Genomic DNA, 72089 nt, shown 5'->3' on the forward strand with positions numbered 1-72089 from the left:
GCAGGTCCGATCGTGCTGAGGGTAGTGGCCTGTAGAGTGGTGGCTGCAGTCTCCGAGCACATCTTCAATGACCTTATAGACAAGTCAGTAACCCCCCCCCCTCGGTATGACAACGTGACCATGTGATTCATTCTCCATCCTCCTGAAATCAGAGGGTCATATCATGTGTCAATGTGCCCGCACTCCAGTGTCGGTGTTACAACACTTGGTTCTGGGTTTACCATGTGCCGGGTTAGATAAACCCAATGGTCGACGCTTTGTCATGGAATTCAGTGACTTCTGGGCTTTAGCCCCGCGGGTGCTCCATTCCCATATCACATCCTTGCAGAGACTGGGAGACTGAAGCCAGGTATGCCATCCTGCATTCCAGGGCTCTCCGTACAGGAGCCACCTGCAACAGGGTGTTGCAACAGGTAGGGTGTGCTGCACATTAGGCAAAGCTTCAGTGCTAGGATTCATGACCTAACCTATAGATCATCAGCTGCAATTTTGCGCCTCCTTAGGAACAACAGACTATATGGGACTATAAGTCGCAAGCTGGCCACTTAGCCTTCCGGCGCACAATGGTGGGATTCTCTGACTTCAAGTCAGATTTTGGGTTCGGCAGGCATTATAGGATTGGGCATAGATGATGCCTGCTTTTGGTAAATTTAGTCACCCTCTCTCCCCAGATAACCCTTTTGGGTTCCAGGGATAATGGCACTCCATATGCGCTTTCCAGAAAGACATTTCCCTGTCCACGCATCAGCCTTAATGGCCTTCATCAACCCCCCCTCATTAGGAATTCAGGGTGGGTCTGGGCTCCCAAGTACGACTTGTCCCGGAGGGCCTTGATACAGTTCAAGGTGCATGTCTGGCCCAATGTAACCCACTTATGCATTTGGTGATCAAATTGATCGGTATGGCAAGGGCACGGCAGCAGCCCATGGCCAAACGTAAGTCAATGGGTAGTGCCCCGTCGGGACCTTAGGGTTCTATGGAATGCCGTGGGTCTGAGGAAGGGCCTCCGTTGTATCAATCCAATGGCTTACTGTTGACATAAGGGCAATTTGGGCAGTTTCTACATTAGCTCTACGCCGCTAGGCCTATGTAGTTCTGCAGTTTAGAACCCACAGTCGTTACATTGAAGCAGTCTCCATGATAGTTGATGGAGGTTTCTCTCTCAGGCACGTTATGGCAGTTTAAAAAGGGGCTTCACAGCGCTCCGGCCTGTGTTAGCAAGTCGTCTACTTCTTTCTGACACAACTCTCGCTTTGTTTGCCCCAATGTGCTTATGCCCTAGACCAGCAGATTTGTCATACACCAGAACGGGAGCCCTTACATGGGCATGTTATGACGTCTGGAGCTGCACAAAAGGCTGGTACATCGATTTTAGACTTCAGCTTCTGTCACACGGTCACATTAAGATCCAGTGGCTTCCCAGATGAGGCAGGCGGTGGGAATCTCCTCCTCGCTCTGTTCCACCAAGTTCATCAGTCTTCCTCCGCAGGTCCAGGTGCTGCACATTGAGAGAAAAGACTTCGGCTGTAAGCCAGGCGAGTGTCAAGTAGGGATGGCGGAGAATTTCTCCCCGAAACTTCGGGGGGGCGAGCACCAATGTGTTCGGCCCCCCAAACAAGTTTCGGGGAGAAATTCTCCACACACACCCCGCCCCCCGCACCCCCCCCCCGGGACGGGACTTACCTTTGCCGAATGTCCCTCCCGGCGGCGGGTCCGGCCGGCGGTTCGTCGGGTCTTCGTCAGGGGCGGGGGCGGCAGCCGATCGTTTGACCGGCTGCCACTGCCGCCATTGCAATAAAAGAAAAAAAAATGCCCCCGTGATAGGCTACGTGACGATTAACGTAGCCTATCACGGCTAGATTTGCAAAGTCAGCCATGATAGGCTACGTAAATCGTCACATAGCCTATCACGGGTGACTTAAAAAAAAAAAAAAGTGCGTACAGATAATGGCGGCCCCCATAGGGAGCCGCCATTCCCGTTCCTTATTTGGTCGCTGTAGTCTACGTAAATCTTTACGTAGACTACGGCGAAAATAAGGGCAACGCTATTTGCGTTGCCCTTATTTTCGCCGTAGTCTACGTAAACATTTATGTAGACTACAGCGACCAAATAAGGAACGCGAATGGCGGCTCCCTATGGGGGCCGCCATTTGCGTACGCGCTTTTTTTTTTTTTAAGTCACCCGTGATAGGCTACGTGGCGATTTACATAGCCTGTCACAGCTGACTTTGCAGATCTAGCCGTGATAGGCTACGTTAATCATCATGTAGCCTATCATGGGGGCGTGTTTTGTTTTGTTTTTAACTGTTTAGTTCGCGGCTGGGCGAGGCGAGGTGCCTCCTCCCCGGCCTGAATTTCGGCCGGGCGAGGCGGGAAGCCTCCCCCCCGACTTGAATTTCGGCCGGGCGAGGCAGGAAGCCTCCCCCCCCAGCCTGAACTTCGCGGGGGGAGCAATGAAGCACCTCCCCCCCACCGCGGGAAATCTTCGAGGACAGGTAAGTTACTTTCGTCCACCCCTAGTGTCAAGGGCTCCTTGGAGGGCTCTCTCAGTCTAATCCAGTAGCCAAGTCCAGACGCAGACAAAGGGATTCTTTTCAAAGCTTTATTCTTCTTTTACAACTTAACAACTCTACAGGTAGCAACTAGATCTGAGCAGCAGCATCCCTATGCCCTAAGTTGGAACAGTTGGTCCCCGTTTGAAAGGCAATTACTGGCAGACCCCTGAATATAAGGACTAGGGAGAATCCCTCCCGTTTTCCCTTGGATCCTCTGGGCGCAACCGTTCTTTGAGTGCCAACCGGGTGCTATGCCTCCTTTCCGCGCTCTCCATTTGGCACCGCTGTCTGCGTCTGCGCCGCACATCCACCCAGCCTGCTATCGGTGCTGGGTCACTCCCTGGACTGCTTTCTAATCTAGGAATGTTGATGGGAGGAATCTCTGTCAGCTGCGGGCCCTGGGAAAAAGGGGCGCGCTCCTCTCCCAGGAGCGACTGCTCTTCCTCCGAATCAGAACTACTCTGGGATTCTATGGGCTCAGTGTCCACCCTGACAGCGAGGACCTGATCGAACAGGCCTTGGTTGAGATGCAGGTGGTCCGGCATACCTGGCTGGAAGTAGCCTATTGCAGCCCTCACTGCTCCCATGGATCAATGGGAAGGAATGGAATGACATTGCCAGTGGCAGGGCACGTCCGAAAGTGCACAGAGAAATGGCTTATGGCCTATGCGAATGAGGGGATGGATGCACCACCCACCAGGGAATTCTGTGGACATGGAGGGAGCATTGCAGGATGGACAGCATCCGCCTGTCTCATGTAGTGTATAACATATTTCTGTCTGATCTGCAAAGGGGCCTGCGGGAAGTTCTTCTGCGCAGGTGGGGGGAGTTTCACAAGCTCTAGGCTTGTGACTCCTGTGGCGGCTAGGACGGGCAAAAACAGGAAAGTAGGGATGGTGTGCATGCAGAGGCACCTTATGGTAACAGGTGACACCTGAGGCTCCCCGAACGGGTTGTGCGGCTTGGCGGGGGGATAAGGGTTGCCTGGGAGACCAACCCTACTCACTCACCCAGGTGTTGTGCGGCACCGAGTTGGGGGTGACACCGGAAGGTCTACCTCCCCCAGAAGGGGCAGTCCCGAGGGATGGCGAGATCACCGCCACCCCTCAGGCTAGGTGTGTTTTCGCCCAAGAAGTGCCAGCTAGCCGCTGACACAGTTAGATGCCCGTCCTAGTTACCCCTTTGCAACTATTTCAATAAATGTGGCCCAATTTTCAACCCAAGCTTCTTGTCTGCGTCTTCTTTAACCCATCTCCGCTCGCAAACCTTGGACCGGTTCCATGCCTGGAATTTCTGCATGCTTCACAAATAAAGCAAAAGGTGTCATGGCAAGATTGGGTACACATCTGAGTGCAACAAAACAGGAAAGGAGAAATCATGCAAATCTGGATGATAAAGGTTGTGGTCAAAATGAAACGAAAGGCAAAGCACCTGACATGATCCTGGTTGTACTGGTGTATAGAAATGATGGGGGCTCACAGGGCAGATTATGACAGCCTAGAAACAGATGATGATGATGATGATGATGATGATAGATAGATAGATAGATAGATAGATAGATAAAAACAAACAAAAGTAAGATGCATCACTCCTTTCAACAGTATTTATTTATTTATTTATTTATTTGATATGTGTAGTAATTTACACCAAGGCCAAACTAAATGTTCTTCAAATCAAGCATAACAGAGTTATGCATGATTAGATTATTTATTTTAGTGTAAGCACTCCATGGAATCAGTGGAGATGTGTGTGTTTTTTCTTCCCCCACTGCCCCCCCCCAGTGCCGGGTTGGGTTGGATTTCAGGATGAAAACAGGAAGGGAAAGCTTAAATCCCCCCTCCCGGAGCACTAAGGTCCCAATCCAAATCAGGGACACACACACTTTCACTAAAGTAAATAAGTAAACAATAATTTGAAGAGCTTTTGGTTTGGGTCCAGGAAAAAACCATACCGGATGCTTCTTCTACAGTGGTAGGAATTGAAAACAGTGGCATGAGTTTAAACCTATCCTAGGATCAAGGATGGCCAAAGATGGGGAACCTCCACCCATACTGCCCAGGGTGGTTCAATGTCTAGTCCACAGGGTTTCCTTCTAAGCCCTGCCCCCTTTCCCAGACCCTCTTCCAGAACTAGAGAAAGGGAGCCTTGACTGACTGAGAAGCCCCTCTTATCTCCAGTCCTGATCAGAGTCCCTCTCTGGGAATGGAATAAGGGACTTGTCTGTACTGGAGAAATGCTGCCTTTCTCTAGCACAAATAGTGAAACCCCACTCTTATCTCAGATCAGAAGGAAGGGGGCTTGGTTTCAATAGGAAAGGGTCCACCTTTGATGTCATCTGGCCCCCAAGGGTTAATCATGAAGCAAATCTGACCTCAAGTGCTGAAACAGTTCCCCACTCCTGATACATTTGCCTAGGCATGCTGAAAAACAATGTAGTGTATGGTCAGCCTGTATTGCTGTGATATCTTTACTTCCAGCATCTCAACAGCATTATAAACCATTTCATTTATTATTATTACAATTACTTTGGCTCTTTTCTGTTTTGTCATCAGATGGGGAACACACTTTGCATTCTCTTTCCTTTATCCAAAAAGTTTGATTAATTTTCCTGCTATTCTCAGTAGGTTTCTATTTCATTGGTAGAACAATATGGGCTCCCTTCTCCACCTCATTTATCACCTATGCAAACTCTGGGATATTAATCAAATGCTGGACAACATGGAGAGAAGCACCCCCCTTTTCTCCCTACCAAATCTTCACAATACAAGGAAATTCATACCCTGTAGGAGTAAAATATAATATAAATAGGCTTTATTTCTTGCTATGGTGTTCCAGATGGCTATATTTTCTCTACTTGAATACTTTCTTATTTACACAAATTCAAGAAACATTCATCAAAATTTGTTCATCAAAATGTGCAAAATGAGATATTTCCTATTTAGAATGACCAAGAATAAAAGGTGGTGCACATAGGATAGAACTCATTTTTCCAAGAGCATAAAGGAAGTTATCAGCCAAGGGAAAGCAGCATGAAAGCTATCTGAGAAACTTTCCAGGAGACTTGACAAACTTGTGACAGAGAATCAAAATTTTCATAGGTCTAATGCCAGATGCATTAATAAAATAAATATTATAACAAAGCAATAAAAAGGCTGCAGGAGATATTTATGGGGCATTCAGATTACAGAGCTATTAGGTTTAGACTGTGGAAGTGGCAAGACAGAATATTTTTATGTTGAGTAGCCAGCAAATGATCTGAAGGCTCATGATGCAATTCTGTTCCTGAACTGAAACACGTTTGGCCTTTAAGCTCTCTGAATGGAAGACCACATATCAAAACTTCTCTGAATTCCTTTCTGAATTAACTGAAGACTAGGCTTCAGTCAATAGAACAATAAATAAGGCAAATAAGCTCATTGGTAGAGCACATGCTTTGTATGCAGTGGAAGCTCAGGTTCCAATTTTAGCGTCTACAGTTAAAGGGATCAAGTTGCACAATGACCTCTGCCTGGGATTCTGGAGAGCCACCGATGGTCAGAGTGGACAATGCTGGACTAGTTAGGCCAATGGTCTGACTCACAGGCAGCTTCATAGGACCCATGTGCTTTGGCACAATTTTTATGTTGCTACTTGGAGTCTGCTACGTGACAAATAGCTTGACATGAGAAAATACGGATGAGAAATGGAGGCTGAAATCCTCCCTGTGAATTATTCTCCCTGGTGAAACCCTACAGAAAGGCATACTGGAAAACAACTCAAGGAAATAACAATGGTTTTTTTCCCCCTCTTCCAGTAAAGGAGTGGGTCTATATGTGTGCTTGTGTGCATGCGTGAATGAGTGCATGTGTGCGCATGTGCTGTGCTGAAACCTGCCCCCGTTTCCAGGGTTTTTTTTCTCCCTAGGAAAGAGGCATAGTTTTTTCTGCCTCTTTCACAGGGAGGGTGAGAATTTTGGAGAATTTTCTCCTTGGGGAGCAGGACAGGGTTTCCACAGACCTTTTTTAGTTGTAGGTGATCCTTGAATGGTTTTGTTTCAATGTTTTCTTTTTAAAAACACCCCCTCGCCACACTTTCCATAGCCCAAAACTCTTCTCCAGCTGGGAGTTCTTCCTGAATGCTTATTGGAGAGTGTAATGTCACATGGTCCCCTGAGAGTTCAGAGAAAACTGCCAAGCTGGAGAAAAGTCCTGGGCTCCTGCAACTGCAGGGGGTGCTTAAAAAAGTAGAAGGAAGACCCCTCAAGAATTGCCTACACTTAAAAAGGTATGTGGAAACCCTGTTCCCTTCCCCAAGGAGAATTTTATCTGAAATTCTCACCTCTCCAAGCCTCTTTTGCCAGAGTTTTGTTTTGCCTCCAAACCCCTCCCCACAAAATGCCAAAAATGGAAGAATCAAAATTTTGGCACAGCACTAACACACACACACACACATATACATATATACATTTTTTATATATATATATAAATAAAATCAAGCAGAAAGCCTCCTGATTTCACAGTGTTCTGGCTCCATGGAAAGCCTCTATAGATACAGGAGGCTCTTCTCTTCAGACAGTTGCCCTCTACAAGTATTTATTTATTTATTTATTTATTTCTATACCACCCAATAGCCGAAGCTCTCTGGGCGGTTCACAAAAATTAAATCCAAGCAACACACAATAAAACAATTTAAAATATACAGAACATTAAAACCACAATATAACAATACAACTACAATAAAACCTAGCAGCAGTGCAGGAGTTTAAAATACAGATTTAAAACAGCAAAGATAAAAATTTAGAAAGCTAAAATGCTAAAATGCCTGGGAAAATAAAAAGGTCTTCACCTGGCACTGAAAGGAATACAATGTAGGCACCAGGCGAACCTCACTAGGGAGCTCAGTCCAGCGCCGGAGTGCCACAGCAGAAAAAGCCCTCCTCCTAGTAGCCACCCACCTCACTTCCTTTGGCAGGGGCTCACGGAGAAGGGCCGCTGATGATGATCTTAAGGTCCGGGCAGGCACACATGGGAGGAGGCGATCCTTCAGGTAACCTGGCCCCAAGCCGTTAAGGGCTTTGAATGTTAACACCAGCACTTTGAATCGGGCCCGGAAATGGACTGGCAGCCAGTGCAGCTGGAAAAGTACTGGCGTAATATGAGCTCGCAGGCCAGTCCCTGTTAACAATCTTGCTGCCCTATTTTGGACCAGCTGAAGTTTCCGGACCGTTTTCAAAGGCAGCCCCACGTATAACACATTGCAGTAATCCAGACGAGAAGTTATCAGAGCATGGATAACTGTAGCTAGGCTATCTCTGTCCAGATAAGGGCGTAGTTGGTATACCAGCCTAAGCTGATAAAAAGTGCTCCGTGCCACTGAGTTCACCTGTGCCTCAAGTGACAGTTCTAGATCCAAGAGCACCCCCAAATTACGAACCTGATCCTTTAGGGGGAGTGCAACCCCCTCCAGAACAGGTTGAATATCACCTAGCCGGGCAGACGAACCACCCACTAACAGTACCTCCGTCTTGTCTGGATTGAGTTTCAGTTTATTAGCCCTCATCCAGTCCATTACTGTGCCCAGGCACTGATTCAGAACAGTCACTGCCTCACCTGGTTTTGATGTAAAAGAGAGGTAGAGCTGGATGTCATCTGCATATTGATGGCACCTCAGCCCACACCTCCGGATAACCTCCCCCAGCGGTTTCGTGTAGATGTTAAACAGCATGGGGGATAAAATAGAGCCCTGTGGAACCCCATGGCACAATTGCCATGGCACAAAGCAGTAATCCCCCAGCACCACCTTCTGGAATCGGCCATCCAAGTCGGAGCGGAACCACTGTAGTGCAGTGCCTCCAACTCCCAACCCAGACAACCTATCCAGAAGGATACCATGGTCGATGGTATCGAAAGCCGCTGAGAGGTCCAGGAGAATCAACAGGGTCGCACTCCCCCTGTCCCTCTCCTGGCAGAAGTCATCCCACAGGGCGACCAAGGCAGTTTCCGTTCCAAAACCAGGCCTGAAGCCTGAATGAAATAGATCTAGATAATCCATTTCATTCAAGAGTGCCTGGAGCTGTCCTACAACCACCCGCTCAAGCACCTTGCCCAGGAAGGGGATGTTGGCCACAGGCCTATAATTGTTAACATCCTCTGGGTCCAGGTTTGGCTTTTTCGGGAGTGGTCTAATTACTGCCTCTTTTAAAGCAGCAGGCACCACTCCCTCCCTCAAGGAGGAATTTACAACCTCCTGGACCCAGCAGAACAACCCCTCCTTGTTTGATTTAATAAGCCATGAAGGGCAAGGGTCAAGCACACAAGTCGTCGATTGGACTTGGCCAAGCACCTTGTCCACATCCTCAGGCCTCAGTAACTGAAACTCATCCAATAAAACTGGACCAGACAGTGCTCTGAACACCTCTACCAATGGAACTGCATTAATGGTAGGGGTGGACGAAAGTCACTTACCTGTCCTCGAAGATTTCCCGCGGTGGGGGGGAGGCGCTTCGCTGCTCCCCCTGCGAAGTTCAGGCTGGGGGGGAGGCTTCCTGCCTCACCCGGCCGAAATTCAGGCTGGGGAGGAGGCGCCTTGCCTCGCCTCGCCCAGCCGCGAACTCAAAAGTTTTTTTTTTTTTTTAATGCCCCCGTGATAGGCTACGTGACGATCAACATAGCCTATCACGGCTAGATCTGCAAAGTCAGCCGTGATAGGCTACGTTAATCGTCACGTAGCCTATCACGGGTGACTTTAAAAAAAAAAAAGCACATACGCAAATGGCAGCCCCCATAGGGAGCCGCCATTCGCGTTCCTTATTTGGTTGCTGTAGTCTACATAAAGATTTACTTAGACTACGGCGAAAATAAGGGCAACGCAAATAGTGTTGCCCTTATTTTCGCCGTAGTCTACATAAATCTTTACGTAGACTACAGCAACCAAATAAGGAACGGGAATGGCGGCTCCCTATGGGGGCCGCCATTATCTGTACGCACTTTTTTTTTTTTTTAAAGTCACCCGTGATAGGCTATGTGACGATTTACGTAGCCTATCACGGCTGACTTTGCAATCTAGTTGTGATAGGCTACGTTAATCATCACGTAGCCTATCACGGGGGCGTTTTTGTTTTTTTTTCTTTGATTGGAATGGCGGCGGTGGCAGCTGGTCGAAAGACCGGCTGCCGCTCCCACCCCGGACGAACACCCGCCGAACCGCCGGCCGGACCCGCCGCCGGGAGGGACATTCGCCAAAGGTAAGTCCCATCCCGGGGGGGGGTGCGGGGTGTGTGTAGAGAATTTCTCCCTGAAACTTGTTCGGGGGGCCGAACACGTTGGCGCTTGGCCCCCCGAAGTTTCGGGGAGAAATTCTCCGCCAACCCTAATTAATGGTGGTGTCCAATTCATGACGAATCTGAATGACTTTATCCTCAAAGTGCCATGCAAACTCATCACAGCGTGCTACCAAGGGTTCCACCGTCTCTCTCCATGGTCCAGAATGTAACAGGCCGCGAACCACTCGGAAAAGCTCCGCAGGACGACACTGAGAAGATGCAATGCTGGTGGAAAAGAACTGTCTCTTTGCCATCCTCACCGCCACAGAGTAGGCTCGATAGTGGGCTCTTACCTGTGTTCGGTCAGACTCAGCACGAGTTTTCCTCCACCTGCGTTCTAGCCATCTCCCCTCTTGTTTCACTGCCCTCAGCTCAGGTGTATACCAAGGAGCTGGCCGGGCTCTGCTCAGAGGGAGAGGGCGCTTGGGCGTGATCGTGTCAACCACCCGAGTCATCTCTGCATTCCACAGAGCGACCTGGGCTTCAACAGGAGCATCAGCCATACCAGCTGGAAAATCCCCCAGAGCCCTCTGGAATCCATCGGAATCCATTAATCTCTGGGGGTGGACCATTTTAATAGGTCCCCCACCCTTGCAGACGGGAAAGGCCGCCAGGAGTCTAAACCTCAGCAGGAAGTGATCTGACCATGACAAAGGGACAGATGTTAATTCCTCCACTTTCAGATCACCATCCTCCTGCCCAGTCGAGAAAACCAGATCAAGCGTGTGTCCTTTTGTATGCGTTGGGCCGATGACATGTTGGGACAGCCCCATGGTTGTCATGGCGGCCATGAAGTCCTGAGCCGCCTCGGATACAGCGGCCTCGGCATGGAAGTTGAGATCCCCCAGGACCATCATCCTAGGGGTCCTCAACACCAAGTCCGAGACCACCTCCGTCAGCTCAGGCAGGGAGTCTGATGGGCAGCGGGGTGGGCGGTACACCAACAGAATCCCCAATCTGTCCCGGGTACCCAACACAAGGTACAAACACTCAAGATCTGCGCTCGAATGAGCACGAAGCCTGGAGAGGGAGATTGAATTCCTATAGACCACGGCAACCCCCCCTCCCCGACCCTCAAGTCGGTGTTGGTGCTGCACCGAGTACCCAGGAGGGCACAGCTGGGAGAGAGTGACCCCTCCCAGTTCCCCCACCCAGGTCTCAGTAATACATGCTAGCTCAAGTAGAGGGCTATGAACATGATGATGGAGAAGGGTGGGTCTGGAGTGCTCCCTCTCATGGTGTGTTTGCTCCATTCTGGTTCATAACCAGACCCACCCTTAAACTGAATAGGGTTTATATTAGTATGAGAAGTAGGAAGATCTATCTCCTCCTGTACCCTTCTACAATTTGCAAAAGGGCTGTTACTGTGAATGTTATCACACAAACACACGCACACACACACACACACACCATGAATAGACAGCTCGTTAGATCTCATTACTAGTCTTCTACTGCACTGCAGTATGGATTCAAAACTTTAAAAAGTATATTGTTTCACAAATGCTATCCCAGAAAATAAAGAAACTTATCTATTTTATCATTCACCTCAAGTAACATTGTACCAGGTTACCTCAAGTAACCGTTGTACCCTTCTGTAGAATATTTCTCAATTCACAAGGTTCAATTTGCATTCTGTTCTTCCCTCCTTTAAATATAACTGCTCCTTTTCTTCTTTCTTTCTTTCTTTCTTTCTTTTTTCTTTCTTTTTTTCTTTTGTTTTTTTTGGGGGGGTACTCAAAACATGCAAAATAAATAAATAAAACTAGAGTTATTTATTATTCATGATATTACAATGTCTATTTTTGGAGATTCCAATGATAGTGATACATTCGAGACTGTGTGGGAGTGTAACTCAGTGAATAAGAAACTTTAACTGGCTTGATCAACAGTGCTGCTTAGGTCATGTCTGAAAAAGTCAATTCATGGTGTAAAAAATCTGTCATACTGTTATATAACAGATTGGTAGGGTATTTTTAATGAAATATATTAAGTTTACAGCATGAGGGCTGATCACTCTGTAAGATGGTCAAGACATGCAGGAGAATGTGAAACAAACTCTTGCTGGGCTCTCCCACAAGGTTGGACATCAATCCAGTTATAAGTGACAAGTGGCCCTGGAACAGGAACAGTGTTTCCCAGATGTATCAACGGGTGGGAGTCCCAGATCAGCACTTGGTAATGAGTAGGGCTGCTGGAGAAATTTGCCATAGATTCAAATGTGGCTGGATTCCAAAGAATCCGACCTCCGGAGTCCACAGCAGATCGGCCGCGTTCACCTCCACATCTGAAAGAGTTCCCATGGAAGGGCTCCCCAGCTTTTGAAAAGACATGATAGGTTAATGATGGCTGCCATTAGCGTATTGCAGGGAAATTACAGCAATTTTATTAGGGATGGCGGAGGATTCTGCCATGGATCTCAGTGAGGCCAAATGCCAGTGTATTTGGCCCCCCGAAATCCATGGCGGAACAAAGCCCCCCCGCCCCCCCACCCCACGAAAGGCACGCGAAACAGAGCACCTACCTGGTGCTGTTTGCGCTGCTTTGCGAATGGCAGCCGCATCTGTGGCCGCCATTTGCATCACGATTTCTCCCATGATAGGCTACGTAAATACTTATGTGTAGCCTATCACGGCTAACACAGGGACACCACTTGCATCCCTGCAGAGGCTGTGATAGGCTACGTAAATATTTACGTAGCCTATCACGGCAAAAAAAGGGAATGCAAATGGCTGCCGCCGTAGCCGCCACCATTTGCGTTCCTTTTTTTCGCCATGATAGGCTACATAAATATTTATGTAGCCTATCATGGAGAAAAAAAGGGAACGCAAATGGCGGCAGCTGTGGCGGCCGCCATTTGCGTCCCTGCGCAGCCCAGCAGCAGCCAGATGTCGCTGCAGGCGGCCCCAGCCAGTGGCTCCGCGGAGTTGCCGTGAGGCAGAGCCAGCTGGTGAGGATTTCAAGGGGAGGGATGAGGTGCCTCCGCCCCACCGCAGATGTCACGAAATGAAACAGGTAAGTCGTTTCATACATCCCTACATTTTATGTCATTTGTGGCCATAAAGCTCTACCTCTCGTTCAAATCTTCACCAAGGTTGGCCGTAGAATCCCTATCCAAATGTCTGGAGACGGTGAGTGGCTGGATGAGGAGGAATAAGCTGAAGCTGAACCCTGACTAGGGATGGCGGAGAATTTCTCCACGAATCTCCGGGAGGCCGAATGCCAATGCATTTGGCCCCCCGGAATTGGTGGGGAAATTCTCTGCCAGCCCCCCGCCCCCCTCTGGAATGGGACTTACCTCCTTCGAATGTCTCTCTCGGTGGCAGGTCCCGGCGGCGGTTCGGCGGCGTTTCAGCGGGGGTGGGGGCGGCGGCCAGTCTTCTGACTGGCTGCCGCCGCCGCCATTGCAAGATAAAAAAATAAAGTAAAAAAAAAAACCACACCCGTGATAGGCTACGTAATGATTTACGTAGCCTATCACGGCTAGATTTCCAAAGTCAGCCGTGATAGGCTACGTAAATCGTCACGTAGCCTATCACGGGTGACTTTAAAAAAAAAAAAAGCGCGTACACAAATGGCGGCACCCATGGGGCGCCGCCATTTGCGTTCCTTAGTTTGGCACGTCTAGTCTACGTAAAGATTTACGTAGACTACGGCGAAAATAAGGGCAATGCAAATAGCGTTTTTTTTTTTTCAAAGTCACCCGTGATAGGCTACATGACGATTTACGTTGCCTATCATGGCTGACTTTGGAAATCTAGCCGTGATAGGCTATGTAAATCGTTACGTAGCCTATCACGGGTTTGTGTGTGTGTGTGTGTGTGTGTTACTTTACTTTTTTTTCGCGGCCGAGGAGATGGGGCGCTCCTCCCCGGCCTGAATTTCGGCGGTGAGGGATGGGGTGCCTCCCCCCTCGCCTGAACTTCGGGGGGAGAACCGAAGCGCCTCCCCCCCACCGCGAAGCAAGCTGCGGGACCAGGTAAGTTCCTTTCGTCCATCCCTAGACAAGACCGAGGTACTTTTGGTGGGAGACAAGAGGAGGCTGGGGGATGTTGACCTGGTGTTGAATGGGGTACAGCTACCCTTGAAAGACCAGGTCCGCAGCCTGGGGGTCATTTTGGACTCCCAGCTGTCCATGGAGGCTCAGGTGTCAGCTGTGAGCCAGACAGCGCTGTGTCAACTCCATCTGATACGGTGGCTGTGCCCCTTCCTTCCCGACCATCTGCTCCCATCGGTAGTATATGCCCTGGTCTCCTCTCGTTTAGACTACTGTAATGTGCTCTACGTGGGGTTACCCCTGAAGACGGTTCGGAAGCTGCAGCTGGTACAGAACGCGGCGGCTCGCCTGATTAAAGGCAGCCGCTGGTGAGATCACATCACTCCAGTGCTGAAGGAGTTGCACTGGTTACCAGTTGTTTTCCGGGCCAAATTCAAGGTGTTGGTTTTGACCTTTAAAACCCTATATGGTTTTGGCCCAGCCTATCTTAAGGAGCGCCTCCAGCAACACCAGACAGGCCGCTTGACAAGATCAGCCTCGGATGGCCTTCTCTCTGTCCCATCAGCCAGGACAGCTAGACTGGTGGGGACTAGGGAGAGGGCACTCTGCCATGCCCCCTCTTTAATGAGCTTCTGCCATGCATTAAAAACATCTTTTTCAGGCAGGCATTTGGGGTGGGTTAGGACATTTTAGAAAACATTTTTATTGTAGAATTTTATTGTTTTAAACTGTTTTATTATATGCTGTACATCGCCCACAGAGTGGCTGGATGACCAGCCAGATGGGCGATTAATAAATTTAATAAATAAATAAAATAAATACTTTTATGTAAATACAGCTGTCAGGGAGAAGAACTATAGGCATTGCATTCCCTATGTGTATGTGAGAAACCAAACACCCCCCACCCCTCACACACACACGTTTTCCGAAATACCTCTGATCAAAGGACGTGTCCAGACATGTTGAGACAGCCTTATATTAAATAAATACCTGTGAAAACACTAGAGAACTTAAGATCAGCTCATCCCAGGCACTGATTGGTCATCTTGAATTTCCCTCTCTGAGAGCTGTATCCACCACCACCACCACGTCTTGAGGAATACCTTTGTCTCTAAAGGAAACTTCCTTTGTTTCCAACTGGGTGCCCAGCTAAACATTCAGCTTATTTATACCAGAGAACAGACATGGGACCCTAATTCTGGTCAGGACCAGGGTGCTCTGGGAGTGGGGGGTTAACCTTCACCCTACCTGATTTTATCCTGAAATTCTACCCCGCCCCACCTCCATTGGAGTCAATGAAAGCATTTTTTTTCTCTTTTTTAAACACCCCCACCTCCTGTGGGTGGTGGAATTTTAGGATGAAAACTATTTTGGGATGAAAATTATACATCAGTGACAATAGTTTGGACATTTGACAACTGGTATAAGTTATGTGTTTGTTTTTAAATACTACTTTTATAGCTGAAAGCATTTTTTTTAAAAAAAAATACATGTAGTTGTCACATTTGAATCCCACTCTTCCAAGAAGAAGCCCAGGGCAGAGGCTTATCTCATTTCAGCTTTACAACAATCCTGTGAGGTAGGTTAGGATTATAGATAGTGACTATCCAACAAAGGTCCGTATAATCAAAGCTATGGTTTTCCCAGTAGTAACGTATGGCTGTGAGAGCTGGACTATAAGGAAGGCTGAGTGCCAAAGAATCGATGCTTTCGAACTATGGTGCTGGAGAAGACTCTTACGAGCCCCCTGGATTGCAAGGAGGTCAAATCAGTCAATCCTAAAGGAAATCAACCCTGAGTGCTCATTGGAAGGACAGAAAGTGAAGCTGAAGCTCAAATATTTTTCAAATATTAGGGCCACCTAATGCGAAGAGAAAAGTCACTGGAAAAGACCCTGATGCTGGGAAAGATTGAAGGCAAAAGGAGAAGGGGATGGCAGAGGATGAGATGGCTAGATAGCATCATGGATGCAATGAATATGGACTTGAGCACACTCCTGGAGAGAGTGGAGGACAGGAAGGCCTGGCGTGCTATGGTCCATGGGGTCACAAAGAGTCGGGCATGACTTAATGACTCAACAACAACAACAAGCCTAAAGTCATCGAATGATCTGAGCAGAAATCAATGGAGATAAACAGATCAACAGATTGCATGTATCCTCTTTCAATCTCTTTTTAGAAATTGACCTATTAATGTTTGCTTCTCCTCATCTAGCATGGAAGTTTTCTGCTTTGGGTGACAAATTCAGAATGTGGTAGCTTCAAATGTTGTGTATTAAGCATATGCAAGCTTGAAATTGGCATTTACCACTGATAGCAAAATGTTACAACCTCCATTTTGTTACCTTTCAACTTTCCTGTGTATACTGCATCATTTTTGATAGTGTTACCATAGGACAGATCTTTCAGTGCATTTGGTTGAAAAATATGCATGGGGATAGGAAGAAAAAAATTAGACACAGTACAATTTATAGCATCGTTCTGATTAAATAATCGGGCCAGGTAATTAAGTATTCCTAAGAAAAGAATGGAGAAATTAATCTCCCAGGCCCCACAGCTTTTGTCATACCTAAATCTGAGATGCTCAGGTTACATTTGGTATTTTATATTTATACTGAATTATTGTCCACAGATTCAGCAGATTCACAGAATATATTGTCAAGCATGGCAGGAAAGGATGAACCATAATATACAGGCATTTCCTGCCTCCTCCCCTCCTGCCACTATTATTGATGTCTTCCAAGAAATCCTCTTTCTGACATCTGTGGGACACCCTCCCCCGCCCCCACTAAGGTTTCAGCAAATGCTTGTGTGGATGTATACTGTATGTCAGACCAAACCACTAGTACTTTCGAACCTGGGAGAAAGTGAATCTGACAGACCCATCCATCTCTAATTCAGATAATATTTCTAACACTTCCAAATGCCTTTCTTTGTTTCCAGCTAATGACACATCAAATATTAAATATGACCTATTCATTTACTGATCCCTGGAAATCACCCTCTGATACAGAGAAATGTGTATTTTTCAGTCTTCCTTCCCAGAAGCATGGATCATAAGTATCCTTCTGTGAGTAGAACAGAATTCATGTTAGAGGAACTGGGCCTTCCTGCCTCCCTCTTCCTTCTGCACCCTCCTGTATACCTCACCTCCCCCCCCCACACACACAAACCTGCTCCTAGGAACTGGGTAATCCATGGTTACAATGTGGGATATCAGAGGGGACTGCAGTTTTAGAGTGGAATTTTTGGAAATGCCCCATCACGTGAACAGACTAATAACATAAGGTTGTATCCAATAGTGTCATTCCATTAGAACAAACCTTCACTACCACTTGTGGAAACCTTGTTTTTATCCTTGCACAAGTGGCAAATCCAGTATTTTGATTCTGCTTGCACAACCTGTTGTGCAAGCCATTTCACATGTGCAATTCTGTTGAAGGTTGCCCTAAGACTGCATCTGAGGCTAATTTTCATTGTGGTGGTAAATCTTTGTCTGGCCCATATCTTTGCAGACTGAAGATGGGACCTCATGTGACTAAATACTCCTCTGTACAAAACTTCCTTACATGGGAAAGTAGATGTTGGACTAAAGGCTCTAGCCTAGCCTTCTCTGACATGTAGTTTTCCATGTGCGGGGAAGGTTTTCATGGATGGGCATTCCATTACATGACATTCAACCTCCAGACAAGTGATATAGTCCAGACACAGGTCTACCACTGCAGTGAGAACTAATCCAAAATAATAGGATGTAGATAACTTCCTGAGACAGTCCCTGACACTGTGATAGGTAAAGAAGGTTCCAGAATACTGTTACAGAGACAAGGCTGGGGAAAAATGGATTCAATAAGAGATGTATGAGTTTGGGAGGAGACTCCAGGAGCCTTTATAGATTTTTTTTTCTCCATTCAGGCCTTGAACTTACAACTATCCTTATAACAGAAGTGCCTCTCTTTGTCATTTATTTTATTGGTCATTTCTCTACAACAGCTGTGGGCAACTTGTGGCTCTCCAGATGTTTTGGCCTATAACTCCCATCAGCCCTAGTCAGCAGAGCCAATGGTGAGAGATCATGGGGGTTGTGGGCCAAACATCAGGAGGATCACATGCTGCCCACCTCAGATCTACAGGAATGAAGTTAGCCCCCTGAGCAATGATCATCAGGTTACTCCCAAGGTCTATAGTTCCATAACTCTCTTTTCCCAAAGCTACTTACATCAGGATGAACATCAATAAAGTTAATGGAGTATTCATAACCATTTTAAAGTGTGTTTAAGTGTACAGGTATTTAAGGTGAGGGGGTTTTCCCAGCTACTTTCTTCAACAGTTGAAATCCTTTGAAATGTTTAGCTTAAATGGGAACTCTAGAAATTGTTCCGAGCATTGCAATAAATACTTAAGATGCAATACTATGCATGTTTAGACAGAAAAGAGTCCTACACCTGTGCTGGCCAGGGAGTTGTACGACTTTTTTTCTGTCTAATCATGCATAGGATAGGATTGAACCTTTAATTAGATAAAATTGAATACTCTAAAGTAGATTGATGATAGACGGATCCTTTCAAAGCATTATGAGACCGGATCAATCTAGTCTGGTTTATCAGCTGTTCAGTACAACAGCACCAATGTTCACTTGTACATTTGGTTCAAGGTCTTCCTTTGTGAAGTCTTGGTTGTGCATTGCTCCAGTTTGCAGACATACTGCCCTTCATGTAACATTGTTTCTCTTACCTGAAAATAATCAATATTAGTTGCAGTAGTTTTATTGCAAATCACTTGTGATAGGAACATCCCAATGTCAAGCATAAGCAATATTTGATAGGGATTATTAAAGCTGAGCAGACATGGTACATGTTAAAATAATATGCTATGAAGCTCTGCATTAGATTAATAAAAAAGGATAAATAATTCTGAAAGGAAATAAACGGTTTCCATTTATTAATTACAAATTACAATAATATTGCATTTGAAATCAGACCAAATTGCTCACTAGCAAAGGAATCTGGTTTTTGCTGTGCAATAAATGAATAAGGTTTGTCATAAATGAGTGTGTTCAGAAAAATATACTTATGAATATTAAGAGCAAGAGAATACAAATTATTTCTCATCTGAAGAATGAACTCCCTTTGTAACGTCCTTCAGAAATGTGTGTACTCTCACAATGATTATATAACTCAGCTTTACAGCTATTTTTAAACCCACCGATTACTTTCTCTTTTCATTGACCATATTTCAACTAAGGATGGGGGGAGGGGAATTTGTTCAGTTTGCATTTTAAGGCAAACGTACTTGGTTTCAGTCTTTCAAACCAGTCCATGAACCAAAACTCAGTTTATCTTACAAATCTGCACTTCTCCAAATTTGGTAATGGAATTCTCCAGTCAAAAAATGAATATACAAATGTGTATATTAGGCAAAAGTGCACACAAAAATGCATATATTCATGAAAATAGCATTAGAATGCATTATATTAGGAAAGTTATGTAAGAAACATGTCTAGCAAAATTGTGTGCAGAAATGCATATATTAGGAGAAATGCACACAAAAGTATGTTCAGCATTTCAGGCAAACTTTTTAAAAATCTCAGCATTTGGGACACACTGAACTTAAGAATGGAAGAATGAAAAACTGAGAAATAAAAAAAACACCCATTCATCTATTCCTAATTTTAACATTATTTGATGCCCTTCAGTTCTACTGCTACCAGTGTGGTTTCATCAGCACTAGCAGTTGCTCCCATGTTGGCTAAGCAATGTTTGAACATTTCCACCCATATGAGTAGGTGCTCTCCTACTGAACCCAGAGGAAGATAGATGATAGATAGATAGATAGATAGATAGATAGATAGACAGACAGATAGATAGATATGAAATATGCAGATCAGCAAAACTTGAGCCAATCAAAGTTCTCTGATTTCCATCTGAAAGATTGTTTCAACCTATGCCCATATATTGGTTTGCAAGCTTCATTGGGTTTTATTTTATTTTGCACACATTTTCACGCCCATTTTCCCACATTGTGCTCATCTTTTAAACGTATGCATTTCTTTCCCATAGGCTAAATTGTGCTTGTGGCGCACATTTTAAAAATGTACACATCTTTCGATGCACATTTTTCAAGTGTACACATTTTTCGAAGGCATTTTTGTTATGCAAGTCTAATCATAACCTTGGAAACGTATGAACTTCAGACCTCAGATTGCATTCTGAGCCTAAACATTCATAATGATGTGTCCAGCATGCTGCAGTGGCCATGTAATATCACATTTAAAAAATGATCAGGTTTTCAGGTAAGATAAGATCATGTTGTAAGGGATAATAAATGGGAAAACCACTATATACTAACACAAATAACTTAAAGAACAAAAAAGGTAAACAGTTGCACGCATGGAACAGATTTTTAGTATAACCAGGCTGCCTTTACACTGTTATGGAGGCAAAGAACAGAGAAAAACCTTCAAATTTGCATCACCATAGTGTATGGTGACCAGACTTATCACATCTGGTGTCTCTTCTTAATTTCCATTCATAATTTAAATCTGTTATGGGAGACCGCTTGTGAATCAGGCTTCCTGCATTGAGCAGGGGGTTGGACTCAATGGTCTTGTAGAATCTTCCAACCCTATGATTCTGTGATTTCTGTGATTAAAAATCCAAGTTTTGTCCTATAAAAGGTATTAAATGAAAACCCTAACCCCAAAAATAATTTCTTTCCTTTGATGGGAAGGGAAAATAATTAGCTCAGATTATACCAAACTTTTTATGAAAAAGTTTTGTCATGGTAGAGACTTCTAGGTTGCACATTAATTATCTTTGCCTTGGCTTCATGCTGCTTTAATTATATTCATTATTTCTGTCACTCTTCAAAATATCATATATGGAACCCATGGTTGCTTGGTGCATAACTGTTACTTTTCTCCTGCTGAGTTACTGGCTTAGGTCCAACTTTTAGCACAAATTACTAAAGCTGGGAAGTTAAATATGATCCCTAGTTAATTTATATCACAAAATAGTCACTTAACCTTTTCATTAGTTGTATAGGTACTTTTTTGTGTGTGTGTTCAAGATGTCAATGATAAAGTCTCCGTGACCATCATATCAAAGTAGATGAAAAATAGACTGAAGGTTTGCTATGATACTAAGAGGAATTTAGAGAGTCCTATAGAGAACAGGGCCTAAATAATCCCAGTTTTAATTTACAAATTAAATTATAAAGACAGCTCTGTATGTCTTTTTTATGTATATATGCCCAAGTATGCACTGTACAATACAGTCTTCTTCGCAGAAAGAGACCAATAAGAAGCTTTACTGAGCAAGAGGGATCACCATCATAGCCTAAACTGCAATATCAAATGATAGCACCACCTAGAGACTATTTTGCAGAGTGAATTTATTTCACCACAAGAGGGCAATAAAAAAGCTTCATTGAATTTAGTGGCATGGATAACCATTCCTCAGACAAATTCACTGCGGGGAGAAATTCTGATGCAGATTCATGTTAATTTTGCATGGATATTTTTCTATATGTCTCAAGATAAAAAAAACCCCAACAACATTAAAATCCAAAGGTTACTTTAAAGCATGTAAACACGTTACATGTAAAACATGTGAACAAGATCCAACAAGTATAACACAGTAGAAACTTGATCAGGTACATTTCCTCTCTACATTATTGCAGAAAAGTATTTGCTCACTTCAGGTACTGGCTTCTTAGAATTTTAACTTTGCTGACATTTCCAGTATTATCACTCAAAATCTGAATGCAACATTTTAAAAGTATTTATTCATTTGTTACATTTATATCCCGCCTTTCCTCCTAGGAGCCCAAGGAAACATGCACATAATCCTCCTCCTCACATTTTATCCTCACAACAACTCTGTGAGGTAGGTTAGGCTGAGAATCAGTGATGGGCTGAAAGTCACCCAGTGAGCTTCATGGCCAAGTAGGGACTAGAACCCAGGTCTCCTAAGTCCCAGTCCAACACTCTAACCACTATACCTCATTGGCTCTCACATTTTGAATGTGAAATTTGACTTCAAAGTTTAACATTTGAAAACATTAGCTTGTTAACTTCTCTTGATTGTTTCAGTTTTGGGAGGAATAAAATATGAACTGTTATAAATTATCAATAATGAAATACTAACAGCCCAATTCTAAGTAGGGCTGTGCACCGCTTTGGTCTAAAGCCTGAATAACGAGTCGAAGCAGGCTGTTTCGGAGGTGCCTCTCCACGTAATATGAGGTGGAGCAGAATGGCAACAAGGTACCCTGAAGCAAAGCAGCTTGTAACGAAGCACCTTGTCCGACTCGATTATTCATTCTAAGTAACCTGGACAGCCTGGCGCCAAAAGTATCAACTTGAAAAAGTTGAGCGGGGTTGAGGAGGGAGGGAGGGGAAAGGGGGGAGGAGGAGGAGGAGGAGGAGGAGGGAGGGAGGGAGGGAGGGAGGGAGCTTTGTTAAATGGAAACTCTAGTTGCCAAATCAAGGCTGAACATAACCCAGCAGTCTCCAATCAGTGACAGTGGTGGAGGAGGGGGGAAGACTGAATAACTGGAGAAAAACAGCTGAATTTTGGAGACAGAGATCATTCTGGTGGTGTTACTTAGGGATGTGAGAACCCACCCCTATCCGGGTTCTCTGGACACTGCCCCACCCCCAGCCCCTGCTCCACTCACCAGTCCTTCCACCTCCACCGCGATCGCCATTTTTTCTTAAGGCAAGACCATTTGCGTCCTTGCCTTTTGCCATGATAGGCTACATAGATACTTACATAGCCTATCACGGCTTGGCAGGGACGCAACTGGGGGCCAGCTTAGCGGCCGCCATTTGTGACCACAGCCTGACAGCAACCGGAAGTCTGGCTGCAGCTGGGCAGGATTTCGGGGGGAGGGACGGTTCGCCTCCCCCCCACCGCGGATGCCCCTGAGCAGAACAAGGTAAGGGATTTGTGCATCCCTCGTGCACATAGGCTTATATGCAAGAAGCGCTGTGAATCACCCAGGCAGGAGGAGGAGGAGGTGGGGCACATGCCCCCACTGCTCGCTAGCTGTCTCCTCCTTGCAAGCAGGAGAAGGCTAGCAACGGGGGAGGGCGCTCCTCCTCCTCCCTGGTGACAGCTGACCAGCAGCGCAGCACACACCCCCACCACTTGCTAGCTGTCTCCTGCTCATTAGCAGGAGATGGCTAGCAGTCCTTGACAGCCAAGCAGGCCAGAGGATGTGGCGGCGCAGGAGTGAGAGGCATAACTCTTTGCTCTGAGAGTTTTTGTGGAAAAAAACAAATTTCAGCTGCACCTAGCACAAAATGTACTGGGAGAAAATGTCTGAAATTTGGCAGGTGGGACCCCCTCCTTGTCAGCAGAGAGCTCCCCAAGTGTCATGTATTTATCATGAAAACTGAAAAGTTATGGCCATTTGTGTTTTCCCATGCAAGTCAATGGGAAAACACCCAAACTGAGTGATCCGGTTATCCAAATCTCACTTTGGACCTGGAACTGAGTTGAAGCGGAGGAGGTTCAAGTCAGTCTGAGTTGAAGCAGGGCTGATTCGGAGGGTCCACTGCATATCCGAAGTGAAGGGAGGGGTCTGTGCACAGCCCTAATTCTAAATAAGCTCAGTTGAGTTCAGTGGGACTTACCCCAGGTAAATGGGAGTCTATGCTACAGTTTATGCACATCCCATAGAACTCAACAGGGCTTACTTATGAGTAGACAAGCATAGGATTGCACTGTAGACGTCATAACACATAATTTATAAAAAAAACCAGTCAAATTCTAAATGTAATGTACTTCGTTTCTCCAATATCAGATACTGAAATAAAATATGATTAGATGTCCAACATATATTTCATTTTAAAAATACTTAACAGATATTTGAATATTTAGATAACATTTAGTGAATATTCAGTATCGAAATGGACATAACTTTGAGGAGAATTTTGGGAAGCCACTTAATTTTCACTTCAGCTCCAAATTGTCAGATGTGCTTGGGATTTCATGTCAAGTTCCTACAATGCTTCTCTGATGTTTGGTGCAACAGTTCCTGCCTGATTCTTTGGGTGTAGCAGCTGCTACCACTTAGAGATGGTGGAGAATTCCACCACGGATTCCAGTGAGGCCGAATGCACTGGCATTCAGCCCCCCAGAATCTGTGGCAGAACGGCCTCCTGCCCCCCCCGCCCTCCCCGTGGAACCCCCCCGGGATGAAGCTTACCTGCGGCGGATGCGGCGGCTTTGGCAGCGGTGTGGCGGCAGCGCAGCAGTGGTGGCGGAAGGTGCGGCGGTGGCGGCAGAAGGTGCAGTGGTGGAGGAAGGTGCAGGGGCAGCGGCGGCGGGGGCCGCAGGGGCGGCGGCGGGGGCGGCGGTGGCGGAAGGGGCGGCGGTGGCGGAAGGGGCGGCAGCGGGCAGCGGCAGAAGGGGCAGCGGCAGGGGAGGCAGGTGCAGTGGCGGCGGCGGGAGGTGCAGCGGCGGCGGAAGGTGCGGTGGGGGAGGCAGTTGCGGCGGGGCGGCGGGGGTGGCGGGGGCGGCCACTGTTGGGCGCAGCGAATGCAAATGGTGTCAGCTACGGAAGCCACCATTTGCATTGGCTATTTTTCGCCGTTCTAGCCTACATAAATATTTACGTAGGCTAGAACGGCGAAAAATAGCGAACGCAAATGGCAGCTGCTGTAGCTGCCACCATTTGCGTATGCACTTTTTTTTTTTACTTTGTTGTGATAGGCTACGTAAATATTTATGTAGCCTATGATGGTTAAGTACAGGGACGCAAACGGTGGTGGCGGATGTCCGGCTGCGGGCGGAGCCAGCTGGCGGCTCCGTGGAATCCCCGCAGAGCCAGCTGGGCAGGATTCCAGGGGTAGGGATGGAGCGCCTCCCCCCCACCGTGAAGCAGATCTGCGAAACGGTAAGTGACTTTCGTACATCCCTATACATCCCACGAGTGCCAGTTCCAATTTTTTGTGGGCCTTCAGGCAAGGTACCCTCAGTGGTGGCCCTCCCTGACCGAGTCGACCTTCTCACTGCATTGTCACCAGCTGCTATTGCTCCTCCTTCACTTTCTCGTCATTGCTACCACTCGCTTGCTTGGCAGACAGAGAGCCAGGGCGCAAGCAGGCCGTGGCACCTACTGCTCCTCCTCCTCACCACCGCCATTGCCTGGGCCAGAGTGAGAGGCAGGTGAACAAGCTGGCTGCAACGGTGAAGCAACTCCAGGGGGCTCTTGACAGCAGGCCTCTGCTGGTGTGTGGGCCCTCAGCAGGAGCCAAACCATGCCTACCTCTGATGCCAGACTTGCATCCCATGTTGACTGCTTCTGTAGTGGTTCAAAGTAGCTTAGGATGTACCTATGTGCATATAAGAGCTTTGCAATTTTAATCTAATTTGTTCTTAGAATTCCAGTCAGAAAAGTAATTATGGATTTCATTTTACAGACTGGGATGTAAAGGTGAACAGGTCTTGTCAAAAACACCTAATAAGACTATGCTGTTTGAAAAATGCATACTCGGTATCTGATTAAAAATGCATATTGCCTTCTGAGGGATTGTGCTGAACTATGAGGAGATGCTCTTTAACCAGTCAACTGCAGATGGGCTGTGTAGTTATTGGTAAGAGGCAATAAATTCTGTTTGGGGTGAGGATGGGGTAGGTTTGGTTTTTTGTGTGGAACTAGTACTTTAGTAAATATATTTGAGATTAGAACTGGATAGGAGGAGTATGTAGCAGGTAGAACAAAAGTCAGTGTAAAAACACTGTCAAAAATTCTGAATTTCTACAATATTGTTGGCTCAGATTACTAAGATGTGATGCCACATGACAGAAGTATATCACATGCCATGAAATATCATTGGCAATTATTTTGGGTAGCTTTGCCATGAACTTCTTCTTTGTCAGAAGAACAGCTAAGAATAAAGACACAATCCTATGTTTAGGCAGGAAAAAGTCCTATAACTCCTAGTGTTCCCTAGCCAGCAGGGGGACTTTGGTAGGCCTTTTCTCTCTCTACACATAAATAGGATTGCACCTAGGGATGGGGGAGAAATCCTCCACAGACCCCAGTGAGGCTGGATTCAAAAGAATCTGGCCCCCCAGAGTCCGTGGAGGATCGGAAGACTTACCTCCGCCTCCTGGAGGAATCCTTGCCAGCTGGATCCTCCCTGCCAGCCGGCCCCAGAGAAGCCTAAGGTCTAAGATAAATGCAGCTGTAAATGGCTGCATTTAGCTTAAACTAAGACCTTTACGGCCCCCAATTTGCGCCCACAGTCAATCCGCCCAGCCAGCGAGACGGCAATGGCGGCCGTATTGCTTGCCCTCCGGAGCCGACCAGCGGCTCCGCAGAATCGTCGTGGAGCAGAGCAGGCCAGCTAGGATTCCAGGTGGGAGGGAACAAATCGCATCCCCACCCCGTGGACACCGCCCTGGACCCGGAGGTAAGTGTTCCGCCCATCCCTAATTGCAACCTAAGTGTATTAACAGTGCATACCTAAGAATGCAGCCTTAAAAGTGTAATTAAGCTGTAGTCCTGTGCACACTTAGCTGGGAGTCAACCCCACTGAATGCAGTGACACTTCTAAGTAAACAGGCATAGAATTGCAGTGACTAAGAGAGCAATCATATGGCCACTAGACAGTGCCTGGGGAGTCATAGGATCATTTGGATTCCTGGATCTGAGGTAAGAGACAGTGCTACAACCTCAGAGTCCAAGCTCCCATCCCCTTCCCCCTCATTGTCAACATGGAGAGAACTGGACTGGCTAGACATATAATTGCTACTCACATATAATGGCTACTCACACAGATGGGCGGCTGCAGGCACATGGCTCAGCAGGGAAATGATCCTTTCTCCCCCTCCCATCCCAGCTACCATGAAAGCAGTGCCTTGACAGGAAGGGGACGAGAGGGAAGCCCCTCTCCTCCTCCTCCTCCGATCAAGACATTGCCTCTGTGGTAGCTGGCTGGGGATGGTAGGGGGAGAAAGGATCATGCTTCCCCCATCCCATCCCAGCTACCATGAAGGCAGTGTCTTGACAGGAGGAGGACCAGAGGGAAGCCCCTCTCATCATCCTTCTCCGGTCAAGGCACTGCCTTTGCAGTACTGGGATGGGAGGGGGAGAAAGCATTGACCTTTTCCAGCCTCCATTGTGTGCAACAATAAATATACGAAAATGAAGAGCCGCATCTTGCACAGAAGATGGTGGCTCGCATGGAGGACCGGGCAGCTACGGCATGCTCCCAGACAGCTCGCCGAGCCCTCCAGGGTCTCGCACAGCCTGACTCGCATGGGTGAGCAGCGCTGGTGGCTGGTGGAGCACTGCCAAGTATGGATTCCGATGAGTCCCTCCATCCCTGCCTCTCCATGTCTCCTCAGAAAAAGGTCTCATTTAGTTCAGTGGGTTTCCTTACTCCCAGGAAAGTGTGTCTAGGATTGTATTCTAAACTAAATATTATATGTTAAAATTACCTGAAAGTAGAAAAGGCACTCTGTGAATAGGTGTAAAAAAAGAAAAGGGGAAAAAATGTTACCTTAGAGACAAAACAAAACAAAACTGTCTCTTCATTGTCTTTTAAAATGCTCTCATGCAAGAAGACATTTTATTCACAATTTTAATGTAATTGCTTGGTGTTCTTATAGAGCTGTAAGCTTCTTTATAGTCTCCTTATAGCTGACAGTCATTGTAAATGTTGTGAGTAGTAACCGCAATGTACAGTTCTCTTATTTCTATTTATTTTTATTCCAAATGTATTAATTAAGTAGGCTTTCACAGGAACATTAGTCCAAATTCCCCACCTGTTTATATGCTGTAAAAAATGTATTGATACCACTGGAGTATTTATGCAGCATTTGAGACTTCAGCCAGGATCCAGAAAATCATGAAACTAGTCTCACGAGGACAAGGGAGCATTAAACATGTTTTTAACAAACGGCAGCCCCTCCCTGCCATACAGAAGTCTGCTTTTGGTATCCCCACAGGGGCAGGGTGTCTAATACAGTGTGTGAAATGGCATGGGGGAAGAGCAGCTTTCTAAAAAGTTAAATGGGTGAGGGGGCAGCAGTTACATTGGGTGGGTGAATCTCAGTCCCAGGGGCCAAATCCAGCCCTCTTGCAAATCCAATCCAGCTTTCCAGGGTTCCCCAAATGGCTTTATGGCCTTCCGCTGGCCCTGCCCCACCAATCACTGGTGGTTTCCTGGCTTTTGAGAAGTTGTCCTCCACTCTAAAAAGGCCAAAAAGCCTCTTCTAATGCTTAGTTACTTGCAGTAAGAGTTTAAAGCTAAAATATGGTTATATTTCGTGTTTGTATTTTTGGCCCTTGCCATTTTTGCCTTTGGCTCCATCCACCCCGAGAGCTGTCTGAATTCGAATTTGGCCCTTGGGTTGAAAGTGGTGCCCCAGCACTGTGTGATATGAACCCAAGTAGTGCTTCGGATCCTGAGCAGTGCTATTAACTCTCTTGTACTGGGGGAATTTATTTTAGGGCTCTGCCAAAAGTTCCAAGCAAAACATTTTTGACACATTTGAGGGAGACAAAAGCCAAACAAAAACAGTGGCCTGGAGAAATGTTCTAGATTTGGGGTCACTTTTTGAGGTGGGGGACTTACTTTTCTTCAGCTGTCAGTAGTAGCAGAGGCTTTTCTTTCTTCTCTTTTGTTTTTTGTTTTTTAAATAGAGTTTCTCCCCAACCACCCCCACAGGGCAGCAGCAGCGGCGATCCTCCTTTAATTCAGGGTCATCTTGCTTCACAATGCATCTGACAAAGGATGCTAAGTCACAATGGAGCATCCTTCCTCAGAAGCATTGTGGGGCAAGATGGCCCCACACAGGAAGAGGATCACTGCTACTGTTTTCCTGCAGTAACAAAATTTGGGCAGTACGCAAGGGGGCATTTATAACCCTGCCGATTATTTTCCACCCTGCCGATTCCCTTTCGTGAGCGGGGGGTCCCACAATTGCATTGTGCACGTGGGACCCACCACTTAGGCAAGGGTGATTTAGCACTTCCTAGGGGAACCCCCAAAGTGAGTGGAAACAGCTGTTTCTGGAAAGAGGCAGGTGGGCGGAGCTCCCTTATGTAGGGATGTCATGGGGGCCTGACTGGGTCCAGGAATCCGTCAAATTCCCCCCTCCCGCACTTGCCCCCCTGAACTCAGCTCAGCGAGGGGTTGCCCCTGCCCGCCAAGCTGCGCAAGCAGCCAGGACTTAGTGGACCCGTCCACTCGTGCCCGGGAGCCACCCATCCTCCATGCAAGCCACCATTTTAATGCAACACAGAGGCTTTCACCTCTAATGTTGCGGCAATGGCCCTTTACAGCCACCGTTGTACAATGTTATATATATAGAAATCTAGAGCCCCCACATTGCATTAAAACGGGGGCTCGCTTGGCGGAGCAGGCTGCTGCAGGGTGCTCCTGGACCACTCACCTAGCCCTCCAGGGGCTCGCACAGCCTGGCTTGCATGGGAGGGTGGCACAAAGGCTCCTCGAGTATCTGCCAACCACAGACTCAGGTGAGTCCGTCCATCCCTACCCTTCTGCGAGTTCTACTGACCTGCCTCCTTCCAGAAACGAGCCTTTCGACTCATTTTGGGGTTTCCCCTAGGAAGTGCTAAATCTCCCTTGCATGAGTGGTGGGGATCTCCACTTCAGGTTGCCCCTCTCATTTCAGATTACCCCGGAAGCACTAAAGCACCATTGCGCGAGTAGTGAGGACCACTTGTGCAACACAACCAGTGGGGTCATCAGCCTACTGATGGCATTTAGCTCAAAATCCCCTAATGACGTAACTTTATCAGTATTTGGTGTGCTCTGCTAATGTTTTAGTAATGTATTTACTTTCAGCCAGATTCAGAGGCCATTTATGCATGCAGAAATTGCAATGAACAGACAATTCCCCATTGATGTCAGTATCAGAAGCAGCTCAAAGTGTGCCTTGTATATGTAGGAATGAGCACAAGCCCTGCACATATAGTGGCTTCCAAGATGCCACTTCACTAGACTTCACTAGAATTGCACATAGAGTGTAAGGAGCATTCTCTCAGCTTACAGAAAAGAAAAGCGCATGATGTGCGTGGAGTTCTACATGCAGTTTGGAGTCATTGGATCAATGACATCAAGTGTGGAAGGAGGGACAGCCTTAAAACATATATAAATTGTTTTCTGGAAAATACAGTTTAGAGTTTCAAACAAAACTAAAGAAAATATGCATAAATTAAATGAAGTCTGCATGCAAGAGGTTTAAAGCTAACAAAAAAGCAAATAAAATGCCTCCTTAGATGTGGAAAGATGCATTGGGTGGTATCCAGTGCTCTCCTTCCATTCACAGGAGGGTTTTTCATCCAGCAGAGGCTTCTGTTAACACAAGGGAGAGGGAGATGATTGATACTGTGTTCCGTATTCCTCTGCAGCCCCCTAGGCCTTCTGGAACAGCATCAGAGATAGCCTTTGGACTGCAGAAGAAAGGGGAGTTTGCAAAAATCACCTCCCTTCCCCTTGCATTTGCAAAAACCTTTGCTGGATCAAAGAGGCTTCTATGACTGGAAGAATAGCATTGGATACAGCCCATTATGGTTCAGTAATAATTTACTGGTGTGTAATAACAGATTGTTCATATTTTTATATGCACTAGGTTAGGATGATGATGATGTGTGTGTGTTTGTGTATAAACACCGTATCATAATTTGTAATAGTCATAGTCACATGAAAGATCAATGATTATATACGACAATACTTTGGGATATTCTAGTCTTTAGAATAAAAATATATAAAATCTCAAAGCATGATTTTGCTTTCTCAACACATATACCTTACTTTATCAAGGGAATATAGAATTCTCTAAAGTTGCGGTTGACAGCACTACAGAAACGTGATACAAATATAGCAGCTGCACAGACATCGGGCAACATTTCTGTACGTAAATGTCACAATAATGACCATGTATAATTTCATCCCAAAGACCCACAAGCCATGCATTTCAAAGAGCTTAGGCTGTTTCCATCTGAACAAAGGAAGGGAAACCAGTCTCACTTGGACTTGCACCGTAGGTTTCCAGGAATCTGATTTACAGATTCTAATCACCCGAGACCACCACATTGTCTTCACAGGAGCATACGGAAGATATTAAGAGATCAAAAGCAACATCTTGTTTCCTTGTTCTGAGAAGAGTAGATGGTACTTTTCATTAGCATATTCACAAATGTGAGTTGCTTGGAAGATGTATAAGGGAAGGAAGATTTACTGTAAGTTTGTAATAGATGTTATTGCCACACACGTCCCAGAATACAAGAAAACCAGGGTAGGTTAAATTACAGTTTTTGACTTAACCAAGAGCTGTGTTCAGAAAGTTTCCTGGCTTCTCAGAATTCTTCTGCTGAGCAAGCAGAAGAGGGAGATTAATAACAAGATAAACAGCAGCAATGTGATATTCAAGTGTGATAACTGTTAGCAAAGGCCATTCTGTAAAAGAAGGTGTACAAGTACATGCATCCCATATGCCAAGGGTGGGATACTGTGGCCCAATGGATGCTGGACTACAATTCCCATCATCCCTGACCATTGGCCATACTGGCTAGGACTGAAGGGGCTTTGGATGCTAACAACATCTGGAGAGCCACAGGTTCCCCACTCCTGCTGTATGTGAAAGCCCCGTATAGCTATATCATTAGAAGAAGATGACTGCATCGCCATTGCTCATAGATATGGTTTTGATGGTGTCTGCAAGATCTTCTCAATATAGCTTCTGGACATAGGCTTAATTTAAGCAGAGGTTGCTAGAGGATCAAGTGGCTCATGTAAAACATATTTAGTGTGTTTTTCAGATCAGCTGAACAGCAGGACACCTTGATGCACACGAAGTTCCTCCACCCACTGGAAGGTACCATTTTTCTCTTTATCGGGGCAGTAGACCTGCATGCGTAGCCCTTCCCAAACACAGATCTGCTTCCCCCATTCAAATGAACGTTAGAACATCTTCATGAAAGAGCCGCTTCAGGCATAATGTTATGACTGAAGACAGTTCACAAAATCAAAGTACAAGATGCAATTCCAACAAGCACACATCATTATACCTGTGTTTCACAGGTAGTGTCTTGCTTTTTCTGCATTTGCTTCCAGGTACAACTGAAGGCTTGAGTTCAGTCTACATATGATTTGGAATACGATGATCTTACGACCAAACTAGATGTGATGCCAGAGGGATGTGATTGCATATCTGACATCTTCGTGTGTGTGTGTGTGTGTGTGTGTGTGTGTTAAAAGTAGCCATGGAGACCCCTGATTTAGAGCAGGCCTGTGCATATTATAGGCAGTAGGCTTTGGGAGGCCTTCTTTGTGTAAACTGCAATATTAAGGGTCAGTTCCTAAGCTAGAAGACTGCTGCTTTGCTGTGTCTCAGCCAAACCAATTTTAAGAATGTTTGAACTGGGAAATCAGAGGGTGGCTGTTGATGACGTGGTTCCTTTCCATGCTAATATCCCCCACTGAGAGTTCAACATTTTTCTGGTAGTAGTAGTGGTGGGCGACTATGTCTCATCAGTAATGTAATAAGTGGCTCTGTGGATGCCTGCGTAATTATGGGCTAGTACGAAATGTCTGGCATATGTGGGATGGCTTTTATATAGGGATGGGCAAATCTGTCAAGCTGAATCTCATTCAGGTTATCATTTTTCTACCACTAACCTTATTCCATCCTGTTTCCATATTGGATTTCCCCCCCACACACACACACACACATTCATATGAATTTTTGTTTGAATATTTGTGCACTGTTGTAGGCATTTTTCAGATATGCACATTTTTGTATGTCTCCACTGACTAAAACATGTTAGTATGTGTTTAGTATATGTTAGTATATGTCTCCACTGACTAAAACATGTTAGTATGTGTTTAGGAAATGTATGCATTTTTCCACGAGCGTTTTTCAAATGTGCACATTTTTTGAATGCTGTTGGTTCAATTTTGCAAAATGCATCATAAACTTGGAAATTTACAGATTTCCAACAGCAAATTGCATTCAAGTCCTCATTCAGTTCTGGGAGGTGCAATGCAAACCCAATAAATTAAAATGCAAGCCTAACAAATTTCTCATCCATCCCTACTTTTATCATTGTATCAATGGATATATTAATGTGAAGAAGTTTCATTAAATGGAATTTGATCAACTAGGAGTCAGAAATAGGGATGGATGAACTCACTCATTGCTGCCTTGCCCTCTGCTCATTGGTCCCCTGCCAGCTGGCCAGAGGTCTGCAGGCATCTGTCAAGCCAATACCCACCTCCCCAACGAGCCACCATTGTGCACACAATGGTGGCTGGTTGCAGACTTGTGGCAGCAGAGGTAGCAGGATGGAAGCTGAGAGGGAAGCCCCATGGTGCTTCTCTCTCAGTTCTCATCCTGCTGCCACCGCCAAGCAACCACGTCTGCTGGGCACTAGCAAAGGAAGGTGCAATTGCTAGGTGGCAGGATGGGGAGCCCTAAAGGGGCCATGTCAGCAACATTACAGGCACAACGCCACAACAATATAGTTGCTGTATCGTTGTGGACACGGGCCCTTTAAGGGCTCCTTTTGCATATATAGGATAGTTACAGAAAAGCATGAGCAGACATATGAGTGGAAAATGGTGCTCGGCAAGGAAGTGGATGCCCCCGCACTCGCCTGGCTCGGCACGCACCAAGCTGGGCAAAGGCAGGGTGCACGGACTGGCATCCTAGGGGCCAGGCCAGCCATTTCTCACTGGGCTTTGAGCCCCTGTCGGGAGCCCACACCATCCTTAGTCAGAAAGCTAGATTAAACCAGACACACATACAGAGAGATGCATTACATGTGATAAAAGGGCTGCTAGACCATCTGTGGTGTTTGCATGTTTTCTGTTCGACAGAGACTGGAGAGCAATAGTTCCATGAACTATGCCTTTTTCTCTGATAACTATTCACCTTTCTAATTTGGTGTGTTACAGTGCAATGCTATATATGTTTACTAAGAGGAAAGCCCCACTGAGTTCAATGGGACACACTCTCAGGTAAATGTGCATAGGATTTCAGCCTCATTTTTTTCCATCTGGGCAATATCCTACATTTTTGCATGCTACAAATCGAAAGATATGGTGTAGCTATTTCATTATTAACAGATTTTGGTTGTTGAAAGAACATGATGGAAGAAGCAGTTGGAAAACATGGGAGGGTTACAAGTTGAAAACATCATTGTTTGGACTCCCTGTAAAATTCTATGAATGAAGCAAGGCAAATGCATGACAAAAGCCTCATCTGGACACCCCCTAGAATTTAGAAGAAGCATCTTCCTGTTTGCAATGGTTAGCAATCAATATTTCTGCTGCTCTTAGCATGTTACCAACATGGTTCTGATAGCAAGGATTCTGCTATGTGCTAACTAGATTTAACAGAACCATTTAGGATTAGGATACAAACTAGTGCTTTGCTGAAAATGTCTTCTTCATTTTTTGAGTTTTCATTCAGTTTGCTAGGAAATACTTTGTGTGTGTGTGTTTTAAATCAACAGAGTAGAAAATTTTGTTGGCATTCTCATGGGTGGGGCACAGAGTTCTTCCTCTTACCTTAGTTATGAGTAGGGTTGTCCATCGCAGGGATATCCAGCCCTTTTGGGGCCGAACAGATCCCCACAATAGACTTGGGACTTTTATTGAGGTGTGTGGTTTTTGCACAAAATGGCAGCTGGTGGCAGGGGCAGGAGTCATGAGGGATGTGTGTTTGTGTGTGTATCCTATCTTTCATTGTACAATCATTTCTTTGATGGTCTGCAGTCTCTCCAGAATTACCAGCTGGCTGCCACCACTTGAGGTATTTCTCTTCCATTAGTCTGTATCCTCAAGTATACCAGGGCATCTATGCTGCTGCTGTATAAAGTGCCTGCTCCAGTTCACCTGAGCATTGACCTCCACTAAGCCACACTGGATGAATAACAATGTTTTTATTATCTTTAAAAGTAAGAGATCATCTTCTTCCAAATCCAAATAAAAGTAATAAAATCCAGCACAGACCAAGATATCTAACTGTTTCCCCCTCAGCTTCCAGCCCTACTCCCACTTCAGTTTATAACTGTCCTAACTGCCTTTCCCTCCCCTTCAGCTGTCAAAACCTCATGGACCAATCCAAGCCCAGGAAATAAAGTTCAATTACCATAAAGCTCCACTATCCATACAGCTAAGCCCAGCAATAAATGTCATCTAAACTTTAACAAAATCAACAGTTCCTCATTTTGCCACACATACCTGTCTTTTTTGTACAGTCTTCTCTCTGGTGGTCTGCAGCCTCTCCAGTTCCTTACGCTTAAATTTTAAACCCAGGAGAAGACATAATGAGGTAACTCCTTCTATGGGCTTTTTCATATCAAGGATGCATGGGCAGCCCGGATATGAAGAGTGATGGAGATACATGGGTGTCACAGACTGGCGATGCCCTGTTTTGTTGGTGGAAGGGAAAACAGGCCAAAGAGTATGTCCACACTCCCTTTTGCCCTTCACTTCTGATGGGCTTTTCTGATGGCGCCAGGTAAAAAATCTTTTTCTCTGGCTGCCTCCACCAAACCAGTCTTAAACTCTCTGGGTCTTGGGTATCTAATTTGGGTTATATGCTGTTTGGTTATTGGATGTCAGTTGGGTACCCTAGAAAGAAAAGAGACCACAAGGTTTCAAATAAAAAAGTTTAAATTTTACTGAATAAAAATGTTGATAGGAAAAATATTAAAATCTAATGGATACACACAAACACATACACACAACACACACACACACACCCATATGAGTCATAGGGTAATAAAAGCAACCAGGGATAAATGCATCCAGCTAACTTAACTAGCCTGTGTCCCTAGGTTATCTAGGTCCCTTATCCAAGCATTGGTCTAGATCTCTCAATCATTTCTCCAATTCCAGCAGCTCTCACTCTTTCTTCCCTTAAGGGTGCAATCCTATGCATGTTTAGACAGAAAAAAAACCCTACAGTTCCCAGCATTCCACAGCAGCAGCCTTTGTGGCTGGAGTCAGTCAGGGTTCTGCCCTCCCAGGCCAGGTTGAAATGACCTAGAGAAAGGAAGAGACCATGTCTTGTATGAGTCCCAGCTAGATGGCCTCTAGGCACCTCAGAAATATAGTACTGACCTCACAAATTTCTTTTCAGACTTCATGCCAAGAATGTTGTAATGTTCTGTGCTCAGGCACATATAGAAATATGTCCCATTCTGTTGACAGTCATGTTATACTCTCTGGGATCTGTTTTGATATAGGTCCTGGAAACTTTGGAATGAGACACCAGTGTAAGAAGATTTTGAAGACATGTTTACTGTAGATAGTACAAAGGTTTACCTTGAGAGGTGAATGGTAAATTTATTTATGAGCCATCATCCCTTGACACAGCCTTTCCTTTGTCAAACTCCCTTCTACCAGATTGTGACAGGGTATTAGTATCAGAGTCTTCAAGTCCACTTGCCCATTCTGCATTAAGTTTCTGAAGACAGTTTATTGTTGCTGTTGTTGTTTCTAAATATCAATATTATTATTCCTAATAATCCTTTTTATTTCAGTAGGAAGCTGTAAATCTAGAAATGTTGAAAAAATATGCTTTATCACCTTGGTGTGAGAGATTATGGATTGTGGATTATGTTCATGTGACCCAGAAATGTCTCAATATGAACTGAGAAATGACTATATTAAAATAATGGAAATGCTTGGGTTTAAGCCATTTACAGTAACACAGAGAGTCCATGTATTTGACAATATGAAACAACATAATCAACTGCGTACATTTCACATTTCATGTCAGTGGCATTTTAAGGAGCAATGGTTTGATCATGGTTTGAGTCACATCAATCAATCAGTTGTATGGCTTGGCTGATGTCATTGTCAGCAGACTGCTGCTGCCATTAATACACTGAAACAGAAAATGCAGCAAGGACCATGTGGATGGCCTTTATTTAGAATTATTTATACAACAAAGATAGAAGATTAGAATTTCATATTATCTTGTCTGGAATAGTACTTTGATATTCAATATTGTTATTATTTTATGTAAATAGCCTTCCGTAGCAGGGAGTCTTTGCAAACTGTGACATGATTAGTTCCAAGGTTGTTTTTATAATGAGAGAAGAGCCAAGTTCTTGGTTATAAGGTCATTGTGCCTTGTTTTTTCAAGTTGGATCATCTTTATTAACACATTGGTGATTTCCAAAACACCCTTTTGTGAAGTCTGTTATAGTTTTGCTAACTAGCTCCCAATGACCAGGCCATTATGAGAATGGAAAACTCTGTCTACCTCTCAGGTCCTTTGGTAATTGGTTCATTTGAACCTATTGTTCATCCATATGATTAGTGCTCCTGAATGAAATAATAAAATACTACATTTCCTACTCCTGCTTTTTGCCTTTTCCATTCGTGCTGTGATAAGCACTGAAAAACATGAAAATATACTGATGTAATTACTAGGTAGGGGTTTTCTGTGGTAATACCTAGAGGGGATTGATGTCATTTCTCATACTTCCAAGGGTATAATCCTCTCAAATTAATCACAGTTTGAATTATCCAACTGGAATTATCCACTTGCTTTGCATCAAATGAAGCTTGTGTGTGTGTGTGTGGGGGGGAGTTCCTCACCTCTAAGATAGAGGAAGTTTGCTTGAGTGGGAAACTTGCTTAAAGTATACTACAGGTAGAAATATACTGTTGTCAGAATGATATTCCTCTGCCTGCTCTCTGAAGACCACATTAGTGCAAGTGTTCATTAGTGCAAGTGCCCATTAGCACAAATGCACATTTGTGAACAGGAATAAAATCCTTGTTCATCTCAAAGAAAAAATCGAATTCTATCAATGAGTGGATGGCAGAACAAAAGATTCCCGATGATCTGTAAAAACCAGATGGAATGGATTTAATAAAATCCATACATCTCTAGTCCTTCTTGGCTTTCTCAAAATGCAGTGCCCCTAAATTCAGTTGTTGTGTGGATGTGTGGGTAAAAAAAACTTGCTGGCTGCCACGTTTTTTGTCCACAGTTCCACAGCATGAAGGAACTTCAATGCATTGCAATTTGTGAAAACTAAGGAACACAGAATGGAGGTCCCAATAGACATCACCATTGGCAGTGAGCTCCAGGAGGTGCCCCAAGATGCTGGGTGGTGACGTCAGGCCTGCCTCCTTTACATAAGAAAACAGGAGGCTGGAAGGAAATAGGAATTGTATATCAGCACTCATGCAACCCAGACAATGAGTGGCAAGTGGTGGTGGCGTGGCACACATATTTATAGCAGCTCTTCTGAATACATTGGCATCCTATTTGTAAGATCTGCCCATTCCCAAATGCCTAAAAGCTTTTGCAAGCACACAACTGAATGTACTGCCCTCTGCATTACCTGAGGGTTGTTTCAAGAGAATCCCCCACGTATGTCCATACGGAGATATCTTTAAAACCCTTGTTCATGTATTGCTGTTTTGACCCTTTTATGAAGATTTATGGAAGCAGTTAATAAATTACCCCACTATTAGTATCTCTTTCAGGGCTCACACCTGAGTTCTGCGTATACTTCTTCCTTGTGAAGAACCGAGATGAACTGGTGATAGCAAAAAATCCACTAAATTGTTTGTGGTCACCTTAAAATAAGGTCTATTATGGTGCCCTGAGTCCTAATCGGTTTTTTTTAATCTGCTGTTGTTTGGCAATTCTATTTCTTTAGTAGTGTGTTATTTTTCATGGTTTTTGTGGCTGGTGTAAATGATTGTAATAATTTTCATTTATTGAAATGTCAGTTTCATTTATTCAGATGTGTTTTCTGTATGATGTCTTAATCGCAGAGGCTTGTGGCTGATGAAAAGAAAAGAAATATATCTCCATTCTTATAGGAGAACCACTCATTCCTGCCCCTAACTCACTTCTCAGCAGTTACTTTTTTTTGTGCCTGGTTCCATTGGGGAAGACCTGTTGCTGGGAATGGAATAGCTCAGCAGCAGTGGCCAGAAAGTCAGTGGCAGCAGCACCTTGGAGAGGCAACAGGCAAGGGCAACTTGGCATGACCCTCCAGGGCAACTTCAGATGGGCAAAGAGAGTATCAGGGGAAAGGACAGGTGTGTAAACCATGTTACTTTCCCATTATGGTGGTGGTCTGCCACTTATTTTTCTGAGTAAAGAAAAAAGAGCATTTGGGAAGATATGCCTTTTTGGGTGCAAGTTTCCTTACTGTACACATTTTTGTATGCATTTTTTGACTTGGGAAATGCATTGCAAAATTCTGCGAAGTATGAAAACCAAAGGATAATTGCATTTTGGTTCATGTGTTAGTACAGGAAGTGAGAATTAGGTTGGTTCTTATTAAAATGTTAACTAAACAAATGGCTTCCCCATCCCTAGTTATATCCGTTCGGAAGAAGGCTGGTCATTTCCCATAGGGAAATCTGGGATATAGGCAGAAAAATGATGGTCAACTGGGGATTGGGAATGCTGCTGCTATTGCCACTGATTTTAAATAGTCAGAAGTAGAAACTTTCCCTCTCATTTGCTGTTATAGCGGTCATTGGCTAGCTATAATTTCCCAGCTTCTCCTCTTCTTTGTTTGTTACTAGGGGCAGGGAGTGGGGGAGAAAAAAATAGTACTTCCCAAACTGACTTCCCCCTTTTGTATGCAGTGGTATTTCCCCACTTTAAATATTTAGTATTATATCAAAACAACTCTAATCTGCTACTCTCTAATCTGCGTGCGTGAAATTTAAAAGGTCACTTTCTCTGCTGCTCCCTGATTATATCTCCTATGAAAAGGCAAAAAGTCAAGTGAAGAGACCTTTAAAAAAATGCACTATTTGATCTTTGTCTTCCCCAAAATAAGATTAATTATGGCAGCAGAAGTACAACTCCCCCCTCCTTTTCATTACTGTTTTTCTATTATTTCTACTAGCTGATACTGCTTGTAATACAGTCTAATTAGCTGATCAGAAACCATCCACTATATAAAATCAAAATGGGAGCCACTAAAAACTTTCACTGGAAACAATTATAACGGCTCTTCAGTTTCTCCAATCTACATCTGATTTGTTTTAATCAAAGTGGTATCTTGTCTCATCAAAGATGTTAGATCTAGAACAAAGGATCCTAGGATTTCAGTGAAAATCCCCTTTTTTCTTAGAGAAGGGCTTAATGAAGCACAGAAGCAAACTTCTCTCTGTAGCAGAAGGCTTTAATAAAATGCCACTTTAACAAACTGCCACTTTCTGGCTAAGGAAGATGCTCAATTGACTGGTGGCATCTAAGGTCACAATTCAGTATCCAGGAATATGGACTGAAATAAATCTGGAAAGAAATTCAAATGAATGGAATCTGGGAGGCATCCCTAAAATAGGGTTATGATTGGGGTCTATATAAGTATGAACACAGATATGCTTACTTAGAGAGCAATCCTGTGACTCCCCTAGACAGTGTCTGCAGGCAGGGCCATAGAATAGTTTGGATTCCCTGGATCTGAGGTTGGAGTCAGCACTCAGACCCAGGAGTCTGAACCCACTGCTCCCACCCCCTCCCTCTTGCAGCCAACATGAAGTGAACTACGTTGGCTGCCTCTCTGAGGGTGCAAAGGTGACCTCAGAGGGAAGGTAAAGGGGGTGTTCCTGGGGGAGGGGACTGGGGAGGCCACTGTACAAGGAAAACACCCATCTAGCTGAAATGCCGCTCCTCCTGCTCTGCATTGGATGACTGTAGCCCTCCAAGTTCAAAGGCTTATGGCCATCCCCATAGGATTGCACCCTTAATTGTTCTGAACATCCATATTGGGCTGCATTAAGCTCTCAAAGATTTATATGGGAATTGTGAAGGTGGGCTGCCCTTCACTGTCTATTTCTCTAAAGCTACAAGCATCTTTGACCAGGACGCTACCTTCCATCATTGCCCATTTGGAATAGTACATGACCTTCCCTTTTGTTTCCAAATCAAATCCTCACAATCAGGAAACCTTTGATGTGAGAAGTCTAGCAGAGATGTCTAAAGCCATCTCCCTTTTTAATTAATATTTGTCTAGCTTCATCTCCCCCAGCCCAACAGGTGAGAAGAAGGATCTTCCTGCCTATGTGACCCACACACCTGGTGAATCGTGTTGGGTAGCCCCCCCCCCCTGCAGACCTAACAGATGTGGGATATGTTCCTTTATTCCTTTGTTACTTGGGTAGGGATGGGAGAATCAAGGTTGCTCGAGTTCGCCAAGATTCTCTGAACTCTCTTCACAGTTCATCTCACTCCCATTCTCATTTGTGGCCTGTTTTTCTTTTCATTTGAATGGGGAAATTTCACTGTTCAAACAGGAAAAGTCAATGACATTCCCCCATTAACTGAAGTATGAAAATGTGTATTTGGGGTGGGGGAGCATTTTTCAAAGTGCACATTTTTCAAAGTATGCATTTTTCAAAATACGCATTTTTGAAATGCATTTGTAAGTTTGGATACTTTTCAAATGCGTTCACAGGTATTTTTTTAAAACACACTCTCCCGCTTGCATTTGGGATTATGAGTGGGGCAAGTTTGAATATTTGCGAACTGAAATGACATTCTCATACATCGCTACACTTGGGCACTCAACCTGACTATCCAAAGACTGCATAGTACGTTTAGCATAGGTCAGCAAGCTTTTGACTTTGTTATTTTTAAGTACCTACTCTGCTCTCCCTTCTCTCTTATTATATTCCTTTAATAAGTATCTTCTCTTAACTTGTACTGGAGGTTTGGAGTGTGGATTTCTGACCAAATCTAAAGGAGAGACTTCTCCCCCCACCACCCCACTTCCACAAGCCAGCCTTGCCATTTAGTTCAATACCAGGGTTCTCTGATTTATGCTTGCAGGGAAGTAAGAGGAAAGCCAGCTGCCTATTCACAATGATGAGAGAACCCAACAGGGCACTATTTCATCCCACAAGGATAACTAGCTCATAGCTCTGGGGTCCCCCTTCCCAGCATTAAAGGAAAAGCAGTGGTGACGGCACCCTACTGAGCAGATAGATGTGTGTGCAACTGACCCGGCTCCAAAGGTAACTGTGGGTAGGGATGTGCGACCCTACCGCCATCTGGGATTGGCAGGCACCTGCTGAAGCACTGCCCCCACTCAAGCCCCCCCTGGACCTGCGCTCAAGCCCCCACATGCTCAGCGAGCCACGTGCAGTCACCCCAGGTCCTGTCTGTGAGTGCCCGCCATTCTGCCAAGTTGTTGTTTTGGGGAGGTTTTTTTTACAAAAAAAGGGAGCTAATTAAAAATGTGCATATTTAAATATGCTCATGTTTGGGCTGGGAAAGCTTGATATATGCAATATTAGGGGCATAATGCCTGGAGGGGCGGGTGGGGGCGACTGAGGCAGGCAGGGGGAACACGGCAGACTCTGGGACGTAGCTGGGCGTCTGCGACCTCCCTAGCTGTGTGGCATGGGGATTTTCAGTACAGGAAACATACAGCTGTTAGTTAGTTAGTTAGTTAGTTAGTTAGTTAGTTAGTTAGTTAGTTAGTTTAAAATTATTTCTAGGCTGCCTTATAGGGTGGAACTCTCTCAAGGTGGCATACAAGATAAAAACCATATGGAACAAATACAATTCAAAAAAATCAATACTTCCATAAAACCAATGATCACTGATCAAAAATCAATAACAACAGATGTCACCAATAACAGACAGCAGTCGAAGACACCAATGTTCCCTTGAGCAGGGACTTTGATCCCATCTAGGACCAGATGTAATCTTCTATGCAGATTTGTCACTTTCCCTACCCACAGTACTTCCTGCTTGTCTGAGTTAAGGCTCAGCTCATTTGCCTTTGTCCATCACAAAACCACCTTCAGACACCAGTTCAGGAGTTCAACAGCTTCCCTAGGATCATTAGATATCCTAGGGATACCTCATTAGACATGAGGTAGAACTGAGTGTCATCCATATATATCGATGGCACTTGTTCAGCCCCAGACCACTGAATGACTTCACCATCAGCAGTTTCATGTAGATATTGAAAAGCATCAAGAACAAGATGGAACCTTGATGGAACAGCCAAGAGCATGGGGTGCAGCAGAAGTTTCCAAATACCACCTTCTGGGACAGTTCATCCGGGAAGGACTGGAACCACCATAACACTCCTGTGCCCAGTGATCCAGAAGGATACAATGGTCAATGGCATCAAAAGCTGCTGAGGGGTCCAGGAGAACCCACAGGGTTGTACCTCCCGCATCCATCTCCCAGTGTATGTCATGTCATCCACTAAGGTGACCAAGACTGTTTCTGTCCCCAAACCAGGCCTGAAGCTAGATTGGAATACATCCACATGGTCAGCATCATCCAACAATACCTGTTCTTTTTTGTTTTTATTTAGGTGCTTGATTGTGTGCTAATTAAAAACATATTTAACAATGCAACAGATCTGAATTTTCATAGAAACAGAGTGAATGTCAAGGGTGATTTAATCAGCCTTGTAGGAAAGATGCTCCAGGAGCAGGAATGCACACATTTTATGGCTGCTTTTAAAATGATATATTTTGATATTGCCTATGTGGATCATTATGAACCTCACCTTACCCCAAGTAAGCCTTTTGTGTAACACAGCAGTGGGACAAAGAAAAGTCACTGGTCACACAGAACATCTCTAAACCAGCCTAAAATCCTGCATTTAAAACAGGGCTTTCTGCTTCCATTTTAAATACAGGATCACAATGGACTCCCTTCACATGTGCTTCCTTTCCCCTTTCCCCCTCCTTCTCCCCCTTATCAGAGTCTACCATACGTTTCATTGATCTCTTTCCTCTTCTTGCCGCTTTTCCTCTTTTCACAGAGGGCCAGACCAATATCACTTGGCAAGGATGATCTGTTACAACTCTGTCCTCCACAACAATCCTTACAGTTACAATTATACTGTTCTAGTGTTCAATAAATTTTAAGCCTATTTTATCCCCAGGTTTGGTATCCACTTCTCTTTAACCATTTTGCAGCATGGAATTTCAAGTGCCCTTGAAGGAACACACAGCCATTTTTGTTTTGCCCAAAATTTTAGCAATCAATCAATCAATCAGTCCAATCAATCAATCTTCACCAGGAGTCAATTCAAGGGGTAAGTCCTGTTTTGTATTTATTAATTTTCTTACCTATTGTTGTTACATATAATATTCCATAATGTAGAATGTGTGATGTCAGAGATTGTGTGTGTATGTGTGAAGTAAAGACTTGGGGACTAGCCACAGATGTGCAAACGGTGCTGAATTATCAGCAGGTTATAGCCATCCTTTGTCTTTGTCTGGTTTTGTTTGTTTTCATCTCTGTCTTTCTTTTGGCTTGTGACTCTCAGTGTCATAGTTTGGACCCTGTCCTATTTGAAGACCTGTGCTTAGGTGCATATAGGCTGGTTTAAGTAAGCTTTGTTCTTTTTAGCCTGAAGCATTCTTTCCAAAGACTGCTCTGTTTTGTTGTATGTTATCCCTTTCCCCCTTCCTTCTTGTAAATAAATTTACCACCTGTTATAATTGCTTGTGTGTGCTTTATTCCAGTTAAGCCTTGGTACTAAATCCAGAGCCTTCTGCTTGGTTATTGCTACTATTGAAGGTTTCATGGCTACGAGTTGGAAATAGGGGGTGCTGGCTTCGGCCCTTATTTCTTAAGCCCTTGGTGTCCTGTAAGGTCTGAGAGTAGGGATGTCACAGGAGTCTGAGAGGGGGATGAAGTCTAGCAGACCCCCACCCGAGCCTCCTGGACCCCGTTCTCTGAGCCGCCTCGCTTACCAGACCCCACTCACTGAGCCGCCGTGAAGTCCGCAAGTGCCCAGCAGCCACCTGACCCCTCAGTGAGCTGCCATTTTGTGAAAAAATGGCAGATCAGACTTTTCTATAAATGTAATGTTATGTAAATGGCAGCCATAAAGGGGCTATTTATGCAACATTACAGGTGTAAATGGTCCAGGGAGCCAAACAGGGTTGGACAGCTGGCGGTGGCTCAGCTAGTACTTGGCGGTGTGGTTGGAGGTAATTCCATCCATCCCTATCTGAGAATCTCCTGGTTCAGGCTGATGTAGTATGTCAGGGGTGGTGGCAACCTACTTTGCAGGGTTGTTGTTCAGATCGAGCAACCCTTTATCCCTTCCCACACTGCTGGAAGCTAGGGCAACCCCCTCCCTCCCTTCACAGTTACCAAGGATGCTCTGTACTTGAAGATGCATAGCTACAGCAAACAGTATGCTAGGTCTTTATCTACTTTCGTCATTCTTCATGCATAATAAATAAGCTCCAAATACATAATTAATGCCAGTGTGTGTGTGTGGGGGGGGGGGGGCTGACTCCTTGTCCTGCTCAGAAAGATTCATATCAATTGCTCAAATTGTGTAAGGGCTTTCATTTCATATTCAAAGCTTGTTGTTAGCTTTTTAATTTCCTGTGTCACAAGCCGAGTTTGTCCGTAGCACTGCAGATCCACAACGCTGCTTCGAGATAATTTTATTCAGCTGCTAAAAAAGAAGTGCTTGCCTGAGGTTTTGACTGTCTGCCTTGAGAGCACTAAATATAGCCTTTTTTTTAGGTTTCACCTGACGAACGAGATTGTTTACTATGGTAATCAGTGCAACCTTACTTGGCGTGTGAAGGATATTTATACAACGTTGAATAATTCAGGTAATTAAATGAAGCCAAGGTGGATCCATAAATATTGTGAATAAGGTTGATTTTACTCCTGCATTTGCCCTTACTGAGACTACATGTTAGCGAGTGAACTCCCCCATCTGAAGGCAAGTCTAAGGAAATCACCTGTATCTATAGTTTCTGACAGGTGTGGCATTCAACTTTCTCAAGCAACTGTAACATTTACCAATAATCAGAGAGGCCATCATTCAGTAGCAGGGCACATAAGCACCTAAGAAGAGCCATGCTGGATCAGACCAAGGGTCCATATCTAGTCCAGCATTCGGGAAACACACGACCAGGACATGAACAGAAGAGCACCGTCCCGCCCATCTTCCCAAGAAGCAACTGGCGCACTACCTCTGAAGCTCTGATCCTGGATGCAGCATATAGGCATCAGGACGAGTAGTCATTGATAGCCTTCTCCTCCGTGAATTTGTCCAACCCCCTTTCAAAGCCATCCAAATTGGTGGCCATCACTACATCTTGTGGAAGTGAATTCCATTGTTTAACTCTGCGCTGTGTGAAGTAGTACTTCCTTTTATCTGTCCTGAATCTTCCACCAATCAGCTTCATGGGATGACCCTGAGTTGTAGTATTATGAGAGAGGGAGAAAAATGTCTTCCTATTCACATTCTCCATACCATGCATAATTTTGTACACCTCTATCTTGTCCCCACTTGCTCACCATTTTTCTAAGCTATACATACTTTGAATGTTGAAGGTTCAAGCCTGAATTTCTGGTACCACCAGTTAAGGCAGGGGTTGGCAGCATATGGAGATCAGGAGGCCACACCCCACCCCACACCCCAAAACCCACCATGGGGTGTAGGTCACCCCCAACATCAAAACTGCTGCTGACGTTGCTCTTGCAGTCCCAGTAGCAAAATAGCAGCTGTTTAGCAAGGAAATAAGATGTGTGGTGACTACATGCCTTGTTTGCAAGCAGAACTGTGCTAGGGATGGCAGAGAAATCTGCCATGGACTCCAATCAGGCCCCCCAGAGTCCATGGCGGAACAGACTACCCCCCGCCACCCCTCAAAATCTCCCCGGGACGGACAATACCTGGCGGTGGCTGGTCCGGGTCATCGTCTTCATTCCGCAGCCATCTGCTGCCAGGATGCAGAACAAAATGGCATCCGGCGTAGATGCCATTTGAATCCTTGCCCTTGGCCGTGATTGGCTATGTAAATATTTACGTAGCCAGTCACGGCCAAGCAGGGACGCAAATGACATCCCCTATGCCGGACACCATTTGCAGCTGCAGCCTGCCAGTGGATGGAAGTCCAGCTGTGGGTGGCCCTGGCCGGCGGCTCTGCGGACTTGCCGCAGAGCAGGGCCAGCCGGGGGGATTCCGGGGGGAGGGATGGATCACCTCCCCACCATGGACTCCCCCAGTGGACTGGTGAGTATGTTCCGTACACCCCTAAACTGTGCAAGCAGAACTCCTCAGAGTCTTCCAGGAGTGAACCCTGTGCACCTTCTTTCCTTGCAAAATCATTGTGGCTTTTTTGCTGCTATTGACATGGTGGCAAAAAGAACTGACAGCAGGGTCATGCAAAAATGGCCATTGGGTGGGGGCAAATGTGGCCCATGAGCCACGTGTTGCTCACTCCTGACTTACAGCTGCTCTGAAGACTTAAGTAGCAAGGCTGGAAAGGTATTAGCTTGATTCCTCAGAGAGCTGCTACGACTCAGAGTGTTATTATTGTTTTATTACAATATATCTTGCCTTTTGCCCAAGAAGCTCAAGGCAGCATGAATGATTATTACCTTTCTCCCATTTTTTCCTCACAACAATTCTGTGAGGTATGCTAGGTGGAGACATAGCAACTGATGCAAGGTCACACAGGAATCTTTGTGGCTGAGCAGAGATTCTAACCTGGATCTCTCCAGCCAATCTGACACTCTATCCATGATACCACACTAGGTCTCTTTGGAAAGGGCAGACAGAACTGGCCTAGGAGACAGTGCAGGCTTTCCCTTCAAATAAACCTGTCCTTGCCCATCATAATGAAGGACATTTTACAAGCTATGAGCCTGCCCGAGTATTAAGATCTACAGGAGAGGTCCTTTTAAGGCCACCATTACCTGCAGAGGCCTGTTTGTCAGGCATGCGTGAAAACGCTTTTGACGGCCACCATTTGCGGCCACAGTAGCCTGGCTGTGGCTGGAAATCTGGCTGTGGCTGGCCCCGGCCGGTGGCTCTGTGGAGCTGCCGCAGAGTGGAGCCAGCCAGGGAGGATTCCGGGGGGAGGGACGGAGCACCTCCCACCCACCGCAGATGCCCCCGCACAGAGCCAGGTAAGGGATTCGTACATCCCTAATGGATATTCACATCCTATATGTTTACTGAATTTCCACATGACAGTAGAAACCTTGCAGGCAGCCCAAAACAGAAGTCTAAATGTTATTCAGGAAAAAGATGAATGCACTACATATGATCCGACGGTAGCTGGTGACCTGATGAATCAAGCAAGGCCACTCCCAGAGTTTATGGTATAAAATCATAAAATCAACAGAGAGATTCTCAAAATGCTTGATGATTCCAAAGACAAACAAAAGCCTCTCCCTTGTTAATTGTACTTAGCACAAGCTATTCCTTTGAAGAAATCAAGGAGAGGGGGGAAATAGATAACAAAGCAGCAACCAGGAAAAGGAGTCAATGGGGGCATCGAATCACATAGGTAAAAAGTTAGTGACAAATTAGGTTGATACAACTGAAACTGGAAAGTGAGTCACAAGATGTGTTCACATACACATACTGAGAATATGTGACAGTGAATATGTCTAGCACGATTGCTATAGCCACGTTGCCTCCAAGGTACAGAGCAGTGGAACAATGGAATATTTATTTGACCAACCAACTGGTTAAAGTGTTTGAAGGTTCCTAACTATGCATATATAATGGATAAAAAAAAAAGCGCGTACGCTAATGGCGGCCCCCATAGGGAGCCGCCATTCGCGTTCCTTATTTAGTCGCTGTAGTCTACATAAATGTTTACGTAGACTACAGCGACCAAATAAGGAACGGGAATGGCGGCTCCCTATGGGGGCCGCCATTATCCGTACACGCTTTTTTTTTTTTTAAAGTCACCCGTGATAGGCTACGTGACGATTTACGTAGCCTATCACGGCTGACTTTGCAAATCTAGCCGTGATAGGCTACGTTAATCGTCACATAGCCTATCACGGGGGTGTTTTTTTTTTTCTTTTATTGGAATGGCAGCGGCGGCAGCCGGTTGAAAGACCGGCTGCTGCTCCCGCCCCGCTCGAACAGCCGGCCGGACCCGCCGCCGGGAGGGACATTCGGCGAAGGTAAGTCCCGTCCTGGGGGGGTGCGGGGGGCAGAGGGGTGCGGAGGATTTCTCCCTGAAACTTGTTCGGGGGGCCGAACATGTTGGCGCTCGGGCCCCCGAAGTTTCGGGGAGAAATTCTCCGCCATCCCTAATCATCACGTAGCCTATAACGGGGTCATTTTTTTGTTTTTGTTTTACTTTTAATTTCGCGGCCGGGCGAGGCGAGGCGCCTCCCCCCTGGCCTGAATTTCGGCCGGGCGAGGCGGGAAGCCTCCCCCCCGGCCTGAACTTCGGGGGGAGAGCAGCGAAGCACCTCCCCCCCACCGCGAAAAGCTGCGAGACCAGGTAAGTGACTTTCGTGCACCCCTAATAAGATGTCAGGGTCATCTTCGAAACTGGCGCTAAGAAGCTAAGAAGGGTTTTTTGTTGATTTCTTAATCAGACTCTCTTGAAGAATCAACAACAATAGGGATGTACGAATCCCTTACCTGGCTCTGTGCAGGGGCATCTGCGTGGGGGGGAGGCGCTCCGTCCCTCCCCCCGGAATCCTGTTCGGCTGGCTCCACTCTGCGGCCAAGCCGTGGAGCCGCCGGCCAGCTCCATCCATCCACAGCTGGACATCCAGCCACTGGGCAGCCCTGCAGGGATGCAAATGGCTGTTGTAGCCACTGCCATTTGTGTCCCTGTATTGAGCCATAATAGGCTACGTAAATACTTATGTAGCCTATCATGGCAGGGGGAAAAAAAACCTAGCGTATGCAAATGGCGGTAGCCGCCGCCTTTTGCGTTCGCTGGGGTCCCCCCCACCATGATAGGCTATGTAAATACTTACGTAGCTGATCACGGCCTCCGCAGGGATGCAAATGGCGTCCCTGCATTAGCCGTGATCGGCTATGTAAGTATTTACGTAGCCTATCATGGCTAGGAAGAGGAGGAAGCGAATGGCGGCCAGGACGGCCGCCATTCTCAAAGCAGCGTGGACAGGTGCAGGTAAGTCCCCCATTTCACGTGCCTTTGGTGGGGTGGGGGTGGCAGAGACTTTGTCCCACATGCCTTTTGTGGGGTGGGGGAGCGGGGGCTTCATTCCGTGATGGATTTTGGGGGGCAGAATGCACTGGCATTCAGCCTCACCGAGATCCGTCGTGGAATTCTCTGACACCCCTAAAAAACAAATAAAAGTGAACTCGGAGTATCATATATGTATCTCTTGTCATATCTGAAAACATAGAACATGGGAGGAACAGAGAGGTATTGAACTATGGTGGAATATGTAGGGATGGCAGAGAATTCCACCACAGATTCCAGTGAGGCTGGATTCTATAGAATCCAGACCCCCGGAATCCATGGCGGAATGGCCTCCTGCCCCCCCGCCCCCCCAGGAATCCCCCTGGGACAGCACTTACCTAGGGCAGATGTGGTGGATTCGGTGGCGGCGGCGGCGGCTCCGGCAGCTGGTCTCCTGCCGCCACCATTGCTGTCCTTGAGCTGTGATAGGCTACGTAAGAATGTACGTAGCCTATCACTGCTGGGCAAAAAAAAAAACCCAAAACCCCCAGCGTGCACAAATGACAGTGGCTACAGCGGCCGCCATTTGCGTTCCCTATTTTTCACCAATTTATCTTACGTAAATATTTACGTAAGATAAATGGCAAAAAACAGGGGAACACAAATAGCATAGTGGATGCTATTTGCGTTCCTTTATGTTTCGCCGTTCTAGCCTACGTAAATATTTACGTAGGCTAGAACGGTGAAAAATAAAGGAACGCAAATAGCTCCCACTATGCTATTTGCGTTCCCCTTTTTTTCGCCGTTTTATCTTACGTAAATATTTATGTAAGATAAATCGTCGAAAAATAGGGAATGCAAATAGCGTTTTGCGTACGCTGGGGTTTTTTTGGGGGGGTTAGCTGTGATAGGCTACGTAAATTCTTATGTAGCCTATCACGGCTGCCTGGCTGGATGCAAATGGCGGCCACTACAGCGGCCGCCATTTGCATCCGCAGCAGCCCATCCGTGGCCGGAAATCCGGCTGCAGATCGCCTGGAGCCAGCCGTCGAGGATTCCGGGGAGAGGACCAGATCGCCTCCCCCCTGTCAAGGATTCCAGGGGGAGGGACGGAGTGCCTCCCCCCCACCGTGAAAGATTCTGCGAAAAGGTAAGTGAGTTTCATACATCCCTAGTTGAAACGTTCTTATTGACAACAGTAAAATCATGGGGTTGGGTCCAGATGTAGTCATACTTCGAATACATTCATTTGAATCAACAGGACTTACGTTAGTCATGACTAGGGATGTTGGAGAATTCTGTGCGGACTCAAATGAGGCCAGATTCTTTGGAATCCAGCCTCCGGAGTCTGTGGCAGAATGGTACCACTTACCTCCAGCTCTGGAGGATTTCCTGTGGAGTGGCACTCCAGCTCCGTAGTGCAGGCGATACGGTAATGGCAGCTGCCATTACCATATTGCTGGGAGAAATACAGCCACAAATGGCATATTGGATGCCACTTGCGGCTGTCAAGCCCTCTTTTTTTCCTAAATAGAGCCGTAAACGGCTGCAATTAGGTTAAACTCAGGGCTTTACGGCTGCAAGTGGCATCCAATATGCCATTTGCATAGGGATGTACCAATTGTGTACCTTTGGTGCTGCTTGACTTCCGCAGTTTGCGGCCAGTGCTCTGTTCCACCGTTCACAAGCCCCCAGAATTCTCCTCTTTTTTTTCTGCTCCAAAAATTATGAAGAGAAATCTGTACCAACAACCGTAATTCCGGTGCCCAGCCATCTCCATGAGTCTGCATAACTTCCGTAAGAATCGCTATTTTTCATAAATATTTACATATCTTTTCCCCCTGCCCTGACATGCAGTAATTACTTTCAGTCAAAACACATCCTCTTCCTTGTAGGAGTTTCCCAAAAGAAGGCGTCTTAGGTGTGCTTGAGTGATAAACAATTTGTTTAAAGCAACGCTGTTTTAAAGAAAGAAAAAACCTTTTAAAATGACCACACCAGTCCTGGAGCCCTGGTGTGGTATTATTCTCCCTCAGGGATGTCAGAGGATACCGCGATGGATCTCAGTGAGGCCGAATGCCAGTGCCATTCAGCCCCCCAAAATCCATCGTGGGATGAAGCCCCTGCCCCCCCAACCCACGAAAGGCGCGCGGGACAAAGTCCCTGCTGCCCCCACCCCATGAAAGGTGCGTGAAACGGATTACTTACCTGCTCCCGTCCACGCTGCTTTGCAAATGGTGGCCGTCCTGGCTGTCCTGGCCACCATTCGCTTCCACCTCTTCCTAGCTGTGATAGGCTACATAAATACTTACGTAGCCTATCACGGCTAACACAGGGACTCCATTTGCATCCCTGCAGAGGCCGTGATAGACTACGTAAGTATTTACGTAGCCTATCATGGCAGGGTGGGGGAAAACCCCAGCGTATGCAAATGGTGGAGGCTACCGCCATTTGTGTACACTGGGTTTTTTTCTCCCTGTCGTGATAGGCTACATAAGTATTTACATAGCTTATCACGGCTCAATACAGGGACGCAAATGGCGGCAGCTACGACAGCCGCCATTTGCGTCCCTGCAGGGCTGCCCAGCGGCTGGATGTCCAGGCAGGATTCCGGGGGGAGGGACGGAGTGCCTCCCCCCCTGTTGAGGATTCCGGGGGGAGGGATGGAGTGCCTCCCCCCCACCGCGGATGCCCCTGCAAGGAGCCAGGTAAGGGATTCGTACATCCCTATTCTCCCTGCTAAGCTTTATATTTCCACATCCAGCATTGTTGTTGACGTTCTGGCGTCCAATACACCATTTTATTGAATACGTGTATTTACTATTTACTATTGGAGCCGCCACAGAGCCGAGCCGGCCACGGATGATTCCGGGGGGAAGGACAGAGCACCTCCCCCCCACCGCAGATCCCCCACTGCAGAGCCAGGTAAGGGATTTGTGCATCCCTAGTAATGAGCTGGATGTGGAAATACAAAGCTGAGCTGTGGGCAAGTGGGGTGCTGACATGTGTAGGAGTAAGTCCCATTGAACTCAATAAGACTTACTTTTGCATAGACATGCACAGAGTTGGTTCTCCTCTCCATTTTAGCCTCACAATGTCAACAACAATGCTAGATGTGGAAATATAAAGTTTAGCAGGGAGAATAATACCTCGTGCAGGGCTCCAGGACCAGCACAGTCATTTTATAAGGTTTTTTCTTTCTTTAAAATAGTGTTCCTTTAAACAAATAGTTTATCACTTAGGAACACCTAAGACAGCCTTCTTTTGGGAAGCCCCTAGCAAGAGGAAGTGTTTTCGCTGAAAGTAAACGGAGACGGAGGATTTCAATTTAAAAAGGACACCCACAAACAAGGCGGTGAGCACAATTCATTTTTTAAAAAAAACTTACGTATTTATTATCAGAATATACTACACTGTGTTTTTATTTATGAAAATTTCGCTACTCTTTGTGGACAATGAAAAAAAGCCGCATGACTGCTGGCTCCTCAGGACCTCGTGGTGCCATTCTGCAGAGGATTCTGTGGCACTGACTGCAGGGAATTCAATCCCATTTGAGTCCATGGCGGAATTCTCTGACATCCCTACATTTGAGTCTGTGTTTTTTTCCACAATACGCTAGCCTATCACGGGGAAAAACACAGATGCAAATGGCATATTGGACGCCACTGGCAGCGTAAAGCCCTGATTTTAATGTAATTGCAGCCATTTATGGCTCTATTTAGGTAAAAAACAGCACTTTACAGCTGCAAGTGGCATCAATACACCATTCGCATCTGTGTTTCTCCCAGCAATACGGTAATGGCAGCCGCCAATTCCGTATCGCCTGCGCTATGGAGCTGGAGTGCAGGCAGCTCCGCAAAATCCTCCAGATGCGGAGCCAGTCTAGAGGATTCCGGGGGGGGGGGGAGGAACAGATCAACTGGCCCCCCTGTGGACCCCCCCCGAACAGAAGGTAGGGAATTCATCCATACCTAGTCATGACAAATGTAAGCCTTGTTGATTGCAATGGGTCTGTTCTAAGTATGTCTAAACTTGGTTCCAACCCATAATGTTTTAGGGTTGTGAATAATCATTTCAAGAAAATCTTGCCCTTTTATCATAGGATAAAACATGTACTTTTCACCGAGAACCCATTATCTCTGTCATGAGAAAAAATGAAATAAATGATTTTATGACCACAATACTATCATGATGGCAGTGTGTAAGTAATTTTAAAGTCAGAAGGTGGGGAATTAAAGTTAATGAAGGAACCAGTCTTAATACAATTCAGCTAGAGCTTCTTAATAAAGAGGGAGGCTGAAGTATGAGCAAAATGCCAAAGGGAGTAATGTTAAGACAGGGTTATAAGTCAGTATGATAAATTCAGAGAGAAAAAGAGCATTAGGCACACACACAGGGGTGGGTGGAAATCAGGAAGAAGACTGATCTTACAGAGGATGATTTGTGTTTGATATGGTGAGCTATGAGCCCAGAGCTAATCACTAGGGATTATTTTGCATTTCTAGGGTCAATAAACACTTTAATATGCTTGATGATAGAAGTTATCAATGTTTTTATATATGTTTGAACTAAGTTTGAAGAAGAAGTTTCAAGGGCCTTTGTGTTTAAAGTAACTGTCTAATTCTATAAATATTAAAGCCACGATCCTGTGCACATTTAGGCAGAAATAAGTCCTACAAGTCACAGCATTCCCACGCCAGCCATGCTGGAAGTTGTAGGACTTTTTTTCTGTCTAACATGCATAGGATTGCACCCTAAATTGTTATCAGAGACCAGTGTTCCTCTAGCAATTACAACAGGAAACTGAAGCATCATTTCTGCATTCCTTTCTAGAAGGAGAATGGACAGTTTCTGGCTCATCATTACTCAGTCTTTATTTGAGCAAAACTCAAGTTATAGGGATGGCGGAGAATTTCACCACAGATTTCAGTGAGGCTAAATGCACTGGCATTCGGCCCCCCAAAATCTGTGGCGGAACGGCCTGCCCCCCTGCCCCCCCATGGATGCCCCCCGGGATGAGACTTACCTGGGGCAGATGTTCCAGATGGCAGTGGTTCTGCCGGTAGTGGCGGCAGCGGCTGGTCTTTCAACCGCCATTCACAGTCTGGTCTTTGCTGTGATAGGCTACATAAGTCTTTACGTAGCCTATCACGTCTGGGTAAAAAAAAAAAAAACGGCGTACGCAAATGGCAGCAGCTACGGTGGCCGCCATGTGCATTCCTTATTTTTCGCCGTAATAGTCTACATAAATAAGTAGACTATTACGGCGAAAAAAAGGGGGAATGCAAATAGCATAGTGAGTATTTAATAGCGTAAAAAATATTTACGTAGGCTAAAATTAGGGATGGGGGAGAATTTCTCCCCGAAACTTCGGGGGGCTGAGTGCCAACATATTTGGCCCCCCGAAGTAGTTTCAGGGAGAAATTCTCCACCCCCCCACCCCCCGCCCACCCCCCGGGATGGAACTTACCTTTCCCGAATGTCCCTCCTAGCGGCGGGTCCCAGCGGCGGTTTGGCAGGTCTTCGTCAGGGGCGGGGGCGGCAGCCGATCTTTCGAGTGGCTGCCGCCGCCGCCATTCCAAGAAAAGTAAAAAAAAAAAAAAAAACGCCCCCGTGATAGGCTACGTGACGATTAACGTAGCCTATCACGGCTAGATTTGCAAAGTCAGCCATGATAGGCTACGTAAATCGTCACGGGAACCAGTTTCCAACTGAGAATTACACTCTAGTCGCTATTTGCCCCCAAAATGTGCTGTTTGGCCCTTAGAGTAACCAAAATTGGGAACAGTATTTTCTTGCCTCACCATGTTTTATACAAAGACTTTCCTCTTTATTATTATAATAAACAAAATTAATAAATAGTATAAATACATAATAAATGACAATAAAAAATTGTAATAAATACTACTATTACTACTACTACCAACAAAAACAATGGCAACAACAATTATAGCACTATCATTCACCACATTGGTAGTTTGTTGGGATCTGGGATCATCCAACCCTTTCTCCCTATTTTGTTTTCAGCTAATGCATCCCAGCCAGAAATGGTGGGAAAAAAGAATGCATTGTCTGTCCCTCAAATTATGCTCTTTATTATACTGTAATCAGTCCCAATCACTCTAATTCATATATATTCCTAGGGATGGACGAAAGTCCCTTACCTGATCCCGAAGATTGCTTCGCGGTGGGGGGGAGGTGCTCCATCCCTCCCCCCGAAATTCTGGCCGGGGGGGAGGTACCCCGTCCCTCCCCACCAAAATTCTGGCTGGGGGGGGAGGCGCCCCGTCCCTCCAACCACGAAACCTCCTCTCCTGCCGGGACGCAAATGGCGGCGGCCGTAGCCGCCACCGTTTGCATCCCTGCAGTCAGCCGTGATAGGCTACGTAAATGTTTACATAGCCTATCACGGCTGACTTAAAAAAAAAAAAGCACGTACGCAAACGGCGGCGCCCATTTGCGCCGCCATTTGCGTTCCTTATTTTGGCACATGTAGTCTACGTAAAGATTTACATAGACTACGGCGAAAATAAGGGCAACGCTATTTGCTTTTTTTTTTCAAAGTCAGCCATGATAGGCTACGTAAAGATTTACGTAGCCTATCACGTTTGTTTGTTTGTTTGTTTGGTTTACTTGGAAATGGTGGCGGCGGCAGCCAGTCGGAAGACCGGCCGCCGCAGCCGCTGCCGCCAAACCACTGCCGAACCACTGCCGGAGCCGCTGCCGCCAGGGACAATCGAACAAGGTAAGTCCCGTCCGGGGTGGGGTGGGGGGGCAGACCGTTTCTCCACCAATTTCGGGGGGCCGAATGTGCTGGCATTTGGCCTCCCTGAGATTTGTGGAGAAATTCTCTGACATCCCTATCCTGGGAATCAGAACTTTTCCATTTCCACTAGGGATGTCAGAGAATTTCTCCATGTATCTCGGGGGGGCTGAATGCCAGCGCATTCGGCCCCCCGAAATTCCTGGAGAAATGGTCTGCCCCCCACCCCCTCCAGGATGGGACTTACCTTGTGCGAATGTCCCTGGAGGCGGCGGCTCCGGCGGCAGTTCAGCGGCGGTTCGGCGGCGGTTCGGCAGTGGTGGCTGCAGCGGCTGGTCTTCCGACTGGCTGCCACCACCACCATTTCCAAGTTAAAAAAAAAACAACCACGTGATAGGCTACGTAAAGATTTACATAGCCTATCATGGCTAGATTTTAAAAAAACACCGGGATAGTCTACGTAAATGTTTACGTAGCCTATCTAGGGATGGCAGAGAATTTCTCCACGAATTTTCGGGAGGCCGAGTGCCAACGCATTTGTCCTCCCGAAAGTGTTGGGGAGATTCTCTGCCGGCCCCCCGCCCCCCCCCGGGATGGGACTTACCTTCGGCGAATGTCCCTCCCGGCGGTGGGTCCCGGCGGCGGTTCGGAGGCGGGTCGGCGGGGGCCACAGCCGGTCTCCCGACCGGCTGCCGCCACCACCATTACAAAATAAAAAAGTACAGTAAAAAAACACACACACACACCCGTGATAGGCTACGTGGTGATTTACGTAGCCTATCACGGCTAGATTTCCAAAGTCAGCCGTGATAGGCTACGTAAATCATCTCATCGCCTATCACGGGTGACTTTGGAAAAAAAAAAAAGCATGTACACAAATGGCGGTGCCCCATGGGCGCCGCCATTTGCGTTCCTTATTTTGCCACGTCTAGTCTACGTAAAGATTTATGTAGACTAAGGCAAAAATAAGGGAAAGCTATTTGCGTTGCCCTTATTTTTGCCATAGTCTACGTAAATCTTTACGTAGACTAGACGTGCAAAAATAAGGAACGAAAATGGTACGCGCTTTTTTTTTCCCCAAAGTCACCCGTCATAGCCTACGTGATGATTTACGTAGCCTATCACAGCTGACTTTGGAAATCTAGCTGTGATAGGCTACACAAATCGTTACATAGCCTATCACGGGTGTGTGTGTGTGTTTTTACTAGGGTTGGCGGAAAATTTCTCCCCGAAACTTCAGGGGGCTGAACGCCAACGTGTTCGGCCCCCCGAAAAAGTTTCAGGGAGAAATTCTCCGCATCCACCCTCCCCCCGCACCCCCCCCGGGACGGGACTTACCTTTCCTGAATGTCCCTCCCGGCGGCGGGTCCCGGCGGCAGTTCGTCGGGTCTTCGGCAGGGGCAGGGGCAGCAGCCGATCTTTCGACCGGCTGCCGCCGCCACCATTCCAATAAAAGTAAATTAAAAAAAACGCCCCCGTGATAGGCTACGTGATGATTAACGTAGCCTATCACGGCTAGATTTGCAAAGTCAGCCGTGATAGGCTATGTAAATCGTCACGTAGCCTATCACGGGTGACTTTAAAAAAAAAAAAAAAGCACGTATGGATAATGGCGGCCCCCATAGGGAGCCGCCATTCACGTTCCTCATTTGGTCGCTGTAGTCTACGTAAAGATTTACGTAGACTACAGCGACCAAATAAGGAACGCGAGTGGCGGCTCCCTATGGGGGCCGCCATTTGCGTACGTGCTTTTTTTTTTTTAAGTCACCCGTGATAGGCTACGTGACAATTTACGTAGCCTATCACGGCTGACTTTGCAGATCTAGCCATCACGGGATCATTTTTTTTTTAACTTTTAATTTTGCGGCTGGGCGAGGCAAGGCGCCTCCTCCCCGGCCTGAATTTCGGCCGGGCGAGGCGGGAAGCCTCCCCCCCGGCCTAAGTTTCAGCCGGGTGAGGCGGGAAGCCTCCCCCCCCAGCCGGAACTTCGGGGGGAGAGCAGCGAAGTGCCTCCCCCCCACCGCAAAAATCTGCGAGACCAGGTAAGTGACTTTCGTGCACCCTTAGTTTTTACTCTTTTTTTCACGGCCGGGAAGACGGGGCGCTCCTCCCCGGCCTGAATTTCGCCGGCGAGGGATGGGGCACCTCCCCCCCGGCCTGAATTTCGGCTGGGTGAGGCGGGGCACCTCGCCCCCTCTCCTGAACTTCGGGGGGATAACCGAAGCGCCTCCCCCCCACCGCGAAGCAAGCTGCGGGACAAGTTAAGTCCCTTTCGTCCATCCCTAAGCCTACGACGGCTGAGTGGAAAAAAACCCCCATGCATAAGCAAATGGCGGCGCCCATGGGCGCCACCATTTGCGTTCCTTATTTTGGCACGTGTAGTCTACATAAACATTTACGTAGACTACGGCGAAAATAAGGGGAATGCTATTTGCGTTGCCCTTATTTTCGCCATAGTCTACGTAAATGTTTACGTAGACTACACGTGCCAAAATAAGGAACGCAAATGGTGGCGCCCATGGGCACCACCATTTGCGTACACGCGGTTTTTTGTTTTTTTTTTCCACTCAGCCATGATAGGCTACATAAACATTTGCGTAGCCTATCATGGCTGACTGCAGGGACGCAAACGGCGGCTGCTACGGCCACCACCATTTGCGTCCCGGCAGGACAGGAGGATTCGCGGCCGGAGGGACGGGGCGCCTCCCCCCTGGCCAGAGTTTCGGTGGGGAGGGATGGGGCGCCTCCCCCCCAGCCAGAATTTCGGGGGGAGGGATGGAGCGCCTCCCCCCCACCACGAATCAAGCTTCGGGATCAGGTAAGGACTTTTGTACATCCTTAATTTCCACTCTCTTTCCCCAAGCTATTTTCAGTGCAGTCGCATTTAATGTCCAAACTAAGGAGCACCATTTGTGTGAATGAGGTTGCCAATGTGTTTGGCACATGTCCACATCCTTCCTAATATTGCTTTCAGCAGCCTAAAGTTCTGCTGCTCTTTCCAGTAACTATGTCTCTTCTCTCTGTTGCCCTTTCTGTCTGGACCTGCTTCCATCTAGGGATGGCGGAGTGAGGCCAAATGCCCGCTCATTCAGCCCCCCAAAACCCGTGGCAGAACAAAGCCCCCAGCCCCCCCACCCTGCAAAATTCATGCAAAATGGAGTACTTACCTGGTGCCGTTCGCGCTGCTCTGCAGACCGTATTCGCTTCACCATTTTAGCCATGATGGGCTATGTAAATACTTACGTAACCTATCACGGCTAATGCAGGGATGCCATTTGACTCCCTGCGGAGGTGGTGATAGGCTAAGTAAATATTTACGTAGCCTATCACGGGCGGGGGGAAGGAACGCAAATGGCGGCGGCTACAGCTGCTGCCATTTGCATTTCCTTTTTTGCCGTTATAGGCTAAGTAAATATTTACATAGCCTATCACAGCTAAAAAAGGGAACGCAAATGGCAGCTGCCATAGCTGCCGCCATTTTCATTCCTTTTTTTTTTGCCGTGATAGACTACGTAAATATTTACGTAGCCTATCACGACAAAAAAAAAGGGATGCAAATGGTGGCGGCTACAGCGGCCTCCATTTGTGTCCCTGCACAGCCCAGCAGTGGTTGGATGTCGCTGCGGGCTGCCCCGGCCGGCAGCTCCATGGAGTTGCTGCAGAGCGGAGCCAGCCATCGAGGATTTCAGGGGGAGGGAAGGAGCACCTCCCCCCCCACCGCAGATGTACAAAATGAAATAGGTAAGTCGTTTTGTACATCCCTACTTCCGTTATCACTTAACATGGTGCCATATCCCTTTGTTCTTTCAGAGGATATGGCATCCTCTTCTAGATCCAAATCTCATCTGTGATGCTTTGGGCTCAGTTCTCTTCATTCTCCCATGCAAAGTTAAACACAAGAAAATGTAACTGTTACTGCTCATAATCATCCCTTTTTATCCTTGTGTGTCCCTTTCATCTGTCCACTGTTGTCTCTTCCATTGTCCCAATTGGGACCTGCCTTTTTTCTTTTTTCTTTTTTGCTTATGATATTCTATAAAGCATTGTATATTGCCAAAGGCACTGTATAAATAATAAGCTACAGCAAGCTAGCTTGCTAGGATCTCTAGTCTCCCTTTGCATCTGCACAACTTTCTTCTGTATGCAAGATGATCCTTTTTGGATTTTACAAATAAGCACCACCAGCCAACTGGAAAATGATTGCACAGACAGCTGGCAGTTCTTATTTGTAATGTCCCAAGTCTTTCTAAGTCCTGGGCCGTAAGATCAATTCTGCCAGTTCTTAGTATCACAGATCCTTGTTCAGCAGCATACTTTAGCACACAATTAGTATTAAGCACCTGAATATCCTTTATACATGCCTAAGTGCTTCCCTAAATAGAGATAGACATACATATTTAGAGCTGAATGCATGCTTATGGTCTTTGTGGAATCGATGCCTTAATCTTCTAATTTCTGCAGGACGCTGCAAAGGCACCACTTTTTTGTATTCAGTTCTTGCTGTCTAATTTCCCTGCCATCTTCCAAATTCTTCATTGACTTTAATTATAAACTCACACCACTTCCCCTGGGTTTGATGAACTTTTCCTTTTAAAGGAAACAGCCTTGCTCACTGGGCAGATTTATTAATCTCTCTCTCAGCTGTAATAATGTGAAGGTACTATATTCCAACTATACTGAAAGCACAGTTTATATTTTCCATAGTTTCCTATGGAGAGTTACTTATGCTAGGCAGCTGCTCAGTTGTACTCAGTGGTGATGTTCCATCAGTGGAACAGACACCGCTAGTTACCTCCTCCCTCTGCCCACCCCCAATCTGCTCTGGAGGATTAAGGGACCTCTGGAGCAGATGGGTAGGCAGGCAGGGGGCTGCAGAGGGGAAGAAAGGAAAGGAAATTCCCACTGCGTGAGCAGAAGTCCTTTATTGCATTGTTGGGCTTAGCCCAGTGGATAGACTCAGCCAGTACAAGAGAACTGTGGAGGAGGAGAGATGTCACTGGATTGTACGTGCCACTAGAAAGGACTGCATCTGCATCATGCGGTTATGACTACCAGCTTGCTGTTTCCAAAGGTCTGTTCAAGGCACTCCCTCATCTTTTCCATTGCTATTCTGTAGCAGCAGACAAGTACCGGAACGTACTCTCCGCTGCAGCAGTCACATCTGACAGAGAAAAGGGATGCATAGGGATTTGTTTGCTATTTCTAGTGTACAATTTCAGAAGTATTCATGATTCCTGAATAATGTAAGCCTCCACTCTTGCATTTAAGCCTATCTAGTTTTATATCTAGTCTAGTTTTATATCTATATAGTTTTATATCTAGTCTATCTGATATAAAACTAAGGTTGACTAAGACAGCTATAATATATTTAGAGCAATTTGGAACCACCAAAACTGCATTCAGTCTAGGGATGTACGAAACTGACTTACCTTTCGCGGAATCTTTCACAGTGGTGGAGGGAGGCACTCCGTCCCTCCCCCCCCGGAATCCCCGACGGGGGGAGGCACTCCGGTCCTCCCCCCCGGAATCCTCGAGGGCCGGCAGTTCTGGTGGCGGTTCCACTATGCTATTTGCGTTCCCCTTTTTTTCGCCGTTTTATCTTACGTAAATATTTACGTAAGATAAATCGGCGAAAAATAGGGAACGCAAATGGCGGCCGCCGTAGCCACCACCATTTGCATACGCTGGGTGTTTTTTTTGTTTTTTTTAACCCAACCGTGATAGGCTACGTAAAATCTTATGTACCCTATCACGGCTGCAAGCCAGCCACTGCCGCCGCCACATCTGCCCCAGGTAAGTACCGTCCCGGGGGGATTCTGTGGGGGGGGCGGGGGGCAGGAGGCCATTCCGCCACGGATTCCGGGGGGCTGGATTCTAAAGAATAAAGAATCCAGCCTCACTGGAATCTGTGGCGGAATTCTCCGCCATCCCTAATTCAGTCCCACATATCTTTCCTCTTCAGGGTTGAACATGGGGCAGCAGGGAAGGGGGAAATTCTGCAAGTTGGCAGCAGTAGCTGGTCTGTAAGAGGCCGATTGACTAGTGCCTGTGGATGTCACCAGCAATCCTCTCCCATCCATAATCCAATCCCCAGAACTTTCACTTCTTAAGTTTCCTTATGTAGGATGAATAGATAAATGCACATGCTGTATTTATTTATTTAAAGATGAATAGACCTATAAATGGTACAGAAAGTGGCAAGAACAACGGTGCAGTCGCTACCAGATTCACTGGTATGTATTTAATTCAAACTGTAAAGCCAGGAGGAAGCTAGGCTCACACCCAGGCTCGGGGAGTCTGCTGTTAGTTCTCTTTTTATATTGCATATGCCTTCAGCTGTACACACCCTGAGTTTGTTTACTGCAAGGGAGGGGAACCTCAGGCCTGGGGGCCAAATCCAGCCCTCCACGGGTCCCATTCTGGCCCTCTGCGGTTCCCCAGGCAGCCACGCCCTCTTTCCCTCTCTTCTGGCCACCGGTTGTTTGGTAGTTTCATGGCTTCTTTGCAGATTTTCCCCATTCTAATTGGTTGAGATTAGTGCTGTGCTGAAAATTGATTCCACATTTTTTTCGACCATTCTCATTCACTTTGATAGAAGAGGAATTGCTTCTGAAAAGAAATGGTTGGGCTTGGGTTTCTTGGGCTTACATTACTTAGGAGGTGGCCAAGGAGTAAGCCCAAGTGTCCTGTTTTTCACTGTGCAATCCTCTCTCTGGCAGCCTTTAGCCTCCTCAGCTTCCTACACTTCAGTGAAAACCCAGTTTAAGGCACCGTCCGTGAAGTAATTCCTCCCATAGGGCTTTTTCACATCAGGACGTGCAGGCAGCCTGGGAGGCTAGCTGTGATTAGGGAAGCTCAAAACCACCACGGAATAAATTATAAAACTTCCTGAACGAGGCAGAACAATGAAAGTCTCTTTCATGGAGGGAGAAAACTTTCAGGAAAATGGAGGGCAGAGCACTAACTCCATCTCATCCTGGAGGTAGACACAACACTGCCCCCACCTGCATTGTGGTGGATGCAAACTGGGGACCAGCCTGCCAAGACAGCTGATGCTGTTGCAGCACAACCCCCCCCCCAACCCCTTACTAAGAAAGAAAGAAGCTGTGCTATAAGCCCTGCCAGTGGGGAGCCCTACCTGGAAAAAACTGTTGAGAATTTCTCCTCCCCCTGAAGAAATTCAGTGAAATTTGTCTCCCACTTTTCTCTGCCCACAAGTAAGGTAGAGAATTTCAAGAGGCCATTTGCACACAGATCTAGCTGAAGTGCCTCTCCTGAGGCTTAGTTACTGGCATTAACCTACAATATGCTGTTAATTTGGGGGGTATGTTTAGCACTACTTCTTTTGCCTTTGGCCCTGCCCCCTTTGCCTTAGGCCCCACCCACCTCTGGAATGTGGCCCCTGAGAGCTTTCCTGAAATTGAATCCAGCCTTGGGGGTTCCCAGCCTTGGACTACTGTTCCACGAGTACAGTGTTCCAAAACACTGAGGCAGCAGTCAGGAACTCCTGAAACAATTACATGGGGTTTGTCATGATGTATGACTTGGCCCTTAAAATGTAAGAGATCCTTTTTATAAATTTTCATGAGTCCTGAAATTCTGGTCCTGAATTAAAGGCTCTGACTCAGAATATTCAAACATTTGGGTTAATTCTGAACATTGGATTCATATATCCCCTAGGGATGTACAAAAGTCACTTACTGTTTCGCAGATCTGCTTTGTGGTGGGGGGGAGGCGCTCCATCCCTCCCCCCGGAATCCTGCCCGGCCGGCTCCACTCTGCGGGGATTTTGCGCAGCCACCGGCTGGCTCCGCTGGCAGCCGGACATCCGGCTGCTGGGCAGCAGGGATGCAAATGGCGGTGGCCATAGCCGCCGCCATTTGAGTCCCTGTACTTAACTTTGATAGGCTACGTCAATATTTACATAACATATCACAGCAAAGTAAAAAAAACACATACGCAAATGGTGGCAGCTACGGTGGCCACCATTTGCATTCGCTATTTTTGCGCTGCTCTAGCCTACGTAAATATTTACGTAGGCTAGAATGGCTAAAAATAGCAAACGCAAATGGCGGCCACCATAGCCGCCGCCATTTGCGTACGCTGTGCCCAGCCGCGGCTGGCCAGGAGACCAGCCGCCCCCCCACCACCACCCCGCCACAACTGCCACCGCTGCCACCGCACCTGCTGCCCCCGCTGCCGCACCTGCCGCCCCCACTGCCGCACCTGCCGCCCCCACTGCCGCACCTTCTGCTGCTGCTGTCACCGCCTCCACCTCCGCCGCCACCACACCTGCCACCCCCGCTGCCACCCCTGCCGCCGCACCCACCACCGCCAAACCTGCCGCCCCCACCGCCGCTGCCCCTTCCGTCGCCGCTGCCACGCCGCCGTCCCGCCGCCTCATCCGCCCCAGGTAAGTGCCGTCCTGTAGGGTTCCACGGGACGGGCGGCGGGGCAGGAGGCTGTTCCGCCACGGATTCTGGGGGGCTGAATGCACTGGAATCCATGGTGGAATTCTCTGCTATCCCTAATATCCCCTCTGCCCCACACTTATAATTTATAAATGAAGAACATACGTGTGGGTTGCAGTGCAGATACAAGGCATTTGAAACAGCAAATGATACATATTTTATAGGAATACTTGAAGAATTCATCCAGTGTGAACTAACCTGATCTGTAACTTCTGCATTGATATGATTTTTGGAACTGTTATCCTTCTGATTTTGCACTTGTTCAACTTTTGAGATGCAGTTCTTGGCTCAAAGAACCTGCATAAGTTAAATTATGCTTAGAAATATTGTTTTGTGAAACAATACATCCAAAAATGCATATTTATTTTAAATACACATTTAAATGCATTTTTCCATGTAGTTCTTTTTTAATTTGCAGATGAATGTGGAAATGGACAGAATGGAATGAAAGTGACATGAACTGGAAATTGACTAAAATATCTATAATTTATTTTAATCCAGAGTTTAAATGCTATGGGGCAATCTGGACAATTTAGGTTTTGGAAAAAAACAATAGACTGTCAGTCCAGAGTAGGGATGCTGGAGAAATCCACTGTGGATTCCAATGAGGCCAGATTCCCAAGTATCTGACCTGCAGAGTTTGCATCAGACAGGCCCCCCCCCCCCTTACCTGCTCATCCTCCAGATTTCATGTGGGGCAGCTCTCCAGCTTTATAAAAGGCAAGATAGGCTAATAGCAGCTGCCATTAGCCTACTGTGGGAAAATTATGGCAGTAATTGGCATATTTTACACTATTTGCAGCTGTAAAGCACTTAATTCTACCTAATTGCAGCTGTAAATGGCAGCCACCATTAGCCTATCTGCTATCTCTCCTTTTATAAAGCTGGAGAGCCACCACATGAAATCCAGCACATGCACCAGGGAAATCTGCAGGGCCCCAAGCAGCTTGGATTTCCCTGTGGCAGAAATCTCCCCTACCCCCCGACTGGATGTCAGGGGGTTCAGACATCCCTAGTACAGAGTTTGCATTTAGGTCCCTTTGAATTCAAGGGGATTTATGCAAACACACATTTCTTTGCTGGTTTGTTTTTGATAGGGATGTATGTACAAGCAAAACTTCAGTTCGCTGAAGTTCTCCCAATTCCACCTTGAAGCTCATTCAGTCTCGCAGATCGCATCTCTATCAGATTGCAATTTTTGATTTTTTTGCATGAAAATTCATGCACATTCTCATGTGTGTTTTTCCATATCTATGCATCACTTGTGCACATCTTTGAAATGTGTACATTCTTCTCCCATTGACTAAGCATGTTTCTTCACATCTTGAAAAGTATGCATTTTTTCAAATGTATGCATACTATCAAACATAATCACTTAAAAAAAATCTATGAATAACATTGCAAGCTTAGAAATATATGGACTTCGACTGCAGATTATGTTCAAGTGCATGTTCAGTCCAGACATTGACAGCTATGTAAATCCTGAACAAAAATGAACTGAAATGAATTTTTCATACATCCCTAGTTTTGGGAAACCAGTATTTTCAATATATTTTATCTTTCCAAATTTGCCCATTTCCATTGGGTTTCATTGCCAGAGCAGATGTGATGCATGCTTCTCTTTCCAAATAATGTTAACAAGGAATTCCACCTACATGATTCAAAACCAGGTCAAGATAGATGCTGGATACCTGTCTAACATACTGAGTATTTATGTTGTTGCAGTTCTCTATGGAGATATAACAGCTAACAAGATTAGCTGTTGATTCCAAAGAAAACAAGCTTAATGACTGTAACTTTTCACTAGCCAGTTGAATAAATCTGTTTGGACATTAAAGATAATGGCTGCTACTAACTGTCCTGAAACCTCAGAGCTCTATAACATAAATCTATGAATTGGTGGATATGATGAATGCATTCTGTCCTCACGTGTATTAGCTGAATATAAAGCAAACTGTCCAAAGTAGCATATACATCACATCAAAAATAAAATGAAAGAAGAAAAAACATTTGATGTGTTCTCAGTTCTCTTGACACTGGTAGAGAATGCTTAGAGATAAACACACAAAAATCAATAATTCTACATTTTGAATGGGAGATACTGCACCAACCTAAGTAATGAGTCACCAAGCTAAATAAAGGTTGAAACAGTATTTGGGAATAAATGAAGTCTCACTGTGCTATTGATTTAAAACAGTTTAGTAGTCTTAAAAGGTGTAACGTAATTGAAATTCCAGTGAGGGACTGAGAACTAAAATGAGTTCTTAACTTGGGGTTATACCATATGAACATTCATTAAAGAAACCTAGTTGGTGATACTTTACTAGATCTACACATGGATAGTATTTCAGTGTAGTCAGCAGCATAATCATAAATAGAGAAAGAATATCCTTTTATGATAATGTCATGTAGGGATGAAAAATAAATGAATTAAAAAAACCTAAGAAAGATGACCAGTATACAATTTTTTTTAAAAAAAAAAACCTGTTGCTTATGCTTTATGAAGATTTGAAAGATATTTGTTTGTTTGCTACATTTATATCCCACCTTTCTTCCAAGGAGCCGAAGGCGGCATACATGATCTTCCTCCTCTCCAGTATATCCTCACAACAACCCTGTGAGGTAGGTTACCGAAACACCTGAAATAATTCAACAGGGTTTCATGACCATGGAAGTTTTGAGTGCCTAAGGGTACAATCCTATGGCCACTAGTCAGCAGCTAGATGGCCAAAGGATAGGTCGTTTCCCAAGAGCTGACCTCCACCCCCACTACCTTGTAGGCAGCACGGATTGGCCCCGTGCTCTGCGCTTGTAAGACCAGCATGGAGCAGCGAAAACGGGGTGTTCCTGGGGCGGGCGGCAGTGCCTTTCTGATGCTTCCTATGCGTCGTCTGGCATCTCCCCCCCCCCCGCTCCAGCTTCCTGAGGCTAGGCAGCCAAAATCAGCTCTCTAGCTGTGAATGCAGGGTGGCTGAAGCAATCCCCTCCTTGCTGCTCCTGCCCTGCATTGGATAGGTGGCCACCTATCCTGATAGGATTGCGCCCTAAATGCAGTTATTGCTAGGGATGGATGCCCCCCCCCCAGTCTGGGTTCTCCAGAGGCCTGCCCAGCCCCTGACCCCGCTTGCACACCCTCGGACCTATGCTTGAGCTCCCTGACACTTGCCAAGCTGCCTGCACTCACCTGGGACCTGTCCTCAAGCACCGCAATCGCCATTTTGCAAAAAAGATGGCGATTGCGATATGCGCACATCTAGTTGTATGCAAAATGGCACCATGAATGGCCCACAGGTGTAAATGGGCCATTTATGCCTGTAATCTTGTGTGTATGGGCCATTCACAGTGCCACTTTGCATACAACTAGATGTGCGCATATCACAATCACCATCTTTTTCACAAAATAGTGCTAACAGTGCTTGAGGACAGGTCCCGGGTGAGTGCCAGTGGTTCGGCAAGCAGGGTGTTGGTGGTGTTTCGAATGGGGACAGGGGTTCAGGGGCATGGCTTGGGAGCGCGGGGGGGGGTGTCCACTGGACACCTGGGCCAAATCAGGTGCCCACGCCATCCCTAGTTATTGCATAGGAGCACAGAAGTGGAGTACTCACTGCAAATGCATTGACCACAACTCTCACACTACTTGCAGCATTTGTGATAGGAATGGCAGAGAATTCTGCCACGGATTCCAGTGAGGCCGGATTCTAAAGAATCCGGAATCCATGGCGGAACGGCATCCTGCCCCCTGCCCCCCCCCCGCGGAATCCCCCGGGACGGCACTTACTTGGGGCGGATGCGGCAGATGCAGCGGTTCCGGCGGCGGCAGCGGCAGCGGCAGCTCTGGCAGCTGGTCTCCTGGCTGGCCGCGGCCGGGCTGCTGTGGCCGCCATTGCCATCCTTACAGCTGTGTGATAGGCTACGTAAGAATTTATGTAGCCTATCACAGCTAACTTCCCCCCAAAAAAACCCCAGCGTACGCAAATGGTGGCGGCTACGGTGGCCACCATTTGCGTTCCCTATTTTTCTCCGTTCTAGCCTATGTGAATATTTACATAGGCAATTACGGCAAAAAAAAAGGGAACCGCAAATAGTGTAGTGGGTGCTATTTGCATTCCTTGTTTCCCACCGTTTTATCCTATGAAAATATTTACGTAGGCTTTTACAGCGAAAAAAAAGAAAGAAACGCGAATAGCGCCCACTACGCTATTTGCGGTTCCCTTTTTTTTCTCCGTAATTGCCTACATAAATATTTACGTAGGCTAGAATGGCGAAAAATAGGGAACACAAATGGCAGCCACCGTAGCCGCCGCCATTTCGTATGCCGTCTTTTGGGGGGGGCATGCTGTAATAGGCTATGTAAATACTTACGTAGCCTATCATGGCAGCCTGGAAGGACGCAAATGGCGGCTGCTACGGCGGCCGCCATTTGCGTCCGCAACAGCCCGTCCGTGGCTGGAAGTCTGGCGGCGGACGGCCCTGGACGGCTGCTCTGCGGAGCCGCCGCAGAGCAGAGCTGGCCAGGCAGGATTCCGAGGGGGAGGACTGGATCGCCTCCCCCCCATCAAGGATTCTGGGGGGAGGGATGGAGTGCCTCCCCCCCCCCAGAGGATGCCCTGACCGGAACCAGGTAGGTGTTTCGTACATTCCTAATTTGTGATGCTTTGATTGTGGGCAAAGTGAGCAATAATCACTTTTTTCTCTTGCTGTGGGTTTGGGAAAAGATGACAGCTTGTAGCTGTGGGCAGAGATACTGACTGGATGACGGCAGCCATCTTGTTGTCCCCTTTTATTTGTTTGTCTACCAGCTCTTAACCAAGACAGGCCAGGAACAGGTGCCTTCTTATTTAGACACTTTTCTCATTCCATATTTAATTGTGTGACTGCCAAACAATGAAAGCAACAATGGCATCAACATCTAACATGTTTGCAAATAGTGCCATTGGTCATCTATTTACTTTGTACTTACAGGTGTATAAACAGACCAAGTGGTCCAGGTAATCTACCTTACTCTGGGTAAAATTATAGTGTGAGATTCTATCATGCTTTCTTTCTTGTCCTCCCATCATGATGCCATGGTGTGTGGTAGAAAGAACAACAATTGAATTTTGCCTTTCTTGGACATATAGGACACCAAAGTACATGGGGCACGGAAACGAAACAAAAAAAATGGTGAAAGCCAAGGCTCCCTGTCATGATGTGGCTGCATCTCAGCAGTTATATCTGGCTTGTTCTTACAGCGTGTCCCAACATGGGTCATGCCCATGTACATAAGAGTTCTGGCCAGTTCAAGGGTGCTGAAAAGATTGTCTCCCACCACATTTCTCCTAGATTTATATGATGTATCAACTAGGTTTCCTATGGAGCACCTGACTGTTTGCCAAGGTAAACTTCACTAATGTATTTGCATCACAGCACCACCAGAAGCATTTCTACATCAGGCTAAAATCCCGCAACTTTACCAGGGCTTTCTGCTTCCGTTTCAAATGCAAGATCAAGACCAGCTCCGTTTACATGCACTTCCCTCCCCCCCTTTCCCCTTTCCCTGCATTGTTCTATGTTTCATTGTACATCCACTAGATGGCACTGTGGTCTAGCACCTCTTATTGCAGGATTTCCTCTTTCCATGAGGAAACTCAACAGGCTGTAATCTGATAGCAAATTATCTCCCATCTTTTAAAAAATTGGATAAATGTCATCTAGCGTGGGAGATGCCATGGAGGTTGATGACGTCATCTAAAGGACCCACAAACGTCCATGACTGGCCAATCTCAATAGCAGGATAAAAGCTCCATGTATGAAGCCCCAGATCTTGATTCCATAGTTTTTGGTAGGGCTGAGCATGGACCCCCCAATCCGACTCATAAGCTGCTTCATGGCTTCCGAGGCAGGCCTGATTCAGCTTGGGCTGATTTGGGCAGGGGGCAACTCAACTCAGTCCCGAACCTGAAGCCGAGGTTGTGGTGGCGGTGATGGCAGCAGCAGTGATGACAACACTAATGGCGGCTCAGATAAGGAGGTGGATGCACCAGCATGGCTGGGCCAGGGTGCCAAAGCTCCAAAGTGCACAAAAGCACTTCTGAGAGCCCCTGACCTGCTTCAGGTCACTCCATTTCCCCTCTGCTTTGACCCAGAAGGGGCCTGGAGTGGCACTCTTCGACTTGGGCTTTGGGCTTTGGGCTGAAGTGGTGCACACAGCCCTAGTTTTTGGACTTGTTTGGCATAGACTGCCAGAGAAACAGAGCCTATGGAAAGTTATCAGCTGCACATCCATGGTGAAGTGGTCTTTCCCAGAATATATACCCTTCCTGCAGCTGTATGACAAATATTGTCATTTGAAGGTGGAACCTCTTCATTGTGGAAAGTTTGCACAGCCATGTGAGAGACCAGGGCTGGCCCAAGACGTTTTGCTGGCTGAGTTGAAGAACAGGATGCCACTCCCTCTGATCCCATGTACAAAAGCCAACTGGACTGGCAGCTGAATCTCTCTTCAACACTAGCTATGAGACAGCATCCTGCACTGCACCTGACCGTAGAAGGCTACCTTAGAGCCTGTAGGGCAGGCCGCATGCTCCACAGATTTGTCCTCCAACACTTTGCTGCTTCCCCCAGTATCTGCTGCCTGAGGCAATTGCCTCACTCCATCTAATAGTAAAGCAGGGCAGGCCCTGCGGGAGACATGAGAAAACTGTTTTTATTTGATTTAGCAAGTTCAGTGTTTGGCCAAGTTACCTTAATTGACTTTGTATGTGAAAACCATGATAAATGAGAAACTAAGCAGAACAAAGATGTGGGGAGACTTTTCTAGGATTATGCTTTAGAGGGCCAGATATGATATTCAGGCTTTATGTTGTCTGTCTCTGCAAGAGAGGCCTATTCCTTTACAAATATTAGAGAAGAAGCTTTTGTCCCCCTCCCCCACTTTTGCAGGTGACATCTTGTTGAGTATATTTGACCAAATGCTCCATGCAGCTGGTTGCCAGAAATGTAGAGAGCAAGTTATGAATGAAAAATGTGGATTTTTTTGGTGCTTTTCTCTATAAACTAATATTTACCAGAAGCTGTAGGTGCAGTACCTTTGCCATGGTAGGATATATTAAAA

This window comes from Heloderma suspectum, chromosome 1 (genome assembly GCF_057233095.1).
Source record: "Heloderma suspectum isolate Gila_16-S chromosome 1, 16-S_ref, whole genome shotgun sequence".
NCBI classification, from domain to species: domain Eukaryota; kingdom Metazoa; phylum Chordata; class Lepidosauria; order Squamata; family Helodermatidae; genus Heloderma; species Heloderma suspectum.